Source organism: Agelaius phoeniceus, chromosome Z (assembly GCF_051311805.1).
Source record: "Agelaius phoeniceus isolate bAgePho1 chromosome Z, bAgePho1.hap1, whole genome shotgun sequence".
NCBI classification, from domain to species: domain Eukaryota; kingdom Metazoa; phylum Chordata; class Aves; order Passeriformes; family Icteridae; genus Agelaius; species Agelaius phoeniceus.
This window is the reverse complement of record NC_135303.1, coordinates 91,921,427-91,983,198: the sequence shown is the minus strand read 5'-3', so window position 1 is coordinate 91,983,198 and position 61,772 is coordinate 91,921,427. Positions and strand designations below refer to the sequence as shown.

The 61,772-nt window shown below is 42.2% G+C and overlaps 2 protein-coding genes across 14 annotated transcripts in view; one reads left to right on the top strand and one right to left on the bottom strand.

The window, feature by feature from the left end:
- The window catches only part of KATNAL2 (katanin catalytic subunit A1 like 2), a 30,530-nt gene extending 4,929 nt beyond the window's left edge, over nt 1-25,601 (bottom strand). The window contains exons 1-14 of one of the 6 annotated variants that reach the window (XM_077172342.1): nt 25,438-25,517; nt 19,261-19,297; nt 19,016-19,086; nt 18,454-18,620; nt 16,343-16,385; nt 15,811-15,934; nt 14,735-14,830; nt 14,119-14,217; nt 13,347-13,424; nt 10,175-10,273; nt 9,572-9,635; nt 8,223-8,341; nt 6,098-6,189; nt 4,450-4,560 (exon numbers count right to left, since the gene is read on the bottom strand). In XM_077172342.1, coding sequence (XP_077028457.1) covers nt 4,450-4,560; nt 6,098-6,189; nt 8,223-8,341; nt 9,572-9,635; nt 10,175-10,273; nt 13,347-13,424; nt 14,119-14,217; nt 14,735-14,830; nt 15,811-15,934; nt 16,343-16,385; nt 18,454-18,620; nt 19,016-19,080 — 1,157 coding nt within the window. In that variant the 5' untranslated portion in view covers nt 19,081-19,086; nt 19,261-19,297; nt 25,438-25,517. The other 5 variants (XM_077172341.1, XM_054652194.2, XM_054652193.2 and 2 more) reach the window with 5 other exon arrangements.
- A 6,660-nt stretch (nt 25,602-32,261) lies between these two features.
- PIAS2 (protein inhibitor of activated STAT 2) lies at nt 32,262-60,302 on the top strand. 8 transcript variants are annotated; one of them, XR_008535865.2, is made up of 15 exons: nt 32,262-32,380; nt 41,283-41,757; nt 43,983-44,067; nt 44,720-44,770; nt 44,865-44,955; nt 48,324-48,458; nt 50,396-50,501; nt 51,054-51,127; nt 51,936-52,096; nt 52,694-52,827; nt 53,275-53,446; nt 55,681-55,820; nt 56,314-56,372; nt 57,652-57,689; nt 58,352-58,451. XR_008535865.2 is itself a non-coding variant. In XM_054652132.2 (14 exons), exons 1-14 carry the CDS (start codon nt 32,357-32,359, stop codon nt 58,430-58,432), a joined length of 1,767 nt encoding a protein of 588 aa, XP_054508107.1. In that variant the 5' UTR covers nt 32,262-32,356; the 3' UTR covers nt 58,433-60,302. The 8 variants fall into 8 exon arrangements, 4 of the variants coding, with proteins under 4 accessions (XP_054508107.1, XP_054508106.1, XP_054508105.1 ...); XR_008535864.2 differs by having other exon boundaries at nt 58,326-58,425; XR_013179743.1 differs by lacking the exon at nt 56,314-56,372 and adding an exon at nt 57,158-57,319 and having other exon boundaries at nt 58,326-58,423.
- The last annotated feature ends 1,470 nt before the right edge of the window (nt 60,303-61,772 follow it).

Below are 61,772 nucleotides of genomic sequence, written 5' to 3'. Positions count from 1 at the left end.
TCTAAAAGGAAACTCCCTTTTAGTTCCCAGGGAGTTCAATGCCAGCTCAAGATGGATTTGTAGCCCAACACCAGAGCTGATTTCTGTCACCTTTGTTGACTTGTCCTTATTTTTTTTAATACCAAGTGTTTCTATGGCAATAGTACATGATAAAAAACCCCAAAAGTGGGCTCCCAAATCCCCACACAGGTGCCTGCCCAACGTTAGCATGCCTGGCTGTCAGCTCTGCAGGAACAGAAGTGTCCCTCTCCCCACAATGTCATGGTGTGGGAGACCTTGTTCCACAAGCACTGATCCAAACAATGAACACAAAAATCAGAAAACCAGGAGCCCAGAGGACAATAGGAATTCACTCAGATCCACCCTTGTGCTTGTAATCAAGGCCTCAGAAGTAAATACCAGAATTTGTTAATCAACAGCTGTTGCTATATTGACAATATTATTATTGGTATATTGATATTATTATCTTTATGCTGCTTCAGGTGCTGTCCAGTGTTCAGTGCAATGCCTCTTGCAGAAGGTCCCACCCAGCATAGACGAAGAACCATGTTAGTCTCCTTTCATCTTCCAAATGTATTTTTCAGCTCAACTTCTTAAAATTGCCTTGCTTGGCTGGACAGAATTACTCTGGCTGATAACCCTTTGCTGTTATTTAGCCATATTAATACCCACATTAACATCACCTGTGTAAAGAGGGCAGAAGTTCTCAGGGTTTTAGAGGTGCCCACACAGGTACTCTAAAAAGCCTTTGCAGCTGAAGGACAACCACAGCCAGCCTCTGCAAATAGTTTGCAAATCCTCCAAATTATATTTTCCATCACTCCTTCAGCTTCAGGCCCCCCAAGAACACGGATTCATGAGTGCCCTTAACCATGTTCTATAAATAAGTCTCCAACAGAAGTCTCTGCTCTGCCCAGCCCAGAGGAACTCTGCCACAGCTGCTCTGTGGCTGTGCCATCCCCTAAGTGTTCAAAACCAGGGTGCTTGAACACCCTGTTCCAGTGGAAGGTGTCCCTGTTCCAGTGGCAGGAGAGTGGAACTAGATGTGCTCTAAAGTGCCTGCCAACGCAAAGCACTCTGTGATTCTGTTTATCCCGAAGGTTACGCTGACCTGTTGGCTGAAGAGGGAAATAAAGCAACAATGTTTTTGTTATCTCGAGTGTTTAGGTTCTTGCTGAATTGTTTTGTCAGTGACCAGATGCAAGGTTAAGTGACATTAACCAGAGCAGAATACAAAGCACTGAGCCAACCTAAATATTCTCTGAAACAACATCTAATGGAAGTACTGAGAGATGCTCATGAAAAGATAAACAAAGCTCTACAGATCCACAAGATGGATGACTTTTTGCAATTAACATTAGGAGGCATCACAGATTCACAAAATGGTTTGGGTTGGAAGGTAAGAATCTATCCGTGCGCACCACAACTTCACCCATCCTGAGGGTAAGGGTGAGAAGAAAACAGCACTGCAATAAAAACTGAATTAAATGTGCTGATACACTCGGAAACATTCACTCCACGATTAAGGATCTCTTTATTCCTTCACTAACAAGGCCTTTATTTTATTTAATTACATTCAACCATTTCAACAAGTAATTTGTTAATAGAAACACCTTGCAGATGAGCAGCAGAAAGCAGGGCTGGGCAGCAAGCACAGGCTGAAGAGGAAGATCAATAGCTGCAGTGCAGCTTAGGACAGTGTAAAGAGCTTTGTTTAGGCTTCTTTTCATTCTTCTAAAAGCAGCTTGGTACTAATTTTTTTTTTCCCTGATCAATAAATATCTATGTTAAACAAATCTCTTGAAATCCAGCTTAACAACAAATGTTTGCAAGAGCACAGGGCAGTGCTGTGAAGCCACAGCTTAGGTAGCAGTAGGTCTTTTGAAATTTTGTTGTGAAATATTCCTGTGGAGATGAAGTCTAGGTCTGACAGTAGGAGCTAAATGTCACCTAATGCTCATAAAAATAATCTGTAAATATATAGTTGGGATCCTGAAAGAGGTTTAAAACCTGCTGGGCTCTCTGGAGGCAGATAATCCCAAATTCCTCAAGGCTGGAGAACCCCAGTGACGTGAAAGCTCAGGCTTTCACCAGTCTTTCCATCCTCCTCAAACACCTTTCTAAGCATTTGCCCAGCCCCTTCTTAAAGCATTTTCTCTGTGGTAGGAACATTTCCACCAGACAAGAAAGTTCAAAAGGAATTTCTAAAGTCTTAGGTATAAAACTTTCAAAAGTGAACACCCCAGCTACCACTCTTGTTCCAACATGGACTTGACTGCTTTCTTTCAGGGCAGGTCCCTCAAAACAGAAACCTTGTCATTTTGTCTCAACCTTAAAAAAAGGCTGTCATTTTGGATGTTTCAAGGAAGCAATTTTGCCAAAATAAGAACTTCAGTATTACAAAATGATCAAAAAACAAATACATAAAATACTTAAAACTGAATTCTGTGTATTCTACAAAACTTCCCAGAAAGCTTATTGATTGTATAAGGCAGATATAGGGTAACAAAACACATGCTAAAATCTCTCTGCATGGATAATTATCTCACAGGATAATTTAAGAGACCACAGGTGCAATGCACTGCTCAGAGCTTCTTCTGAAAGGGCAATAATGCTGCAATAATGTAAACATTTATAGTGTATTACTAACAGACAGACAAATGTATTAATACTGTATTAATTCTCTTTCAAACTTAACTGTCCACACAGAGAGCAGTTATTTTTTTTAGCATTTTCTTACACAACTGGAACACAATTAAATCTCATACAGCTCAGTTCCTTTTATATAGATATTGTAACAAAATGGGTAGGATTTTGCACTGATTTAAATTCATGAGTTTGTCCAAGACATAAATCCCTGAAACCAATACACAGACTTTGCTATTATGGCTATTAAAAAAAAAAAACCATTGTGGCTCTGTACTCATACTGTTGGGCCAGAGTAGGGACCAGCCTCACTTAGTACAGCTAACTTCTATGCAAATTTTAGGTGTTCACACAGCCATTCTTTTATTTAAAGAGCCTGAAAACCCTGAACAAGACAAGCTAGGCTTACCTGACACATGGGACTGATTGAAAATATTACCTTGAGCCTCAATTCTCAGGCAAAAACTCCAAAAAAAAAACTTGTTGTTTAATTCTATCTGCCTGTTCCCTGGACCTTTTCAGCCAGGCCCGATAAAAAGGGGATCAGCTGACAAAAGGAATAAAATATTACCACAGACTTTGTGAGAGAACATTTGGTGATATGCACAACAAAAATGGGCATTTGTATGGTCAAAATAATATATGCTCTAGGACTTTTAGCCTTTTTTTAAGTACTTAAAAGGAAGCAGCTGTGGTTACACACCCAGTGACATTCAAGACACTCCCTACAGTCTGCTGATCACAACCCTGAGCTCTCCAGTCACAAAGAGAGGCTTTTCCAACATTTGTCCCCATGGCAACTTTGTAAGATTCAGCCAAAAATCACCGAGTTGAAAAACAATCGGTAAATGAAGCCTGTGGCTTTGTGGGGGCAGAGCCCTCTCTGGCTCCCAGCTGGTTTTAGGTGCCCTGCTCTGTGTCTGTCACGCTGCAGAGCTGGGCAGGTGTCATCTCACTAAACAAAGCCACCCCTAAGCAAAATTTCTCGTTTTGCCACTTGAAATGCTGCTGAACTGCTGCTCATACGAGGTCGTTCCACAAACATTGGGCTCCAACAAATGACTCCCAGACCATGGCTTGAAGTTCCCTGGAAACAGGGCTGCTGTCTTCTCCTGTTCTGACCCAAGCCTGTGCTATTCTCCATGTGAGAGGGGAACAAACCCACTTAGCTCCATGTGCCCTTAGGGACAAGGGTACCCACAAAGATCTCAGTGCTGTGAGGATCAGCAGCTCCTCTCCTGAGCACCCACAGTTGTTACACTACAAATGTTACCTCCCTTCCTTATCCTCTCCAACTTGTCTTGTTCCCAATACACATCCTGCCCAGCTTGATGAAATTCCACAGTTCCAATCTTAAACTGTTTTTTCTTCTATGCTAAATTGTGTTGAAGAAACTGGAGAATTTTGTCCCTCAACTTTTCAAAGTCAGATTTGATACTAATAAAATCCAACATTCCTATTTATGGAGTATCCTTCTAAGCACCAGATGTTTTAAGCACCTTACAGTTCCAGGCTGAAAACCCTTCTTAGCTTAAACATAGTAAATAACTTGCCTATAAAGTCAAATACTCCATTTTAAATATTAGCAGCTGGTACGACCAGCATATGTTGACTTTATTATGGATTATTCTCATGTGACACAAATAGCAAGAATTGAAGAGTTTAAAAGTAAAAGCTCCAAATTAATCTTTAAATGCTTTAACCAAATATCAAGGCTTTTTCTGCAGAAGTCTAAATAAAATCTTTATCTGTGCTTAGAAGCTCATGAAAATGTATTCAAAATGTAGTCTCTGGATCTCTTACCATGGCAGATTGGAAGCTGCTAAAACAAATACAAGATCATCAGATCGGGCCAAGCCATCCATCTGCACCAGTAATTCCGTTTTCATCCGCCGACTTCCTTCATGTTCACCACTACCAAGATTCAGAGAAATGGTATTTGCTCAGTGCATTAATCATCTTTATTTATACAGTGTCATTCACAGCAACTGAGCCCTTGTCACAGTTTTGCCCCAGTTCAAAGCATGATTAAGCTCCATTAGCTAACATCTAAGCATTAAAATCAAGCTTTCTAATGATTACTAAAATGGACTCTTTTCAGTGCATTAAAGTGAGGAGAATTCACTATTACTGAATCCAAAGAAAATATTTATTTCGCTTTTTCTTCATGTTAATCTCTATGCAAGACCAACATTTACTGCAAAATAGCTAGGGCTCCAATTAGATTGATTGATAGATTGATTGATCTATAGCAGGGAATTCTTATAATGTGATAGTTGCCATTAGATAACTGGTACACCTACCTCTTCAGGGTAGCATTTTTCCATGACTGAATGTGAAGTGGTCACAAGAAAATAAAACTACTACTGAATTCAACATTTTGCAAAATGTTCTATCAAAAGAAAACAGAAAAATACACCATGCTGATATGAATTTAGAAAGGGGCAGAGACCATACAGAAAGGATCCTTCGTCAAAAAAGGAGAACTTAAGCAAAGTGCTAGGAGCTCTGGCCCCAATACAGGTAATCTGTTTTGCAGAAAACCAGCTGGAACTCTCAGTTCCAGATGTGAAGCTCTTGGGAAACTCCTGGATCAAGCCCAGGGAAAACATCAGGACCTTAGATGGTAAGGGCTGATGTTCAGGTTTAATGATTTATTTCTGCAAAAGCATTCAAAAATCAATGCCAAGTCAGTATTTAATAAGTACATGTAAAAATAAGTACAGCATCTAGGATAAAAATCCTTATTAGAATATATAACCCAGTGATGTTAATGAGAGCTTTTAAATGTACATATGAAGGACAAATTTGGCTCATAATTTGCATCTATTAAGTGAAAATGACTACAAGTAACATATATACAATAGGACATACTCTATTTACAAATAGTAAGCACACAATATCGACGTAGAATATAATATATATAAAGTGATCATGTAATTCACTGTACATAAAATCCCCTGTAATGGGTTCCTAATGGTTGTAACAATATTCTTGTATTTCTCTGGCTTCTTTCCCATCCCTAACCTTTTTTAATGTGTTTTTAACTAAAAATTGTCTTAAATCTTGGATTCAAGTAACAACATACTCCCAGTCCTGCAGTGGGGAGTCCTGACAATGCCACCAAAATCTGACACTAATGGAAATGCAAATCCACTGTATACACTCCCTATTATTCTGCTATGCCTGTGTTCTGAGTGCCATAAAATAAGCTGCTTCTTACTTACCTCTAACAATTCACCTGTTATTTCCCTCATCACTGCCCTTTATTTCCATTTCAAGTCCCTTTAAAGTACAGCACAACTGGTTATAAAGCCCTGCATCTCCCTCCCTCTTGCTGCCACTGTGACTCCTTGCTAATTCTCACAGAAGCTCTTTTGCTTCTCTGCTGCTGTGACTGACACAAGCACTGCACCTCTCTCTTTAATCCCAAATTGGTCCCACCAGTTACCCAGGAACAGTGCCTCTTTGACTCATAACTGACTCCAGCTCATCCAGGAAAATTGTGGAAGGAGCGTGGTACCGGGCGAGCTCAAACAACACCTGCCAGAGAGAAGAGTAAATGTGAAACTGACACAAGAAGGCACTAAAGTAAACTGGCATGGAAGATCAATTAACAGCACCCACATCCCAGGGGATATCTGCTGGAAAAAAGCTCTGGGTAGGCTGAGAGTCCCTGAATCCTCTCAAAATCTGAGAGGTTTGTAAAGGAGATATAAAGAACACAGCCTTGTAATCCTGTCTTTATGTGTAAATCTTTCTGTCTAAATCCTATCAGAGTACCCTGAGAATAATGGGATAGAAGAAAATGATCCATCAGAGGATTCTGGGAACTCCTAAATTGTTACTGAGATTAAACATGTGCCTTTTGTTGTTGCTCCATTTGTACTTTTTTTTTTTTTAAATAAGGATTTGAGGAAAAAAAATGCAGGTCAGCTGAAACATAATGAAAGGAAATGCACTGATTCTTTTGATAAGAATCAAGCACTCATTTTTTTTCATGATCAAAACAAACATAAATTGCTTGAACAATCACAATTTAAAAAATAGACTGAAAGCTGAAACAAAAAATGTGGATCTGCTCTTTGGAGAATGAAGCTTCATCTAATTTTCCGTAAACATGGAGAGGCCTGCATTAGGAGCAAGAAAACACTGTCAGTTCTTCTTGAGTAAAGTGTTTTTTGAGTTTTTAGATGAGTATCATTAACAGTATATTAGTCCAGCACTTTTAAATCTGAACACTTTAAAAAATCAAATTTTAAAATATAGATATTATTTTTATCACTTTGAGCATGAAACACAGGGTTTAAGTCATTTGCCCAGAGTAACAAGTAGACCATGATCAGCATACAATTTTACTAGAAATATAATATATAAAATACAGAAATACTGTGTAGAATTGAGCAAAACAGGATGAGAGGATATGCCTCCAAATGACCACAGACCCCATATATACTCCCCCTTCACCAGGCACATGTGATTTTAGAATATAATTCACACAATACTTTTCTTAGATCTCTCCTGATCGACAACCTTACTTCATTTTTTGATTCTGCTGTAACTTTAATAAGGGTAAAAAGCCACAAATTCAGTCTCAATGCATGTGCTGCAGCATGTTCACAAAAGCCTTCTGTATCATGGTGGCAGAAACCAGATTGTCCCCCATACTCCTGCCAGAAAAGAAAATTCTAGGAAGCTACTAAAACAGATGTCAAGAGAATCAGTAAGAGAGAAAGGGAATGTCAGGAGAAAAATATGCAATTTTAAAGGACAAAGGAGGCAGGACGAGTAAATGTGCTGCAGCCACTGCCTACATTTCAAGAGAGACAAACAATGCCATTTCCAGAGAATAGTTTGCTGTGGTTATTTGTTTCCAAGAGCTCTGCATTTACCTGAAGCGCAGCTCAAAAGATGAGGGTAAGGCAGGTTAAGGGCTTGTGGATTTCCACGGAATTAGTGGATGCTATGGAGAGATTCAGATGGGCAAAGATGCTACACATGAACCTCTGAACCTTTTGTACCACAGCTGAGCCATACAGACTCCTTGCTAGTTTATACACAAAAATGCATTTACCCACTTGCCAGCAAACTACCTTCCTTGAAACAACATTCCATCTGCACTTCACTGGAAGATGTTTGTGACAATGGAGTTCTTTGCCCATTTCATGCCACAAAGAACAATTAGGAATTTGGGAATCTAAATTATATTTTCCAGCGTGCCCAGGAGCCAACCCCTGCAAAATGGATGTGAAGTGCTCTGAAGAGGTCACTAAGCACACGCTAGTTTGGAACTCTGATGGTCTGACTCCTCATCAGGCAGTCAAAGATCTTTTCTGCCTGCAGAACATCTGCTCCATCTTACATTACATCAAGTCCCACAGCAAGAATCCATTATGAGATGTCTACAGAAGTTATTTCTGCTTTCAGAACTAGGTATAACCAAAGTCGTGTTTTGTCTAAATCAGGAAAGATTATGAGTATCAAAGGAACACTTGTTTCCAGTTCTGTGCTGAACCCGCATTCAAGGAGGAACATGATGTTTGGTAAAGTATAATGCATCAGAGAGGAATTCTTACCCGGACAAGTTTTTCTGAATCACCCCTCCATTTGCTGACAATGGTGGATGCTGATATGTTGAAAAAGGTTGTATTGCATTCTGTGGCAACAGCCTTAGCAAGCAAAGTTTTTCCAGTACCTAGAAACAACAGTGTTTGAGAAAATGACTCTCCGAAGGAATAAAATGTTTGAAAAAATTCCCCTCATCCTACTACCAGTCAGGTAAAACCAGTAAAAAACTCATAGGATGGTTTGAGTTGAAAGGGACCTTTAAATGCCATTGAGTTCCAAACCCTGCAATAACCAGAGACACCTTCCACTGTCCCAGGCTGCTCCAAGCCCCATCCAGCCTGGCCTTGGGCACTGCCAGGGATCCAGGGGCAGCCACAGCTGCTCTGGGCACCCTGGGCCAGGGCCTGCCCACCCTCCCAGCCAGCAATTCCTAATTGCCAAGAGCCCAAAATCTGTGCCTGCCCTCTGGCAGTGGGAGCCATTGCCTGGCTGCTGTCCCTGCAGGCCTTGTCCCCAGTCCCTGGGCAGCTCTGCTGGAGCCCCTGGAGGCCCTGGCAGGGGCTCTGAGGTGTCCCTGGAGCCTTCTCTTGTGCAGCTCAACAGCCCCAGCTGTGCCAGGCTGGCTCCAGAGCAGAGGGGCTCCAGCCCTCAGAATGTTTTGTGGCCCTTTCAGGATTGTTTGGAGAAACTCAGGTAATAGAGAACTGTAAATGCAGATTCTCCAAATCCTGAAGTAGCGCATGCTGAAATGGTCAGATGCCTTCTGTGGCAGGAACACCTAAACATTCACAGAACAAATGTATTTCATTGCAGAGAGAGGCTTTGCAACCTGACTCAGGTGGTTCTTGTGCCCTCTGCCTCCTTCCAGCCACATCCTGGTGTCAAAGGGGAGCAAGGGGAGCAGGGAAGCTGCACTAACAAGGAAAACACCCAGCTAGAAGAAGGTAAAGCTTCCACCTCATTCCCAAAACAACCCCTAAAAGCAGAAGAAAGGAAGGACATTTTTCACTACGGAGTTAAGCCCATGGCAGATTTATTGACATAGCATAGGATCATGCCAATCTTGATTAAAATGGTCCAAGCTGAGCAAAACAGAGATCTGAGTTTTCATTCTCCTAAATTGTTAGTGTAAGTACTGCCTCTGGAAGATTCCACTATAAAAATAGCCAAGGCTTACAAGAAAGGGCAGGTTTGAGTGTCAGAGCTGTACATAACCATCCAACATTCTCTCCTTTTAATTTATGTACAGAACATGCTCTTTTTTAACAATCTGATCTAATTAACATTGATGATTTATCTACAGGACAAAACAAGAAGCAGTGATAAACACAAAGATGTGGTAAAAAGCTCTCCATACCTGGTGGTCCATAGAGCAATAATCCTTTCCAAGGGGACAGAATGCCAGTAAACAGCTCTGGATACTGTAGGAAAGTAATTTAGGGATTAAAAATGTATCATCTAAAACAAACTTCAAGGGATTGTAGTCCTCACCTTCACTGCTCCTAGCACATTCAAGAAACATAAGAAATTTGAAGAGGCATAAAACCACACCAAAACAAAGGGACATGTATGACCTGAGTACTGAGAAAAATGCTGTATTTATTATTTGAAATCTGCTTTCAGTGTTAGTCTTTTTTTCAAGTGCAATTGATGTGACATTCTCTTCTGTAAGTAATTTTTCATGGAATTAATCAAACCCAGCTCTTCTTACAATGCCAAAGGTGCCAAAGAATTGGACCTAACTCACACAATATTAATTTTGAAAGGTAATTTTCCTGTAGAAGAATGCAGGTGCCATTTCAGATGGAACAGGAATAGTCCTGGCATGAAACAGGAACACCAACAGCTCTAACACAAATGGCCTACCAAGGCACAGAAATACTGAGGACACTAAAACACCACTGTAACTGCAAGGAAACAAGCCCAACAGTGGTTCTGTCAAAACTATTTAGCACCTTACCTTTATGGGGTAAACAACTGCTTCCTTGACCAGCCTTTTAGCTGCATCCAGCCCTATAATATCATCCCACTTCACGTTTGGCTTATGGAGATAAATGTCCTGCAACACACATCACATCTTGTTAGCAAAACTCCTTCTGCAGTCGGATAATGACTCTGGCAAAGTAAAAGGATCGACTCAGGGATAAAAGAGTGGTGCTGTTAAGTGATACAGGCTGTGTTATTGAACCCGAGGTACCAGGGACCTCCCAGGAGGGAAGCACACACAGCAATCACTTCCCCTCCAGGCCTCAGTTTCCCTAATGTATTCCTAGCAAATGTAGATGCTGAGCAGATCTTCCTCAGATCTCTTTTCTGTTAGTTTGATTTAGGAACCAATCAACATATCAGGAGCAATTGGGCTAAGAAGGTTCACCAGCCCTTATATTTTGTCTCTACTGCTGCAAGTATTGGATGTTTAAAAAAAGAAGTAAAAGTAATCATAGTGACATATTGGTTCAAGTTTACACAACAATGGACTTCGGTAATTCAAATTACATCTCAATCTTTGAGCTGAAACACCTTTTGACACTCATTTTTCATTGAATTTTTCTTCCCTGTTTTAAACATGTTTATTTTATAGTCACAAGTTCCACAGCTCACTCATGTGCAATGTGAAAATATATTTTGTTTTTTAAACTTGATGCTTAGTAACTTTATGGCTGCACGTATTACTTACGTTACTACCTATTATAATGTTAATACCTATTATTTATGTTATTTCTTGTGTTGTAACAGTGAAAAATTTCTATTTACTCCACTCTATGCAAGATTTTATATGCTGCAAGGAAAGCTGTGAGAAACTCTGCAACAGGAAGGAATTTTCCCCCTAAGAATCTATCAAAAGATAGATGGTAATTAGTCTATGCCCTGAAACACTCACTAAATTGATTTCATTTAATTAATCAAACTTTCCAAATCTTCTATGAATCTTTCCAATTGCCTTTATAATATTTTGTGGCTTTGTGTTCCAGGGGCTAATTGCAGAAAATATCGCATCCTCGGTACAAATACTCAGGATAAATTTTGCTCTCCAACAAAAATAGTCCACACAGACTGAAGAAAAATTATGTGGTTGCATCCAAGGGGAAAAGTTAATACAATTAGAAAAAAATTATTTATATAGAATAGATTACACTTTCCCTGTCTATTAACAGTGAATTAAGATAAATCAGATTTCTGACATTAAGTAGAGACTTACATAACTGTTTCCAAATTAAGTTAGATTGTGTTATGAAATAGATATAACATGCTATTTATTTGTATTGATTTATGCAGTCTTGATTACCATAGCAACTAGCAACATACCATAATGGAGCACAATTCACAAAACACGCTATAACAAATGGAAAGCAATTTTTATTGCTTTTTTTGTTAATGTAGCAGCAAGAACAACATTATTTTAAAGGTCTACCATAAATAAAAGACCAGACAGGAATTGAAACAAATGAAAATTTTCTTACTTTAAGGTTGTAAATTTCCTAAGACATTTCTTCAGTTCTACTAAACGTCAAATACAAAACTCGTGGACCAAGAATTCGGGCCATACACAGATATAAAAATCAGCCAGCAAAAGTCTGCCATGATTTTTAGAGAGATGATTTTAAGCAGGTTTACCCAAGATACTAACACTCATGATATTTATATCCAGAAAATCACAACACTACCAAACACTGTGGTGCTGAGAATCTTTTTGATGAGTGCCTCATCTGAAAGTGGTGGGTGCTAAGCGTTTGTGTGTGCTGTAGCCACAGATCCCCAGCAGACCAGGGCCTGTTTGTTAGGCTACACCTCAGCCCAGGAGTGAAATGGAATGTTGCTGACAAGGCTGTGGTTCCATCCAGGGGTCAAGCTGCCCATCCTGGAGGAATCCCCAAGTCTGGGTTATGGTGCATTACTGATGCTGCCCTGGCAGTGCTGGGATGAAGGCACTGCTTGCAGAGCTGACAGTAACAGCATCTCTCCACTGCACCACTGAGAATGCACAGGGAGTACAGACTGTGCAGGCTGCACAAAGCAAGGCTCAGGCAAGTACGAACCCAATGGCCCTGGGCTGTCCCAGCCAGGCTGTGACACAGTCCCAGGGCAGGGCCTGTCCCTGTGCCGGCCCTGCTGAGGCACCTCCAGTGCTGGGGACGGCTCTGGGCCCTCAGGACAAGAGAGACCCTGAGGGGCTGGAGCGTGTCCAGGGCAGGGAATGGAGCTGGGAAGGGGCTGGAGCCCCAGGAGAGGCTGAGGGAGCTGGGCAGGGGCTGAGCCTGGAGCAAAGGAGGCTCAGGGGGGCCCTTGTGGCTCTGCACAGCTCCTGACAGGAGGGGACAGCCGGGGGGGCTGGGCTGTGCTCCCAGGGAACAGGGACAGGAGGAGAGGGAACGGCCTCAGGCTGGGCCAGGGGAGGCTCAGGGTGTACCTCAGGAGCAATTCCTTCATGGAAAGGTTTATCAAGCCTTGGCACAGCTGCTTAGGGTGGTGGTGGAATCCTCATCCCTGGAGTTTAAAAGCCATGTTGATATGGCACTTGGGGACATGGTTAGTGGTGGCCTTGGCAGTGCTTGGCAGTGCTGCTGTCCTGATGACCTTAGATGCTTTTCCAACCTAAATGATTCTCTGATTCTAAACCATGCAGGAATACCAGGGTTTAATAGTAATTTTGGTAGATGTTACCTAGTAGATACATTCAGAATTCAGATATTACTGTGATACTGGCACACTGCCCACAGTGACTACAGTCCTGTGCCTGGAATGGAAACTGCACCCAAAGGGTGGAATCAAGGTTTCTCCCACCATCTGATCACAGCTAGATAAAACATTAGATAATAGTTGGTTTTAGCTAATATATTTAAATCTCTCTTTCCAGTGAAGTATTGCACTTTTTTGTGTAGCAAAAAGGAAACCCATGACAGTCTGCACAGCATGATTAAATTACCTGTTCTCCATTAGAAAGGAAAGGACTTAATAATTTCCTCCCACTGTGCATCAGAAAGAAACATCATTACATGTAAAGAAATTACTTGTTGGGGAGCTATGTGGAGGGAAAAATAACGTGCACTATTAGTGACAGTAAAAAGAAACAAACAGCATTCCCATATAAAGATAACCAACATCTCTACAATGACATGGAGATCTGCTCTTACTTTGCTTACAACCACTGCAAGTTCTCTCATCTCACCAGTCATGCCAGTAAAGGCACTAAGAGGTTTCAATAATCGTTCCTAAAACAGAAAAACATAGGTTCTTGTCAGACTGCAAGTATTTTTAGACAAACTATTACATATTCTTTAAAAAACTGATACATTGTAGTAATATCAACTTTTAAAGTTGCAGAAATATGAGCAGCTTTCTTATTGCACTTATAGTCCTAAATACAACCTACATAGACTAAGAGGAGTGAAAAATGTAACTGTAGGTCACTGTTTTGTCACATTCTCTTTTTGGATAGTTTCTTCCAGTGTAGCAAGTTGCCAGGCAGACAAGCACCATGAAAGCTGGATGCACTATCTGAGAAGTTCTGGCTTGTGTGTGGAGTGTTTACAGAAAATTTATCTCAACCATCAAAATTCTGTTGTTGTCTCAGCTGAGGCAAATGCTAGAGAAATACTGAGCTGAAAGGAACCAGGATTTCACCCCCAGAAGTTCTGCAGGTGTCTGCATTTTTTTTTTTTTCATCTTAAGGCCTCATTTTTATTTGTTGCCTGCTTTCATATTCAGAATAAACAACTGTCATCAAATTAGACCACTATCAAGTATGGCTGTCCCTTCAAGGAGGAAATACACCTCTCAGAAATCTGAGGCCTTTTTCAGCACTTGGGAACAAAACCAACATTGTTGCAGTGTTTTGTTTTGTTCCTGGTTGTGCAAAACTCAAGTTCATATTGATTGGATGGAAATATGAAGAGAAACACTTACTGATGGATCTGGATCACAATTAAGGCTGTTCAAGGGAATTCCATCTGGTGACACTCTGACAGCATCCTGAATTATCTTGCGGTAGTCAATTATTTGACCCTAAAGAAGGAAAAAATGTTGCTTAGGCTTTACCATGGTGGTAGCACTACACTTAAAAACACACTGGACCAAATTTTGCTTGCAATTACAATAGTGTGTTTCCTTACGGTCCTAATTATGGCAAAAATTGACCTCAAAAACTGTGGTAGCAATGGGGACAGAACACACAACTCATGCAATTCAATAATTTAACTGCAGAGCCTTTCATTACCTCATTCAGGAATTCAAAATTTATCTTCAGTCTTAGTTATTTACCACTGGGCTTTAAAAAAAAAATAAATATTCCTCTCTGAGTATGTTTGAAATAGTATTTAATGCAAAAAGTGCCTCCTATGCAAAGAATTATAAAATTTTGTATACAAAATTATAAAAGTGATTCTTCAGCTGACTATACAGAAACATTTTTATATAAAAATGGAGAAAAAACCCTACCATTTGATATTTTTGAAAACCTCTGTGCTTTTTTTTCCCCACATACATATTTCTCTGAGAAACCACATACCAGGTTTCCACCAACCTTTTTTGGGTGAGAGCTGTCTCCTCCAGTTTTGCTGATTCCTGAGATGCTTAAGCCAAAATCAGATTGATCCAGAGTATCTGCACCATCACTATCCTAAAGAAAAATGACTTTTAAAACAGATGTGTTGCCAAGTAAATGGATTGAAGGCATTACATGATAAGTATCATTCCCTCTCTTCACACAGGCCCAGATGAAGTTCCAAGAGAAATACTGATCATTTAAACACCACTGTAGATTTAATTGGACTTCACCTAACTGGTGACAGCAGTGAAAGCCACGGCTCTGGAGCTCAGCAGTGAAGTTATTCCACATACTGAGCAGAAAACTGCATTTTACATAAGCAGGTCTTACGCATAGAGGAAATGACAGGCCAAGGAAAAGGCACAGCATGTCAACTCAGAAATTAGGAGCTATTTGAGGAGCTATTTTAGTAACTTCACAGCAGTTACTGCTGTATACAATCCAAAAGGCAAAGTTTTGGGGTATTTTTAGGGGTAGCAATCGGTCAGAGAAGAGTTCCTCTTGATGCAGAAATATAGCCAGGCCCTTAAAAAAAAGGCTGCAATAGACACAGTGCTTGCCCACCAGCCTGCTGTTCCTGTCCACCCTCTGTGAAGGGATGGTAATAAAGTAGATTTCACAGCAATCTCACCAAAATGAGACTCTCAAACCTAAACATTACAGATCCAAATTAGTCCCCCAGTCTCAAACAACTTATGCTCTGTGAAGATGGTTACAACTGATACCACTTCATTCTTTATTTGTTTGTTTTCATTTCTGGTACTAAAGGATGAATATATTAGTATAAATGGAAAAAAACCCCTCTGATTGCTTTCAGTAGAGGTACCTCCTTTTCCTCTAATTTTTGCCTGTGACTGCCCCTAAACTCATGGCCAGAAATTCTCTCAAGATCTTGCACCTATAATCCTTAAGTGACAAAATCACTAAAACCCATTAGTGCACAATTATTAATTGTGCAACTCCCATCCTCTTGCTGCCTACAGACTCCCCAGACAAAATCCCATTAATTTCAACTGTACTGCTGCCAAGATAAAAATAAAACATGTTTAAACCTGTCTGGGGCTCTCCTTGGTGGAGGATTTAGATTCTGCTGTACTCCCAGCTGAAGTTTTTGATACTGATCGTTGTACTGTCTGTTGTTTGACTCTTGGTACATTCTGAGAAGAAGCTGCTGTCCTAGAATAAAGAAAAACAAAATGCAAGACTTCCATGACATTTTTTCTTCAAAATACCAAAAGACTAAAGCCCAAAGCTTCCAAATAAAGAAGTTTTAGGCTAACTTTTCTTCCACTGAAGTTATGATGTTAATTTCAATCACAGCAGAGTTTAATGCTTACTTTTTTCAAACACCCCACCCCACTTTACCCACACTGCAGAAGCTCTGTAAATTGTTTGCCTCTCCATTTGGGAAACAAGTCTCTAATTTCCTCCAGCACATACAGAAAAAATGCACCACACAGTCAGGAGCATGGCTCTAGGCTTTGGTGCTCCTCAGGTATCACAGCATTATCTTAACCACTGTGCATATTTGCTTTTACTACGAATATTTTCTGCCCAGAAAAACACCCCACACATATATCTCACCTTCTTGCTCTTCCTCCACTTCTCAGCTGTTGTTTATTTTCTGCTGAGGCAAAATTAATATTAAAATGGAAAATAATTAAGGATCTAAAAAGGGCAATTTGAAGCTCTTTTTCCCTTTAAAAGTATTTTTAAGCAAACAATAATGACCTTGGAAATAATAAGGCATAAAGAGGAACAGCAGGAATATAAGCACTGCAAGCTTGTAAAATCTTACTGAAAACAAACTGGTATTGGTGAGAGTGCTTTTGCTTCAAGTTTTTTACATTTTAGCTCATTCGGTCTTTGGTTTCTCTGCTTACATTTTAAAACCAGTATCATGTTCACAGTAAAATGGACACCACCAGAAATTAGATTAAGTAAAATAATTTAATATAGCACACAGAATGCTTATTTAATGCTAATAATTTTTTTGTTGCTGAATTGGGAAATATGAAATTGCCTTAGTCCTCTGAAGGGGAATCAAGTTCAACATAACAAGACAGAATAAATGTCACATTGCAATAGTGGTTATCAAACTATGTTATCTTTTGCATTATTATCATTTTAAACAACTTCTGTCAAAGGAGAGCTTTTTTTCCACAAAATGTCCAACTTGCAAAGCCCAGATGTGAACTCATAAAGCCAAGGATTTGTACGATGCTACCAGCATGCCCCTGGTTACTCCGAAACACCTCTCATTTCAGTGTTCTCTGCGCAATGCTCTTCCACTCATGATTCTCTCACACTAAAATAATCCCTCCCAAATGTTATTTCCCTGAAGGAAAGGAGCTTGGGAACATGGTAGGTTTAGGGGCAGCAGAGCTCATGGAGCAACCTGTAATCTTATGGGTATATCTACATTTCCAACTCATTGGAAATTACCAACCTGTTACTGTAGGACTTGCCAAGAGTGCTGCAAAGAATTCAATTGGAAGGAGCACCACACCAAGGGTTTTATTTAGATATCCAAGTCTGGCAACAGGCACAATTTAGGGCATGGTGAAAACTGCATGCAGTGCAAGAGAAGAGGCTGCTTGTGCTTTAGGGAAAAAGGATGATGCCTCCCTGCCAGCGTGGTCACAAATCTGAGCTTAGATATAGCAGACTACTCCATGCCTGAGAAGCTTTACTGACCAAAAAATGCATAAAGAGAGCTCATAAGTGTCCAAGAGTCACTTTTTGGGAATTCTTTTTTTACTTAGATCATGGATTTAGTCTTGCCTGCTGCTCTATGATATGAAAAAATGCTTTATAATATTTTTTCACTCTTGCCTCATAACAAATCCTTTTTGTTTTGTCCTGCAGGGCTGTTCTTCCCCTTTTTATTAACACCAATCCATAGGTTCTACATGTACTTGCCTTTTTCAAGCAAATTTCAATTACTAAACCCTTTAAACTGGAAAACACCTCTAAGACCATCCAGTCCAATCACTCCCCAACCCCTGCAGTGGCCACCACCGACCCAGGTCCCCGAGTACCACATTGGTGAACATCCTTGAACATGTTTTGTTCCTTCAAAACATGTGTTTTGAACCCTTCAAGGATGTTGCTCCACCACTTCCTTGAGCAGCCTGTTCCAGGGTTTGACAACCCTTTTCATGAGGAAATTTTTCCTAATGTCTAATCCAAACTTGGATCCTTCGAGCTCTTCATCATTTATTCTCATACAGTTGTTATTATGGCTTCTCCAAGTTATATTTTGTGCTCAAGTACAAAACCATTCAGGGTCATAACAGAATGTTCATATTCTGATTTGCCTCATTCTGTATGTATCATTCATCCACTATTCTCTGACCATGAGAAGGAAGTGAATAAATATATCTCTGCCATTATGCGTTGTGCTCAGCTGACATTTTCTAATACCAAAGCAGCTTTCAAAAGACAGAAAAATGCCATCCTCTGGGTCCTTTATATAAAGAACAAAGGAAAAACAGAAGGGCTCAAAGAACCTCTTTTAGTTCTGGTATCTTGTGTGCTAGAACTTCAGATGTGTAACTGTACATTAAATTGAACATTACATTAAACTGAACATTAAATGCTGACATACATGACAAGGACTGTGAGCATAGCAGAGAAATAAACATTTTAGACTTTGGAAACAAAAGCTTTCTTTTAGGAACAGAGCCACATACCAGTGTCCAGGACCTTTTTGGTAATTTTAGGATACTTTTGAAATTTTACAAAATAGTAGCTTTCATATTCCATCAAAATTGTCTCAAGATCAATGTTGTCACAAACTTCAAAGCCACGTAAACCTAATTTTGTCTCTTGTTCCAAAGCATTTGCAGCATCAACATATCTGGCAATTTGAAAACAAAACAAACAAGGATCAAAAAACTGAGTCATCATCTCACTCTGATTTCTGAAAGAAGAAGCAAACAATGGCACTAGTAAGCATATGGTATCTTAAACCTGTCCATAGTCCTATTTTTATAGAAGTATAAACTCTAACTTTAATAAGCTTTGTTGGTTGATCTAAAGTATTTTAAATTATATAGAGAATTTTTGTTTCAGAAACTGAAACAATTTAGCAAAGCAACCTGCAAGGACACCTCATAGTAGTTTACCACTTCCTCACATCAACCCCAAGGCCCACACTGTCCATTCAGCCAACAGAGGACAGAAAGATGCAGTACAGCAGGTCAGATAAACACAATCCCACAAGGGTAGAGCACTATAATTTAAAAAACATACCCTTCCTCCATTAAATAATGCAAAATTAGAATGAGGAGATTTTTCCGACGAGCTTCTGTTCGCATCTCCTCCTGTGAATTAAGACAGAACTCTAGATCAAATGTAATATTCTCTTTATTGCTGTTAACAACATCTAAATGTAGCCTCTGGAAACAAACAAATTAACACAACAGCATGTAAGAACTGTAAAACAACTCACTGTTAATAAACACAAGGAAAGTGGTTTTCAATCTAATTTTTCTTACACATTATCAGGGCTACTGGATGGGTAGAAACCTTTTCCTAGAGAAGAGAAAATTATTTTAGGGTTGAACAAATAACTTACTTCCCTTACTATGGTTATGGCTCCCAACATGTTCAGACTGCTGTGAATGTCAGGGCAGACCTCACTGCTTCAGGGACTGTGCAAGGAAACCTTGTGCTCCATCCTGGCTGTGTCCTTCCCTTGCCACCAGAAACCTGTTCTCTGAGTGCCTGGAGAAGGGGGGCTGGTGAACAGGTCTGAGATCTGCATGAGACTGCTACAAAGACCAGCTGTAACACTTGCTGACACCTCATATTTCATAGGCCTTGATGTATAAATGGAATAAATGGAACACAGACACTGGAAGAATTAGTAGATTGAGATAACATGAAACTTGCATGACTTTCACAGAGGACTGACCAAAATCAGGACTCAACATGAAGAAATTCAATATAGAGTCAGTCCCATGGATGTCTTGGCACAGACTGGAGAACCCAAACTCATTCACAAATGGTTCAGCAATAAAAATAAGCAGCATAAAACATCCTGTTCTTCACTCAGTGAAGCTTCAGTGGAGAGAGTATCAGATGCAATATCAGGTAGAGGAAAAGGCACAGTGGAAACAGAATTATGCAAGATGATGGAATAAAGCCTTACTCTGATGAAACACGCCATGTATGCTCAGTGTCTGCAGAGAACTTCTGAGTTTCTTGGGTCATAACAGAAGGTGCTACAATGAAAGCTCTAGAAATCAGCACATTGCCTTTGGTCTGCTTCACTGGGACTTGAAACTGTGACCACAGGGAAAGGAAGTATGGCCAAACACACATTTAGGTAAATTAATGACTTCCCTTCTCTTTTAGGTTGGGAGGCATTGGGAGTTGGACTCGGTGATCCTCATCCAGGAGGATCCTCATCCTTGAGGTATTGTGTCTTTCCTTTGATTCTGTGATTACTTGTGAGGACCCAGTATGAACAGGAAGGAGTGGCACTTAATGGATGGGGAAGGAGCAATGATTTCTGTTGATTGCACAGCACACACACAGCCCTGCTCACACTGCACAGTAAAGCTACACAGGCTCCTGCTTCCAGCCCCAATTTTCCTCCTTTCTATCCCAACTGAGCAGCATCCCCATCCACCCCCAAGGAAAAGCCCAGCCCAAGTGTCACCTACTGCCTGCAGGTGACAAACACAGATTTCTCTCATCTTCATACTGCAGACAGAGCCCCACCACCTGTATCAAGGACTTGGGCTGCTCTCTACCCGTGCCTGGCACACAAAGATGCCAAGGAACTACTATTGACCAAGGCTGATGTTTTTAAACCCCACAAGATGTGCAAAATAAATATATAAAGACCATTACTCTATTCTTTCTGGTCTCTTGGAAGAGAGAGCAACCATAGCAGACTTCTGATAGTAGAGAATCACTTATTTCAAAAATCAAAGGTGTTTTTTGGGTGGTGCAAAACCAATTTACCTCTTTATACACCATTCCTTTGCAAAGTTAGACCTCCCTCTGCTCTGCACACAGCGCTGGGTATCACATGGCATTCCACTGCTAATATCAACACTTGAGATAACATCGTCAGCTACTGTTTTATTTTAAAATAAAATCTGCCAGCCTGTAAAATGTACTGGATAGAACTGGGAAAAAGTATCTCAGTCCAGCAGGTATTTCCTGGGACGTTTGCTTCAGTCGTGGGGCCATCTAGTGTCACGACGAAGGAAGAGCTGGGGTTTGCTCTTAACGTTTCCTGCAGAGTCAAAGTTAACTGGCATTTCACAAACTGCAAATGAGATTTGTAGAGTGTTCATTCTGGTTTTCTAGAATGAAGGCTAAAACTGGCTAGGGAAAAGGGAAAAAATCATAACCCCTTTCTATCTTTGATACCCTCTTGAGAACATGTTTCCAAAAGAAGTTACAATACTACTTCAGTGGTGGTACAAAGATAATTTTTCTGAACCATTTTGGGGAGAAAGGAGTGCTGTGTAAATTTTTTGTAGATTGGTAACTCCTGAATGAAGCAGACTGGTTCCTGGGAGGTGCTGCAACAAGAAATGAACCAATTCTGAGAATTGCCATGAGCAAAGAGAGAACACACACACACTGAGATGAAAGAGTCTTTTCCTTCCTAATCTTTTGATATGCTGGTGCTTGGAAAACAGATTTTGAATTGTTGCCTTTTTACCATTTCTCCTGGATGACCTGAAATTCTGAAACACATCTGGAGATGCAAGAAGGAAACTGGAGTCATCACTTGCTGAGAATCCCACCTGTACATCCCTCAAAATGCAACTGCTCCTTAAGGTTTATGCTGAGAAAGATTAACTGTTGTGTTTGCTAATGTATCAAAGGGCAAGGTTACAGCTACTTCTGAATATTTAAAATACAGTATGCAAACAGAGTGGCCACCAGAGAAGACAAACACATCAAATGTTTCATGGAATAAACATGGATATTCTGACAAGAGAGAAATTACCTCTCCCTGATGGACTGACAGGGTTCATGATCCATGGTTGGAACTTCCCTTGAAAAGAATTTGTGTTCTGGCATGTCATCTGCTGCTGGTTATCCCCTTTTGTTACTTCTGATATCCCAAAAGCACTTTAAGTTCTAGTATAAATAGTGATACAGTGATTGGCAGCATGTCAAATAATTTAAGTACAGGCCTGCTTTGGGGGTAGGATAACATTGTGTCTATGTGTGAGCCACCTACTTCAGCCTTCACATAGCAATGTTCGTCTGGTTGTGCTGACCAAACAGAAGGAAAATGAACCTTTACATCCCAAAAGAGCCCCATCTAAAAATGAGAAGAGAGTTTAGACTGAGAGGTTAATTCTGTCTTTAGCCTTTGTTAAGAAGAATGCAAACAGCAAGCAATGGCTGATTTTGAGAATCAGATGTGTCCAAAGAAAATTAACTAAGCTGTTAATCAGTTAATCAACTGACAATGACTTGTATTAGGTTGGACCTGAAAAACAGAACTGAGGTTTCTCTGGTAGCTCAGTTCTGTGAGAGTTCCATAAACCAAAGAAAAACCAAGGACCTTTCAACATGCATCTGCTGCCAAGTCACCAATCTGGTGAACCAGGGGCATATGGATTATTGCCTGAGCAGCCCCACCAATCCCTTTCCTGCATTTCACCATTATTTAAGCCATTGTTTTAGCACGTTATTATTTCACCATTATTTTAGCACACACCCTTTCCAAAAGGCAGATGAGCCTCTGTGTCAGTGCCACCAGGAGCTTTATCTGTCCCCTTAAAAGAGCTCTGTGCCTGCCCTGGCCTGCTGTCCTGAGCTCCTGTTTGTCCTCTAGGACTGACCCACTGCACTTATGCCCAAAAAAACCTCCCTGCCACAGTCCAGGCAGATACCAACACTGCCCAAGGCTTCTGGTGCGCTTAGGGAGGAAATGGCAGATCTTACACAGCATGAAAAAACAGGAGTGCTTGGAAGTGCAAAGTTACTTAAAATTCAGTTTAGCTTTATAGTGATCTAGCCTTCCTGTTTAATTAGTATTTAGAATCGCATGTTGTTTATAGCCACTGGTATTTCAATAGATGTTTAAATGTTTAAAGTTTAATAAGCTTCCATTCTTAAAAGAACAGAAAAACATATGTAATTAAATTTTCAATTACTATAGGGGGTTTTGGTGTCCATGAAATTAATAAAACCTTAAGGCACTTAAATGTGATCTTGTTTTAAAAATGAAATAGTTGAGCACTTAACTAATTAGCTTCAACACTTATACTGTTATTTTTTTTTCTAGCTTAACAAAATAGTGGCACATATTCCTTTTTTTGGGTCATTTTGAATTAGATTCTAATAGAGTTGTGCATCTTAGGTGCAATTGTTTGTTTAGTCATTTCCACACCTTTCACTAAAATGCATTTACATTCAAGTAAATGAATGAACCAAGTCTCTTGTGCAATTTCCTGAAATTAATGGGCCTACTAAAAGATTAATTTAACTCAGTAACATTTCATTATCATTTCACCCTATCTATTCTGCATGAATTTTGCACGTTTGTTGGGATGAAAAATAAAGAGCTACGAGAGTAAGTCATTATTACCTGGGGAACTTGGGAGTAAGAAATGTTCTGCTTTAGCATTTGCACTCTAAGGGCAAACAACTGGGGCAGTCAGGATGTGCTCAGAAAGATCTCTGAGATTAGGAACTCGGACAAGAGGCAGCCAGGTGGCTGTGCAATCACACAGGGAAACCACTAATTGTAATACACCCTTCCCTCTTTGTCTTTGGGATCCCAGGATGCTGGCAAGTATGGAGTTCCTCAAAATGAAGCTGGCACCGTGTGCCAGGACAGAGAGGCCTGATGGGCTCACCTAGTTTTCCTCCTCCCTCCCTCCACCACTCTGTATTCCCACGGCTTTGCTTTCCCATAGCCCTTTGAATATTTGCACCCTTGACAGGCGTTTCAGAAGGCTGAATGTTCAGTTCTTGTCTGGCTTGCTGACCATAATTTCTGAGAAACACAAGCAGAAAATGGAACTGGTGAGTTTTAAACAATGTATAACTTGGCTGCCATTGAATAGAATTTCCCAGGACAAAGAAAGGGCGCTTTGCCCTCCTCTCTCCTCCAAATAATACGAGGGTGCTGCAAACAATAGAGTTGCCAAAGTTTTTCAAGGATTACAATGAGCTTTCATAATTAAAGACATACACCGAGCTCACCACATAACTTATGACTGGGAACAAGAAGGAAAAAAATCCACTTGGCAGCTTCAGGTGGTTCTTTAAGTCACTAATCAAAAAAAGAGGTTCCAAACTTCTGCTCTTCTGAGAAACACAAACAACTCCCTCATCTCTGTACCCAAAACATCGACTGTTACCTTCAAAAGGCTATGGAGAAGCCAGTTTACCAAGAGCACATCATACCAAATCCTGTGGCACAGCTGACAGAGCTCTTGAGCTCCAGTTCTCAGTCCCACAAATGTTTCTGCATTTAGTATCGAGCACCATCTTTGTGACAAAGGCCATGCAAATCCCCACTGGTGAAGTTAAAAATCAGGTCCCCTTTTCTCTTCTCCTCCTGCGTGTTGATGCTGTTTCAATACCACACCTTCAGGCTCCATTTGCAGTGGTTAAGATCTGAATTCACTTTAGGGCTCAGAAGGGGACCACACTAGAGGATCCCATACCTAAGTAAACATATCTATCCTATTAACACTTGCTGAGGAGAGGATATTGAGGGGCAGGCACCAATCTCTTCCCTCTGGTGACCAGTGACATGATCCAAGGGAATTTCATGGAACGGGGGGAAGGGGAGTTTTAGGCTGGATATCAAGAAAAGGTTTTTTTTCCCCAGAGGGTGCTCAGGCACTCAACAGGTTCCCCAAGGAGTAGTCCAAAGCTGCCAGAGCTCCAGGAGTGTTTTGACAATGCTCTCAAGAACATGGTGTGAGTTTTGGGGCTGTGCTGTGCAAGGGCAAGAGCAAGAACATGATGATCCTTGTGGGTACCTTCCAGCCCAGAACATTCTATGATTCTACAAGAAGTTGATATAACATCTAAAGCTCAGTCTCAGGGCTCCTCCCAAAACACCTCTTTTGTGAAAAATCCTGTTGTTTTCATTCTTAAGTAAGAAGAGGCATTGGTGTATGCATGCATGCACAGCATCCAACAGCTGTATGGGAAAGGCTTTTAGCAGCCTCTCTCCCTCTGGTGTAATTTAACCAGCAGATGGAAGCAGAGGAACAGGTTATGAAATTCAGCAAAATCTTGCTGTTTCTCGGCTTTCTAGAGCAAGGACCATAGAATAATTGAATTACAGGATGGTTTAGATTGGAAGTGACCTGAAGACCATCCAATTCCAAACCCTGCCATGGCCAGGGCACATTTCATTATCCCAGCTTGCTTCAAGCCCCATCCAACCCGACCTGGGGATAGGGCAATACAGCCGTGACTTTTTGAAACAAGAACGAATGGAGGAAGGGATATGGACTGTCTCCTTTGGCCGTGTCTACTGCTCCAGAACCATGCAGAGAGGGGCTGTGAGGGATTCACACCCGCCCGGGCCCAGGGGGTCCAACCCCGTCCCCGCCGCCATGACAACACCAGCCCCCTGCGCATGCGCAGATTCCCCCGCTCGCCGTTGACAAGGCAACCGCGACGCGCAACCGCGAGGCGCAGCCACGCGCCCCGCCGGTTCTCACCGCTTCCCTCGCCTGGTGGGTGGTTCTCAGCGCCTGGCAGGCGAGCTCCATGGCGACAAGGGGTGCCGCCGGGAATGTTACCGGGAACGCCGCCGGGAATAGCGCACCGAGAGCCCGGACCCGCACCCCGCCGACCCCCGAGGGGGACAGGCGCACCCTGCCTTTCCAGCGCAGCCAATCGAAACGTCGGAAGGTGAAAGATTGACTGAAGACCTGCCCAATCACGAGTAGAGGAGCGTGGGTGGAAGGCGGCGCTGGCCAATGAGCGCCGGGCTCCCCTGTGTGGCACGGGCGGTTAGCCGGGGGATTCGGCTGAGCGGACGGAGCGGTCTGGCCCCTGAACAATCCAGAACTTCCCAGAACAAGCCAAGCCAACATAAACCAAGCCAAATAAACCCAAAATATGCCAATCCAAGCCAAACCAACCCCAAACAAGCCAAATCAACCTAAAATATGCCAAACCAAGCTAAACCAACCCCAATCAAGCCAAACCAACCCAAACCATGCCAGTCCAACCAAAGCCCACCCCAAACAAGCCAAATCAAACCAAAACATCCCGAACGAGTGCAGCCCAGCTCACTCCATTGTTGGACATGCCCAGCTCACCCACGCAGCTGAGGTGTGCCTGAGAAGCAGCAGAGTACAGTTTGTCTTTCACATTAAGGGGTGTTAAAATGGAGACCACCGCTGTGAGGGAGCACAGGGCTGTGAGAAGCGCTCTCTTCAGAGCACAACTCGGCTGTCTGGTTGCTGCAGCCTCCTGGGGTTCAGGGTGCGAATTATTATTCAAGAGGTGAATTGTGCATGTTGCATGTGGTCCAGCTTCAGTCCAGCTGGAGGAGGACCTATGATAAAGGCGAGATGAAACCTAAAGCTCAGTCTCAGGACCTCTGCCAAAACTCCTCTTGCATGAGGAATCCTATGGTTTTCTCACACAGTGGGAAGATGAATTGATGGACATATGCACAGTTTTGTGGGAAGGGCTTTTGTTATCCCTCTTCCCAAATCCAACAGCTGCTCAGTTCTTGGACTAGGTTCTCACATCATGCAACACAACCTGGTCTAATGGAAGGTGCCCCTGACCATGGCAGGGGGATGGAAGTGGATGAGTTTTAAGGTCTCTTCCAACCCAAAACATTCTGGGATTCTATACCACACTTGTTTGTCATTGCAGGCCTCTAGCTGGGTAATAATTGGCATTGACTCCACGATTCTCAGAAGGCTGATCAATCACTTTATTATACTGTATTTATCAAGAAACCCATTGCCCTTATAGACAGTCATGATACAGGTGGGCCCAACTGGTCCTTCAGTCAAAACACCATCACCATTGGCCATCAAGAAATCACCCTTTGGTAAACAAATCTCCATAACACATTCCACATATTCACAACAGCATGTGCAGCAAGTGAAGATAAGAATTGTCTATAATTCTTTTCTCTGATCTTCTCACAGCCTTTCCCAGCACAAGGCCTGGGAAAGTTGTGCATTGCTTTCTGTGGCCAGAGAGCTGCTGCCACATTTGCTTAGCATCAAATCCTCAAAAATATGTTTTTTCCAGACATCCAGATCTTCTTCCAAAAATACTCCTCAGTATAACTGTCAATACTCCATTATGGCTTTGTCCTTTTGGACAAAGCCATAATGGGGTATTTTGGACTGTTCGCATTCTGGAATGTTTCTCCAGCCTTTTTCTAAAACATTCCCAATCTGGTACATGCCAACACAGGCTGCATTGTGTGTTCACAGCTCAGTAGCTGTGCTGTAAATGTATATACATTCATCCTGTCAAGGATGCAATTTAATACACTTTTTAAATTACTTTTGTCCCATAAATCATGGTGTTTTTTCAAAGTGGGTCAGATTAATGTTTTACTAACTAACTTAGGTCCCCTCCTATTAGAGTGTGTGCTTAATTTTGTGGCCTTAATGTGGTAGTAGAGTGGTAATGCATTTGTTTTTCCATTACCATGGACTTCTTTTTTTATGGCTCTGAAAGAGAAATTCCTGTAATTTAAGTTAGAATTCAAACCATCCCAGGTTTGTAACTGTTGGGAGAATAGCCTGGGTTCAGGGCTGTGCTTGACTGGAGAGTTTTCCACGAGTACTGCTAAAGGGGTAATGCTACCTTAATACGTGATTTCCTATAGTTTTGATGGATAAAGAGAACTCTTCAAATCCTTTGAACAAAAGTTGAGGGTAATTTTCACAAAAACTGTCCATAGAGGCAAATGCTCACCCACAGTCAGGGAGGCTGTGTTCAAGACTGTGAAATCCAGGCCTATGTCAATAGACATAATTTAATAAAAATAATAATGATCAAGTAAGCAACTTCAAAACAAAATTAAAATATTTTGCTGTTAGTCCTATTACCAAAATATAGGTGTGTCATTGTGGTATGTGAGGATGGGTAGGCAACATTAATATTTCATGATCAAAACTGATTAGTATATATATATATATGCATACTAATACTATATATATTTTATATCTATATATATACAAATACATTAGGTTTCTAATTTGGATTTTCCTAAACTTTAATATATCTATTGTCAATGAAGTTATATATAACTATATTCATCATGTCCCTTTGTTTCCTCTGTCCCAACCTGGAAATGAAACTTGGGATAGTTTTAGTAAGGAGGTAGGTAGTATAAAAAAGTTTCTTTAATGAAGGCTTTCAGGGGCAGTTATGGAAAGATGTTCACAAAAGCCCACTCCCCCCCAGGGGTGAGTGCATTTTTATAGGTTTTAGGAAAATAGCACAATTGATAAAAAGCACCAATTAGGAGGACAAGTGGTGATACAATTCCCCCCCAGGCCAAGCCCCTTCTCTGCAGTCCCCCCTTCAGCAATAGCTGTACTTTGCCCATGAAAATGTGTCTTGAAGGGCTGTTCTCAGCCTTGGCTCCCAGGAAAAACCAAGATAGCAGGGAGCCTTGTGCCTCCCGGTGCTTAGGGCTCTGGAATTTGTTTTTTGTCTTTCTGCTTAGGGAAGGGCCATAGAAATGTACTGGAAAATATAGCTACTAGTACAATAAGTGACAAGAGTTACAAATAGGTGTGTGAAGAATGCAGAGAACATATTAAAGAAAAAAAGGCAAAACCCAAACAGCATCACCTTGACAGAAGATTTATGTCCCATCCAAACTCTGTTTTGTCAAACAGCTGCATAGAAAATGCAGATACAATGCAGGCACATAAATTATTTCTTTCCAACAAGCAGACTCAGAGAACCACAGGATAGTTGGGGTTGGAAGGGACTTTGAAGACCATCCAGTTCCAATGCCCTGCCTTGCACAGGGACACCTTCCACTAGCCCAGGTTACTCCAAGCCCTGTCCAACCTGAGTATCCAACTTAGAGTATTTTGTCTTATAGCCAGAGCACACATATATTTTGTTAGCAGCATGATTAAGGCTGTGTTTCAGGCTCTCTGCTTTGACAGCTCTAGACCTCACACAAGAGGGTTGTAGGCACTGACCAGCACTTAAATATTTTTGCCATTCACTTATAAGGTTACCTTAAAAAGTACATGACTGTGGCCTACAAGAGATGATGGAGAAGCTTTAGGCTGACCTCATAAAATTCTTTCCTTTAAACACAGTACACACAAAACAAATCTACTTTCCACCCAGTCACCCCAGCCCTGCCTGCAATTCAGACTCTGTAGTTTATTAGCAGCTGGTTAAGCAGCACAGGAGGGGTTTGATGAGGTATAATGCTGATAAAAGCAATTGTTGCAGTCCTGTGAGCAGCTGTAGAGTGGTTTTGTTTGTTGTTTTGGGCCTTTTTTTTTTTTTAACTGCAGTGTTTGTGGAAGGCTGGGAGGGTTTGTTTGGATCTTCAGATGTCTTTCTGTAGTTAACACAGCTGTGGGAACAGGCAGTGCTTATACAGACATACTGTGCATAGCACTAGAATACTAGAAAAGGTTGAAACCAGATGGGGCTTTTTCCCCTAACAAGCCTCAATTTAGGGGGCAGGTTGCTTAGCACCTATAGGCTCGTTCCTTACCCTAATTAGAGCCTTCTGGGGAAGACAAAAACCCCAGTGACTAATTCAGTGATTTTTCTGGGAGATAAGAGTGTGCACTAGCTGCCTGGAAGAAGGTCTCCTCCTCCAATGGCTGATGCTGGGCCGAGTTTTAACACTAACACTGAAAACTCAGAAAATGCCCAAGAGAACAGCCTGGGAACTGGTTCCGGAGCTGCAGCAGCAGGTTTAGTGAGAAGGAAGAGGAAGAGAAGAAGAAAGGGGTATCGGAGATGGAGGTCCAAGAAGAAGCAGAAGTTTCAGATCCCGGAAGAATTTCTGACATTTGAGGTAGGTTTCTTAAAAGTTTGGTGGAGAGAGCAATATTGGAAATGTTGAAGTTTAGCAAAGATGACTTGGTAGCTATGGAGTGTAAGCCTGAAGTTGATGTGTTTGTGAGAAGTTGATAAAACTTCTGATAAAACAGCAGGATTTTGAAGAACTAGAAAAAATTTGAGGAGGACCAAAAGTCCTTTTTTTTTTTAAGGATAGGGCCCCAGAGATGTGTAGTAGAAAGGCTGTGAGGGAAAGATAGAGGAAAACAAGATAGGATTCAGGAACACTTCAGTAAAATATTATAGAAAGCTACTATGTGAACTCTTGTTATCATATGCATGTGAGATAAATAAAAATAGCATTTGCTCTTATCCCTGCAGATTCTGGGGATAAGATGAATGGAATTGTTGAAAGATGTGGTTATGAAGCGAGAGGTGAGTGTACACTAGAAAAGAACTGCCTGGCTCTGATGTGAGCTTGAACACTGATGTCCTTCCCAGTGTGTTTGAAGGAAGGAACACTTGAGGGTTTGTTAAAAGAACAAAAGAAGGCTTTGGTCTGGTCATGCTTTAATGATCTAAGGGAGTCTAACCTACAGCTTACCCCTTTAGTCTAGTATTGAATTGGAGGGGAAAATAAGCATTTGATGGACTTAGGATTTGAACTCATGCAGTGGTGTGGCAGATGGCATGTTTTATTAGCCTGTCGATTCTTGGTTTTGACTAACAGAAGGGGTTTGAAATTAATGAAGTCCTTATGTTTAAATCTTCAGGGAAAGGGGTGTCATAGGACCAAGCACAAAAGCTGTTAGTGCAGAGGACTAGATATCTGTGCCTGTAGTGGAAAACTTCGGCCCATTTATGGGTTTATCTTGGAGTAAATAGTAAATAAAAAGGAAAGCCTGTCTCAGCAAGCTGTTGCAAAATTACAACAAATTATGTTAGTTCTTGAGTTCCTTGGTGTCCAGGTCTTACAGCAGCATTAAGTGCTCATAGCTAGTGTGTATGGCAGGGATCAGTATCCTGTAGAAAAGGTCGGCTGTTTGTTCCCAAAATTACCTGCCAGCACCCCTCCTCACAGAGCCTGCTGCTGACATGGCCTGTCCCTTGGCCCGTAAGTTGTAGTTGCTGCCCTGGATGTGTCAGTTGTACAAAACTAGCTGCCTTTTGGTTAATACAAGCAAATATGTTTTGCATTTCAGGCCTCTTCTCTTTTCCAGAGTCTCTATCTTCTTGTTTGGGTTGTGCTGGCTGCTTGCCTGTTTGTTGGCTGAGTCTTTCCTATTTTTTATTACAATAAATTGGTTGTTTGGTTTTACAGCCAAGTTGCTGATGAAACTGAATATTGTGAGTAGGTAATTATTGTGACTAGGTAATGATCTCTGGCTGCTTTTGAAAACAATATTCTCGGCTGCACCTCGATGTTTATTTTTCTGTAAATGTCTCAACATTTACATTCCTTACAGCAGGAAACCCATTATCCAGTTTTTGAAGCTTACTGCTGGTGACATTTTCCCTTCATTTTTTATTACTAAAACGTGCTGCATCATCATTATAACACAAATTATGAGTGCTCTTGATTGGGTGGATAAACTGGGCTGTAAAATCACAAGCTTTCTATTTAATCCACTTCAATTGCAAACTGGAATATGTTCTATTTATTTTATTCTATGACTTGCTGGTTTGGTTGGTTTTTCTTTTTGTTTGTTTGGTTTTTAATAGAACAACTTAGTTAAAGAGTGGAGTGTTAATTCTGGAGGGCAAGAAACATGGCAGGTGTGTCCAGCTCCTCAGTACAGGAAAGACAAGGAGCTAATGCAGAACCTCCAGTGGAGGGCACAAGGATTATGAGGGGTCTGGAGCATCCCTTGTGATGAGAGATGGCAAGACCTGGGCGTGATTAGCCTAGAGGAGACTGAGAGGGGATCTCATTAATGCAGATAAACATCTCAAAGGCAGGTGTCCAGAGAATGGTGTTGGACTCTTTCAGTGGTGTCCAGCGACTGAATGAGGAGCAATGGCCACAACTGAAATACAGGAAGTTTCACTTCAGCATGAGGAAGAACTTCTGTATGTTGAAGGTGGATAGCTCTGGTAGAGGAGTTCCAGTGAGGTCGGGGAGCGTCCCTCTGTGAGACATATCACGCCCACCTGGAGTTCTTATGCTATTTGCTCTGTGTGACCCTGCCTTCTCAGGGGGTTGGGCTAGGTAATCTCGAGAGATCATCTTTATTCTGTGACTCCTCCGGGATCATTTCCACGGCCACTTGAATTCTTCACACCCTGGAGCTGCTGCAGGAGTACCGTGTAATTGGAGCCGGTACCTACCGGACTGTGTGTATGCAGCTGGACTAGTGTTCCCTCTCAGTTCCCAGTCTGTACCACTGCAGTTTCCCCTCAGGGTTCCCGGTGTGTTTGCACCCCTCTAGTCCAGTTTCCCCTCAGGGTTCCCGGTGTGTCTGTACCCCTCTAGCCCAGTTTCCCCTCAGGTCCCCCCGCCCCTGCCTGCCGCCCTTCCCGCCGGACCGCCCTCCCCGTCACGTGCCGGGAGCGCGCTCCGGGTGCACGATGATGGTGGCGGCGGCGCCCGGCGGCGGCGGGTAGAAAATGGCGGATTTCGAGGAGCTCCGGGTGAGGAGGAAGGAGGGAGAGAGGTGGCTGCAGGGGCAAGATGTCGGTGCTGAGGGGCCCGCGCCATCCCCGGAGTGAGAGGGAGGGAGGGATGGAAGGAGCGGGCCCGCCCCGACTTCCCGGGGGTCGGCGGGGTCTGCCTGGGGAGACCCTCCCTGTCAGTGCCCAGTTCCCCGTCAGTGCCCGGTTCCCCATCCCCGCCGCGCGGGTTGTGCTGCTGCTGCCGCCGGGGAGGTTCTTCTTGCTCCTCCCGACATTTTAAAAGCCATCTCGGCGCTGCCGAGCGGCCCCAGGGCTCGAACGGCTCCTGCTGGGCCCCGCGCTCCGTGCGGCTGAAGGGAGGGCGGTGAATAACCACCGGGCTGTTAAAAATGCTGATAGTTGTGGAATCTCTGGAAATCCGTGGACCGCTTTCCATCCGGGAAAGCTCTGCTTGCCCAGCGTGAAACCCACAGCCGCTTTTCAGACTTGTTTTATCTTCGGTTCATTATCTTTCATATTGTCGTGGTGGAGTCTCTGTAGCAGATTTGTCGGTGTGGGTGTGTGCGTGCGTGTCCTTTCATTCTGTTGAGGTGTGTACACAAAGAGCTGACTGCATAGTTGGTGCTTTTCCTCCTGTTTCCTGAACAATCCGCTGTTACCTTTGTGCGGAAGGAGGAGGTTGTCTTTCAGCGGCGTCCACAACTGCAGAAGTGGAATTCTTCGTGGGAATTCTGCGTGCAGGCCGCTCCCCCCACCTGGACTTTGTTACAGGAGGAATAAAAGCCATTTAAATAGGAACCCCTGTGAGCTGGGCTTTAGTGGAGAGGAAGAGCTGGTGTTGGTGAGACCAGTGTGAAATGTGCTGCAGCCGCCAGAGAATTTCCCTGCTGAGGCTTCTTCCAGCACTAACATTGGTAGTGCAACTGAGGAGCTCTCTCATGAAAATATAGTGGAAAGAACTGAGTTTCTTTGTCTGAGGACAGCAGTGCTCTGTCTCAGTTTTAGGTTTAGGAATTGCTTGCTTATTTTTTTATACGTCAGCCTTGTGGTTTTGGGTTTTTTCCCCCCCCCCTTTAAATGTGTTTGTGTTTACAGATTTTCTTGCTGGGTGTCCTTACCCATTCTCACCCTCATTCCAAGGTGTCTCAAAGGGTTTGGCTGAAGCCCCAGTGTAAACTTTGCGCCAGTAGTGACTCTTCTTTTATCTCTTCCTCTCCAGTCTTGAGGTGGAGTTATGATCTGTCTCTCCCAAAGCACTGGAATCACTTATCTAGATATCCATAAGTATTGATAGTCTCCCTCAGGGCATTAGGTTCCTGAATACCTTTAAAATTGACAGGAAACTTGAGGTGCATAGATAGATGTAATGCAGGAAGTATGGAGGGAAAAGGGAACTGTGTTTCAGACTGACTGCAGAGCTGCCCTTTCATCACTTAAGAGATGCCACTAGTTTAAAAAAATAAATTCTGAAGACATATCTTTTGATATTCCCATTCATCTTATTTGTAAACTGGAGTGCTTGTGAGATGAATCTGTTAGCCTGGAGCTTCTCTAAATGTTCAATATTGGTGTGATAATAATTCATGGCCTGTTGTGGGAAAGCTCTGGGTAATTTTTGGAAGAGAATGTTATTGTCTGCCTCATGTCTGCCAGGCCATGGCGGATTTTTTCCTTTTTTCTTTTTGCATTTGAGGATGCATTTGAATGTGTCTGCTTGAATATTTGGTTTTGAGGCTTAAATTTTTTTCAGACAACCAAATATTCCTGCTTTTGACCAAAGATGAGAGAGATTCCCCTACTCCCAGTAGATTTTGTGAATTGACCTCTAGGTGTGATCTGAAATGGCTGCTTTATAGATTAACTTACTGAATGTTTTTATGGCAGTATTGTTTGCTGCTCTCTTGTTGATTGCAGTTTCCTGTAGTATATAATCTCTACCTGCTTTATAAAAGGCCACTTGGGCCATTTTGAGAATGGAATTTATTTTAGTAATTGGTTAAGGACTGTCTAAAGGCAGGAGATCAGAGTTCTCTCTTAAACCCTGTTTCTTGAGGGAAACAAGCAGGCACAGTTGGGTTGGTATGGGGTTTTTTTGTGGTTTTTTGTCTGTTTGTTTGGGGGTTTTTTGGGGGTTTTTTTTGGTTGTTTTTTTTTTTTTTTTATGGGCAAAGGAGCATTCTAATATTTGTTAGGACTATTCCTGGTATCCTCTGTATCTTCACAGAAAAAGTTCTGTGGACTTGGGACCCAAGGGTTATAAGTGAGAGGCTGTAGTGAAAGAAACCAGACTTCAAGAAACCTGCTTGAAGTTACATTGGGCCTTTTGAAAATCTTCGGTTTTGTTAAAGGCTTTGCTACTTTTCAAGATACTGCTGAAAATGTCTGGGCTGAGGCTTACCCTTCCAGACCATATGATTAAGCTTTTATTAGCAAGGAGTGTTTATTGATTTCTGTAGATTACTGGATTCTGGAGTCTTAGGGAGTGGCTGAGAAGATGAGGAGAGCACAACAGTGTCTAGTTGTAGTTAGTTTTGAGATACCATTTCCAGAGCTGCTGTTCACAGATGTGTTTTTAAACCTGGCTCATACCTTTCTCCATAATCCCCTCTCCAGAGCAGCCCAGTAAATGATGAAGGAATTACTCAGGCACAGGCGGATGTGGAACAGAATCATCAGCCTGGTGTGGAGGCCAGAGATGACGAGTAAGACACATTTTTGAATAGAATTGGCCCAGAAGTGGGCAACTACAGCTCCTTCTGAGAGCCATCTGTGAGGCAACAATTCCAGCTCCCAGCAGATTCTGAACTCACCAGGATTTAGCTTGAAGCTTGTTGAATTTCAGCATAATACTGCAGATAAGAGGATCAGTTACATATTATTTAGTATTCTTGGGTCCCCTGTGTTTATGCTGCCGTCCTGACTCTAAAATTGAAACAAAAAATGTGGAGTGCATGCAGTCTTTGAAACAGATCTCTAGTTTAGGTGGCAGTATCAGTCTCACAGTTTGTGTTTAGTCACGTTTTGAAGTAATTTGTTAGTGTCATCTCTGTGGGACAAAAAAGAAGGCTCTTTATAGGCAAATGGCTCTGCCTGTGCCAAAACTACTCCGTGACACTTGTGATCAGTTTCATAGCCATTGTGGAAAAGAACTCATTTGGTTGAGAAGAGATAGAAGCGTGCTAATATATCCTTTCTGGCAGGAGAGATTGCACAAAATTTACTGGAAAATCATGTTTATAAATGCTGGAAGCAGGTCCCACTTTTACTTTTTGTACTTGCACACTCAGTACTAAAGACACGCGATGCAAATGGGAGGAGAAATGTTGTTTGGATACCATATTAAAATACAGAAGCTGAAGTCTCATACATTGGATCTCTTGTTCATGCCAGACTTGGTGTCTTTCCACTTCAGTTGCTTTATTTTTCCAGTCTGGAAGAACGCTGTAAGTGACCGCCTCACATTTACCAGGTGAAGCAGTTCTTAGTGTTAAATTGCTAACAAGAAAATGCTGAGAGCTGTTTTCATGTGTCCCCCTCAAGGTCACTGACAAACACTGTTTTATTTTATCTGTGTTAAATATAATTTTATTGTCTATGCCGACCAGTTTATGTTTTTGATGTAGAAATCAAATTCCACATCATGATTTCAATTAAACTTAAGATGGTGAACAGAATGGATGTGAGAAGTTGCTGTTGGTGCTTTCGTGATTCTTAGGCTGCAGTTGAGTGTATTAAATAACATAAATGCTGATAAAATAGTCCTAATAGCCTATGATAATTGGGTCAGAATTTCGTATCTGCACAAAATTCTTGTGTGCTCCATAGATTCACAGTCACTATTCTAGATCATTAAGGTTTGTTGAGACACCTTAAAAGTTTGTTTATGTAAAATCATTAACAATTAACTGATTGTGCTGGATACAGTGCTGGGGAAAGGAAGGAGATAATGAGTTTTTGGGTACTGTAAAAAAGAAGCTGCAATGAAATGGCCAAGCTTTGTTTTGAATGTCTTAAATATTTGTGTTTGTTTAACTTAGGATTTTTGCTGTTATTGAGTGCATGCAACTTTGGAGCTAATTCCTAATTAAGGAGACAGGCTAGAGTCTGTGCAGAGGAAAATCTCCCTAATACTGTGGATCTGGTGGTTATGATTTGCATTGACTCTGGTTTCCTTTAGAGCTGCTTTTGCTGTCCTGTACTACTGACACGGATTTCAATAATGGCATCTTTGTTTTTTTCCCTGTGACTTGCATTTCTTTAGCTATAGTTATATCAGTTTGGGAAAACATTTCCACTCAGCAAAGAGGTCTTCAGCTGCCCCAGGACACGGGTTGTTTTTCCTCACCATCATTACCCATTTCTAGCCTGCTGTATGTCAGCATGGACGCAAATCTACTGCAAAAGATGTCACAGATGTACTGCTCCACTGAATGTCCGTGAAAGGGCTTAAAGTCAGGAGAGAGGATTTGTGGTACCTGTCCTTGGTGTGTCTGTTCTGTACAGAGCATTCAGACACTTTGGGGATTATCTGGAAGGCAATGGGGCTGAAGCAAAGCTCTTAGGGGCAAGCTGACCAGCACTTCCGAGTAGGATGGATTGCTTCTGGAGCGCAGGTGTCCAGCTGGCAGCTCCAGCAGAACTTGCCTTAAAGCCGCAGTTGTTGCTGCTCATTGTAGGGCATGTATCAAGAATTAAACAAATTAAACAGGCATTTTCAGTTACCTTGCACTGATCTCTCTCTCTATACATATATATATAAAAAAAGAGATGTAGAGTGACTGTTAATATTGCGGGGGAGTGTGGAGAATCACACAGGTCTTGTTTGGAGAGATATTTGATCCCTTACTTAGCTTTGAAACACGCCTGCCCCTTAATTTCAATGGCATGTCAGCATTTCCTGGGCTCCTTAACATCATCCTCCCAGGGAAATTAATGCCATTCCAGATACACCTACGGCTTAATGCTTTATAACAGTGTTTCTGCTGATGAATCATGGTTGCTAAAGTTTAAATGTAAGAAACAAAAAAAAAAACCTATGAAGCTTCTTATAACCTTCAAGTACGAATTTCAGGGAGAAAAATATTTCTGGAATATAAAAGTGCTTGAATTATCCTGTCTGATTTCCTTAGAGTTCTGTCAAACTACTTTGTGTTCATGGAGTAATGTTAAAACTAAAATGGCTTCGGTTTTGTGTTAAAAAAGCTTTTTTTATTGGGCTGTGCAGCTGTAAAGAACTTCTCTTAAGAGAAAATGTCATCTACATGACACAACTTGAATGTCTGATTGTAATTGAGTGATGTGAAAAGCATATTAATAACGAGTCTGCAGTCTTCTGCAATATGCTGGAAAACCAAAAGAAAGTAACTTGATAAGGGTTTGTTGGAAGCAGTGTCTGCCTTGCACCATGATTCTATAAATGTTCTCAGACATACATCCCTATAAAAGTTTGTTGATGATAATGAATGTCCACTCTATATTTGTAAATGGAGTAGGAAGATAAGTACAGATCATAGGTTTGGGTTGGATGGGACCTTAAAGCTTCACTCCTATGGGTAGGGACACCTTCCACTGTCCCAGGCTGCTCCAAGCTCCATCCAGCCTGGCCTTGGACACTGCCAGGGATCCAGGGGCGGCCACAGCTGCTCTGGGCACCCTGGGCCAGGGCCTGCCCACCCTCCCAGCCAGCAATTCCTAATTGCCAAGAGCCCAAAATCTGTGCCTGCCCTCTGGCAGTGGGAGCCATTGCCTGGCTGCTGTCCCTGCAGGCCTTGTCCCCAGTCCCTGTGCAGCTCTGCTGGAGCCCCTGGCAGGTGTGTTTTCATATACGTGTTTGTTGTTGCCTTAGAGGGAAAGTGTTGTAAAAGCTATTGCTTAGATACTCCTGTAAACTTCAGTTTTTGCAAGTCTTCTTTCTAAAGCCTGTCTAAGATTTTTACACTGGTGGACAAAGCAGTATATATTTTTCATACTTGAAAGCATTTTTAATGTGGGCGTTAATTTAAAATTTTGATGACTATGGTATTGAAGCCAGGCTGTGTCTTCTAGTAAAATGAAATCCATCTTGTAACAAAGTGCTAGTTTGTGAAATTTTTTTGTATGAAATGTTAGCTGTGTTGAGGCGTGACTGACTGCACATTTCACCTTGATTAACTTGCAGGAATGCACAGAAGGCAGCAGGCAGGGTAGTAGACAGTATTTTGCAATACATAATCTCTGTGTAAAGGATTATTTTACTCATTTGCATTGTGATTATGGAATCCAGCGTCATGCTTACTGCCTGCATCTGAAATAAAGGAGCTGGCGTTGCTATCAAGCTTATGCAGTTATCTACAAAAGCATTCAACATGAAGTTTTCTGTAAATTCATTAATATTAGTATTATCTTTTAACACAGTTTCTCTTTTATGTCATAACTATAAAGCTGTTACAGTATTTCAAACCATTTTTTATGAATGTTGGAACACTTTCTTTTCATCACTCTGACTGAGTGCAAGGAAAAGTAGAACGGGAATGCCGGGTGGAAACTAACATTCTCCATCTTGTATTGTTTTGTTGTTGAGGGAAGTTGCTGGGATGAAATGAAGGTAACATCTGCTGCTGGTCTCTTCAAAAGTTTGGGTGAGCCAAAAAGTGACTCCATGACTTTTTGCTGGGTGCTGTGTCCATGGTGCATTTATAGACGGGGTGTTGGGGGAATACCTGTGTGAAGGCCACTGTGTTATCTCTGCTCAGAACTCTATATTTCTATCAGCTTCTTGATAGAAGAGTCACTGGATCCAAATGGGCTGTCTGGAAATGTTGAAAATCAGGGGCTGAAATGCAATAACCTTGTCTCATCAATGATGAGGAACGGGTGTGCCAGATGAGGTTTCTGCCATAGTGTTTTAAATGGTCATTTTGATTTGCATAAATAATGTGGCCCTTGAGAAGGCAGGTCCTGGCTATTTCTCCTGCTGTATTTTAATGGCACAAGAAATAGCCATTGACTTGGACTTGGGACTGCACATGCCCAGACTTGGGTCAGTGTGTGCCCAGGTGGACAAGGTACCCATGGTGTCCCAGCCGGGCTGTGACACAGCCCCAGGGCAGGGCCTGTCCCCTGTGCCAGCCCTGCTGGGGACAGCTCTGGGCCCTCAGGACAAGAGAGACCCTGAGGGGCTGGAGCGTGTGCAGGGCAGGGAATGGAGCTGGGAAGGGGCTGGAGCCCCAGGAGAGGCTGAGGGAGCTGGAGGAACTTGGGCTCTGCTTCATATAACAAGGGATGGGACAAGATGAAAGGGCCTCAAGTTTTTCTAGGGGAGGTCTAGATTTGATACTGGGAAAAATTTCTTGACCAAGGCTGTTGTCCCGCCCTGCACAAGTTGCCCAGGGCAGTGGAGGAGTCCCCATCTTGGAAAGATTTAAAAGCAATGTGGAAGTGGCATTTAGGGACGTGTGTTAGGGGTGGCCCTGGCAGTGCTGGAGCAATGGTTGTTCTTCATTATCTTGGAGGTCTTTTCCGACCTAAATGATTTTCTGATTTTAAGTTCAGTTTTCATCTGACACAATTCACTGGTCTTACTGCCAAAAGAATTTTCACAATATTAAAAAGAGAATAGGGAACGGGCCAGGGACACAGGGAGGATTTTGACTTTATTGGTGGCTGACTCAGTGTTTGGGCAAAAATTGTGTTAAAACTTCAGCTGCAATCAGATCTGTCAGAACATGAGTATTAACTCTGTGTAGAGTTGGAAGGACTTGGAAGGTAAAGGCAAAACACTGTTTTGAGTTGTGTCTCTTTTGAAATCAACGCCCAAAGTTTTAGTAAGAGTCCAGATGCACTTCTGAACTGTTTTTAAAAATACATGTGATCCCAGATGTCTGCTGTTTCCTACCTTCTGTTAGCACCTTCATCTGCAGTGCTTGAGTCTGGAGTTGTCATGGTGCAGCAGCACAGATTGGGGGCAGGTGTTCTTTCACCTTTAAAAACTTCATCTCCTTGCTAGGATGAAAGGGTCCCTAAGAAATAGGAAGGAAGTTGGTTAGAAGTGTTCTGGACAACTTTATACCTCTGAAATGGAGGTATAAACTGCTCACAAAAATGAGAGATAATGCATCTGTGCAAAGTTAATTGTTAGTAGCAGTGGAGCACAAGATTGTTACCTTTTGTATAGTGGGCTTTTTTTTTAATTTCTATTTTCACAAACCGTAGGATTCTGAGGATTGAACTGTGAAGTTAAAAAAATTAGTCTTCCAAAACTAACCCTGGTAACCAAGTAAATAGTATTATTTGTTTTGAAGATACCTTTGTGACGCTTGATGCCAGAATGTGATCTGAAAAGGAGAGGGAGTCCTTTGTGACATTTGAAGAATCAGTTATGTTTTTTGTGTGTTATGCTGTATGCCACAGTATGCAATACATAATGTAGCTTTTAAGAACTGTCCTCCTTGCTGTGCATATCTTTCAGCAATGAAATCTGATACGCCTATCTCTCTTTAGGCTTGCTTTAACAGTGTCCAAAATAAAGGGAGTTTCAAAATAAACAGTTCAGAAATTAAGAAATAAAATAATGAAGTGCTTAAAATGTGTTTGAAAACAGGTGATAATACTGATTCACTTGATTTTTTGTTTGGTATTTTGCTCCACAAAGTGAGACGGATTCTTTGTGGTACAGCTTGTGCTGTGAATTTAAGATTTTGTTGTTACTATTGTTTGAGTGTGGAAACAAATCTTTCATGGGCAAGCTCAACCTGCATCCTGGACGCTTTGTTTCTTCATTTTAAACTAACTGTACTTTTGTGTTCTGTGAAGGTGTGGGCAGTACCCATAACTAAGTAACAAGTTGTCAGATTGAGTGATGAAGGATGCCGCACCATGGCCTTGGAAAGGCCTCCTTGGGGTGCTGTGGGATTACCTGTGCTTTCCTCTCTTTCCTTTTTAGAATATGGTATCAAGTTTTCGTGTTTCTGAACTGCAAGTGCTGCTGGGATTTGCTGGACGTAATAAAAGTGGTCGCAAACATGACCTCCTGATGAGGGCACTGCACTTACTGAAGAGCGGCTGCAGCCCAGCAGTTCAGATCAAAATCCGGGAACTCTATAGGCGCCGGTATCCAAGGACGATTGAGGGGCTGTCCGATTTGTCGGCTATAAAACCTGCGGCGTTCAGCTTGGACAGCAGCTCGTCTCCAGTCGAGCCTGACTTGGCTGTCGCAGGCATTCACCCACTCCCTTCCACTTCAGTCACGCCTCAGTCTCCATCCTCGCCTGTCAGTTCCGTGCTCCTCCAAGACACTAAGCCCCACTTTGAGATGCAGCAGCCATCCCCTCCGATTCCACCTGTTCATCCTGATGTTCAGCTGAAAAGCTTGCCTTTCTACGATGTGCTCGACGTGCTCATTAAACCCACGAGCCTGGGTAAGTGTTTAATACCTCTGCGGCTTGCCTAATTCATTAAATAAGCTTTGCTTCTGACAATACTGAGCCCAGATTTCAGTGGGTTTTTGCAGCTGGGACAAATGGAAACTCCTTTCCTTCTATATATTTTACCTTTTCCTTTTCTTTACCATTTTTCCAAAAGTGCAAAACCACACTTCAGAAAATAGTTTTCTGTTATAAAAGTAACATGATTAAAGTCTTCTTTCTTTTGAATATTAAAGAGAAGATCGGGGTTATTCAGTTGGAAGGTACCTACTATGATCATCCAACTGCCTGACCAAAAGTTACAGAATAATAGTTAAGGGCATTGTCCAAATTCCTCTAAAACACTGGCAGCTGACAGCATTGACTGCTTTTCCTTGAGCCTTGTTCTGGTGTTTGGCCACCCTCTTGGTAATAAAATGTTTCCTAATACCTAGTCTGTACCCCCATTTTCTGGCTGAAAGATTTGGACCTGAAGTTTCTGCTTAGTGCAAATGAGGAACAATTTTGTCAGGAGTAATAGAAAAAGGATTTCAGGGTCAATAATTTACAAGCTGCAACAGGGTAAAGAGAATGAGTTCATTGGTTTGCTACTTTACCCTTATCTCACAGTAATTCTGCAGGCTCTGAGATCTGGCACTGAAATAGACACTTGGTGCTGCAATGTTCAGTGTTGTGCTCAAAGTAGTAAAGTTTCTCAGCCTGAAAGTAATATGGAGTGGACAATGTCTTCCAAATAACCTGAAATCAGCTTTATCTTCCCCAAGTGCCTCAGTCTTGAACATTTTGAATTATTTGGAGCTACATCTTCTGTCTTGAAATTCAGTCTGGCTTACTTTACATGTCAAAAAATGTTCCCTAACTATTTAGTAACATGTTTATAAAATAAGTTTGCATCCTCTTAAGCAATTTCATTTTTTAACTGATCACAAAGTCTTTTAGGCTGTGATTTGTAACTCAGTGAGAGATGAACTGATCATCTGCCATCCTGCAGTACCTAAAGCAGAAAACTTTATCAACAAACAGTAATTACAGTGCCTATTGTCACTTCTCTTTGTGCACAGTGACACTAATTTTTCTTGTGCATTTGAGAGTTAAGTCTTTAAATAACAGCTAAGTCAGAGAACTAGGAGTAGAGTCCACCTCACTGCTTCATGCATGAGAAGGGATGAGTGTGGTATTCCTTTGCACTAATTTGAGAGCCCAAGTGTAAGTGTGGGGTTTAGTTTTAACCCACACCAAATTAAATAACAAAATACTTCTGCTGTCTTTTTTACATGTGCTCAAATACTGTTCTTGAATACCCAATGTGCTCTGTGATGTGTGTGTGCATACATGCACACTGTATCTGTTTGGAATTGCTCAAGGAAATTGGTGTGTGTTTGCTCCACCTGGGTTCCTTTCAATGTTTGCCTTCTTTTTGTGTGGCTTTTTTCTGGGTAGAGAAACAATCTCCCCTGAATGTCGCAGTGCACAAGACAGTCCAGCTCTTCCAAATTTGATTGGTTTAGTTGTGCTGTTTTTTCATTTGTCCTCCCTGCTGCTTATTTTAAATTGGACATGCCTTTATTTCAGGTCAAAATTTTTAACTTCTGTTCAATTTTAAAGGAAGTAGGAAAGTGACATATGCCTACTGTGGACTTTAAATATGAAAATACTGCCAATTCCTATCACTGACAGACAAGTTGTATTCATAGATACAATGTGAACATCATATTTCTTTTTTTTTTTGTCAGATGCCACTAAATGGTAACTCCAGATATGAAGTCTAGCTGGCTTCTCTGGCTTGAGGGGTTGTGGTCCCTCCCTTCTTCCCCCAAGACTTTGTTACCTGTAGCTGTTTGTGAATTTTCCAGCTGTCCATTAATAACTTCTGCTGCACATGTTTTTCCTGTGTTTCCTTACAGTAGTTGTTGGCATCTCTATGGTATTCCTTTTGTCAGGTATCCAATGAAATATTTTGTTGTATATTTGTTCTTCCTCCTTTGGGAGAAAGGATTGTAACACAGTTTGCCAAGCTGCTTTAGTACTGAAGTGTAATGTGATATTAAACCATCTGAATGTAGTTTAATGAAAGATTTGTTCCATTGCATTTTTTTTAACAGTTACATGCAGTTCAACCACCATTCGGGTGACTTAATGCCTTGTTCCAGATCCTGTTTTAATCAACAGCTTTAATCACCATGGTTCAACCTCTTTTGTGTCTTTTTTTCTTCTTCTAGTACAGAGCAGTATTCAGAGGTTCCAGGAGAAGTTTTTTATCTTTGCTTTAACACCACAGCAGGTCAGAGAAATCTGTATTTCCAGGTAAGAAGTAAGAGTGTGGTATAGTGTAGGTAAATCTCTACAAAATTTCAGGACAAAGTGTGAGGCTTTGGTTCACCATATGCATCACTTATTCTGCAGATGCAGAGTGATAATCCTCACTGAAGTTACTCTTGAGTTTATATCTGCTCTGTTTCCTTCAGGAACAACTGTGCACAGAATTTGTGTGCATTTTGTGAAAATTGTACCCTGTTAAAGAATTAACAACTACTTAGTTCCGAGTAATTGTCACTGTTGAGAGAGGTGGGAAGCTTCCCTACATTTCTCGTGGCTGTAGGAATGGAAGCCTGCTTTTCTGTTTTTTTCCCAGGGTTGATGTTGTAAAATTATGAAAAATCATGGGTGCTTTTTCATCCCTGGCAGCATCCTACTTGATTGTTGCTATGATCTTTTGATGGAGGATGCTGATCCTGAAGTTCTGTGTAAATTGGGAGTAGTTAAACAGAAATATCAGTTGTAAGGTGCTCATAGCTCAATAAAACAGAAACAAGAGCAAAATTTAATGATGCTGGGGCAGTTGTGTCAGTTGTTTCTCTGTATGGCTGCAATATGAGTGAGTACTAAGTGGGTACAATATGTGCAATATGAGTGGGTACTAAGTGGGTACTTCTCTTTTTCTTTCTCTTTGTCACAGGGACTTTCTGCCTGGAGGCAGGAGAGATTATACAGTCCAAGTTCAGCTCAGGTACGTTTTGTGCTGTGTTCTCTGAAAACCTAATTGGCTGATGGATATTTCTGGGGACACTTGAAAATAATGCTTTCTCTTTCTATGGATACAGGCTATGCCTAGCAGAGACAAGCTGCCCTCAAGAGGATAATTATCCTAATAGTTTGTGCATTAAAGTAAATGGGAAGCTGTTCCCATTGCCAGTAAGTATGTATGTATGTATTTGTGGCTTCTTGGTAACTTGTGGAGTGTGTATGTGTTTTTCTGTAGTGTTAGCTTGCCAAAACAGTCAAGCTATTTGTTATCACTCAGATTTCTCTAATGTTAGGAATGGAGTTTGTACATTTGCTGTGTCTGATGGCCATTACTACTGTTAATCATATTACAGCTGCTGCACGGACTAAATGTGACTAAGCCCCCTACAGCAAACCTCATCTTTTGCCGTTAATGTAACTAAATAATTCAAAAACAATCTGGTGTCTGCATGGAGAATCCTTCTCACAGGTGCTTATACTCAGTTTATTTGAGGGTGGTAGCCCTTGCTGTGTGGGCTGCCTGTATTTGTGAGAGGCTTGAGTTCCTTCTTGTTCTGAGGCAATGGCATCAGCCTCTTGTGTGCCACTTGTGCACTGCTCTGCCTCTGTCTGCTTACAGCACAGTTTATTATGGGGATGAAGAAGAGACACGTTTCAGGGTTCCTAGTACATTGCTGATACTGTATCAGAGCACTGTTGGCAGTCACACTTCAGGAGTGTCTGATGTTGCAGAAATTACTACATAGTCACCATAGGGTCATCTGGAGCCTTGGGTATGGACAGAAAGGGAAAAGCTCTCTCATTCTCAAAACATTTCTGGAATGGGTTTCTCTCTTTCTTCTTTCAATAGAACAGAGAGAAACTCTTGCACAACCCATTCAGAATATTTCTTGAGGCTATAAAGTGTGGTAAAAGTCATGGAACAGAGGGTTTTTTCAGTAGGTTTGGAAAGTGGGTTTTTTCAGTGGGTTTGGAAAAATATCATGTGGAGAGAGAAGGTGTGAAACCTCTTTTTCAGATTGTTTTTCACCACCTTGGTGTGTTAGACGTATTGTCCTGTACCCTCCCTCCTCCCATATGCAACTGTGACTGCTTTTTTAAATTTTGCCTCTATTCAGCTTAAGTGAGACTCCTTAGATTCTCTTCCTCCTATTTCAGTCTTCAGGTTATAAAAGGTTTCTTTCTCATGTTTTCTGCTCAGTGTTTTTTGCAAATGCTGGTCATGTTCTGTGTCATAACTTTGAGGGTTACAACAAAAAAGAATTCAGTCTGATGTTATCTTTTGGGCATCAGTGTCAGCTGATTCTCTGTCTTGTTAATATAGGTTACACCCTGCTGTGCTCTCCATTTTGTTTGTAAGGTGTCACAGTTGTAGCAGAAACTACTACTAATCTTGGATTATTACTTAGCTTGAGACTTAAATCCTCTAGGTTCTTCCTGCACATAAGATGATTTTTTAATCTGTTCAGCTGAACCTTAGCTGGGAAAATGAATAAATCACTATTGCCTTGGCAACTTCCCCTCCTCATTCACTATGAGCTGAATGACAAATAGAGTCTCAGTCTGAGTGCTTCTGCAGGCTTTTTTTTCTCTCTGCATCACTGGGCACTTCCTTTCTGTTGCAGGAAGTGTAAGGTAACTTCTTTGCCTCAAAGACCACTGTTTTCCACGGCAGTAGTGTTAGTTAACCTCTGATGCCAGCTCTTTTTGCCCACCTGCACAGTGCATAAGTGAACTTCTGTCTTTGCCTGGTAGGGCAGTTCACACCTCTGCAGAAAAAAAAAAAAAAATTCTTTAAATTATTCTTAGTCTGTAAATTATTCTTGGTCATCTCCTTGCTTGCAATCCTTACCAGAAGCTTCACAGCAGTGCTGCCTGTGTGCCAGTACTGCATGGGATTGTGTTTATGTGAGCATCATGTTTCCTTGTATCCTGCATCTGTGTCACTGGGAAAAGCCAGATAAATGAGCAGTTATGCTTTCTCCTGATTAATTTCCTTGCTGTAGCAGATGATACCTGCCTTGAGTAGTGTGGTTCTTTGAAGAACCATGGAAGACTTCAAGACCCCAATAATGTTGCCACTAGAGTGGGCAGCCTGCCTAAACAGTGCCAGGCCATGTTGGTTAGGAGGCAAGCAGAAAGCTCCCAAAAGGACAGGAGGAGAAGGTTCCAAATTGTTGTAGGAGTATGAGAGTGAATCTGTTCTCAAGAATAAGCTCTGTGGAAGAAAACACTAAAAGCTTTGCTGAAACAAATCATGTGCACTGCAGAGTCTGTCTCTGGAAAAAAAAAAAAAAAAAGGGAAATGTAAGAGAACTTGCATTCACTCTCTTCTGAAGTAATTCTGTGTTTTAAATGTGAAATTGTCATCAGTTCCCATATGTCTGTTGCTTCTGTGTTCTGGAATAAAGCCCTTGTGGCATACTGGGCTAGTGAGTAGAAGAGACTGTTTATATATATATGTATGTATGTATGTACATATAAATAGATATAAAAATATTTTTTATTATTATTATTGTTTTTATTTCCAGACTTACCATCTTTCAAAGTAACTCCTTCACCAAGCACTAGGTTGTGAATGTGTGTGTATTTCTCTGGTTAAAGAAATACTTATTTTTTTTCTCAGCATATCCTTTCTGGGTGAGTTTTTTGATAAAACAGCACTGTCTGGAAATGCATCAGTACTGCCTGTGCAAGAGGCCGAGCTGCACTTGCAGGCATCCTTCATGTGCAGGATGAGTTTGAGATGAGAGGCTGCAGGCTGGCTGTGAGCTCAGAGCAGGAGTTCTCAGGGTGGCTCTGTCAGACTGGCTTGTTGTCACCGTGACAGATGCAGGGTGAGAGGAATAAGCTGCAGGCTTATTGTGTGGCGAGGGCGTTGGAACTGGATGATCTTTAAGGTCACTTCCACCCCAAACCTCTCTGATTCCATGATCTCTTAAATACAGCTGGTAATCCATGTGCAGCCTTCCTCAGGGACCTAGGGACCTTGGCAGAGGACAGGTGACACCTGTTGCTAATGGGGCCAGTAGCTAATGAGGCAAAGTAGTCACTGAGGTGATGTGGAGCTCTTGGAACAAGAAGTAATTGTTTCTTAACCAGTGAAGTGTTTTCAGTGTGTGAAACACTTGAGATTAGTCTTCATTACTTGCTCTGTTTGTCACTAAGGCTGTGTCCTTGTGATGTTTCACTCTGTTCCAGTAGGGCGTGGGGAGAAAGAGGACAGAACATCCACATGACATTTTACTCTTCCAGTGAACTTACCTGGACCCAAACTGTGTTCTCTTTCACCTTTCCAGTGCTTCTGTAAAACCCTTTTAAAACAACAAATGCCTTACAACTGTCTTTGTCTCTGGTGATCTACTGTGAAAGTCTGATATTTCTCAGAATAAATGCTGGCTTTGCTCTCCAGCCTAGACAGCCTCTAAGCTTGCCTGCTTCTCATAGGTCTGTTTAAAGCTAACAAGTATGTATCAGCAGTTTCAGAGTACACTGGGGCGACTGGGTAACACATCCATTGTCCTTTTTTTCCACAGGGATATGCTCCACCACCAAAAAATGGAATTGAGCAGAAGCGACCTGGGCGTCCCTTGAATATCACTTCTCTAGTTAGGCTGTCATCAGCAGTGCCAAACCAGATTTCCATCTCTTGGGCTTCTGAAATTGGAAAGGTAACCTGCATGTTCTGTAGGATGTGGGAAGTCATCTAAATAGCCTATTTGAGCATTCCTGCTCCCCTGCTGCCTGATGTGGCTGCAAAGTGTTTTTTGTTAGATGGCTGAGCTTATTATCAGTGCCAGGAAACAAAGTTTGCTCTAGAACTGTAGTAGTTTTCAGTAACACATGTGGGATTTACATACAGATGGAAAGATAGTCTTACAGGCTTCACATTCAAAAGTCTGCTTTTAGAGTTTGCCTGAAATGCATGTCAAAAATGACAAACTCTTTTTGTGGTGTGAATAGTAAATCCCCCTGTCGATTTATTAAGGAAAGAGAAGGAGAGTGCAAGGACTTTTTGACTCCATCCTAGGTTTAAATAACTGTTGCAGCACCCTTTCAGCTGTTGTCAAGTCAAGAACTATTTATTCCTTATCTGTGACTGCTTGTGTTAATTCTGGATGCAGTTATCAAAGTAGTTTTCTCTACGAGGTTTTATTCAAAATCAGATTCTCTGGACTAAAAATACCACATATTTCAAAGAGACTCCAGCATAAGCTTTTATATTAAAATTTTAAAAAGAAATAGGATTGAAAGGTAATGTTCAAAAAATAAACGAAGGGCAGTGCTGACATCAAAGGATGATTTTCTAGAACAGGGATGGAGACAAAGATCTGAGCCATTGCTTCCCAGTCAAAGCACAGAATCTTAAAATGGCTCCAGTCCTCTGTGTGGTCTTGGCCTCTCATGCTGGGGCCTGCTAGCTTTACTCCCTGTATTGCCAAAATACACTCTGATGGAAGCAGATGACTCGGAATGCTTGGACATCCTCCCCTTGGCCTGAGAGGTGAAGTGAGTTGTATAGTTTAGTGCTGATGCCAGAATTTGCTGCTTTTCATCCTCAGTGAGACCCTGGGGAACAGCATGGGGTGTCACAAAAGGGCTTGTTGGCATGGACTGGGCTGATACTGGAGGGCTGCTGAGCCAAGGGGGCATAAACCCCTCAGTGCTGGGCAGACTTGAGCCTGTAGAATCCTCTCTGTAAGGCAACAGTTGGTCATTCTTTAAGGAAAAAACCAAAATTCTAGGTTTCTTAGTGGTTTCATGTGCAATTAGAATGCTTTATCTGCTGCTCTAGGTAAGAGCTGGTTTTCCTGTAGGTGGTAAAGGAGGAGCAGGGCTGTAGGAGTTGTTTGAAGTTCCTGTGTAGCACCCAGGCAGTGCAGGAGCCATAGGAAGATGGCTGACAGGCAGTGGAAATACGAGGTCACGGATGAAACCATTATTATCCTGCAGCACTGGGGCTTGCAGACTTTTCATTAGTGACCTAGAAGTGGGAGCGAACAGTGAACAAAAGAAGCTGACAAGTGGTGTGAGTTAGGGAGGAGTAGAAAATGCTAGGGAACAGGGCCAGGCTCAGTGGAACAGACATGGTGTAACAAGGCTGGGCTTAGGAGTACAGAACAAGCTAAAGAAAAGGTACAAAGAAACTGGGGCAGCTCTGTGCCATCTGAAGCTGTTGTTTATACCATAAAGACCATTTATCTTTTGTCACATAATTCTTTGAGCTCCCCACTGACACTGCAAAAAAAAGGGGAAGATAAAGGAGACAAAATGTGAGAAATTCTTAAAAGATTACATGTATGAAATGTGTCACATAGGATCTTTCCAGGAGGAGAACTCAGATTGTCTCTTGGTTGTGAAATTACCTTTTAGTTCAGTCATAATTGGAGTAGGATAATTAGACCTGACTGGCCAGAGAATTTTGGCAGAATGTTGGACCTCCACAGAATTGAAGTTGTCTGTCAATGCTCTTAATAATTACTGATTAAGCAAAAAAGTCACATTTTTGTTTTACTATATGCTACAACTAGTGTAAATAGTCATCTGTTGTCATAGTGGGAGTATTATATGAAATCAACATTTAATCTTTAATCCTTCTTTTTTGTAGAATTACTCCATGTCTGTGTATCTGGTTCGCCAGCTCACCTCAGCTATGCTTTTGCAGAGGTTAAAAATGAAAGGTATCAGAAATCCTGATCATTCCAGAGCACTAAGTAAGTAATCAACTTGCCTGTCTGTACTTTTGGAGGGTGGTTACTGGCTCTTTAAAACTAAAATTGGTAATACAGAATAAATTTCCTGTATTTTGAGAATAAAGCCATGCCCAGGGTTTGACAACTTGGCTGTTGGTGAGGCATCACACTCTTTTTCAGTGGGGGTTTTTAGGGAGCATACCAAGAGATCCCATCTGAAATGTGGTTATGGGAATGCCACAAGCACTCCTTACTGTGCTGGGCTGTGAGGTGCAGCTAGATGTCCTGAGTTCTCTTCACCTGTACCTCACTCACTCATAATGGTTTATTTATCTCTTGACATGTTGGGTTGAGTTTGCTCTGTGTGGTTTTACTGCATTTGCAGTCAAACATCAACATCAGATGTTCAGACATTTGCTACTTGCTTATAAGTAGTGAAACTGTTGTTGTTTATGAACTAGTTTCCTAGATTAATATTTTTAGATAGCTGAAAAAAAGTGCATGTACTGCTGAATCAAGGTTAGCATTTGATATAATGACCTCTATGTATAACTTCTGTATTTATTTTAATAGTTAAAGAAAAACTAACTGCAGATCCTGATAGTGAGATTGCCACAACCAGTCTGCGGGTCTCTCTGATGTGTCCTGTAAGTATGGCTGGAAATTTCCAGATAACATTCATATTTTCATCTGTAGTGCAGAATTGGGCTGCTTTTCAAAGGCCTTGCTTTAGAAACCTCACTTGTTTTATATTTTATTAGCAAGCTAAGATAAAATAGTGGGGAGAAGCAGCAGTAACCCAGCTGTGGTTTAGTACTGGATGCCTCAGCTGTGACGCACTGAGTCAAGCTGCTGCTTGTGTACAGTGAGGCCAGTAGAGGGATTAATCTCCTATATTGACATGCTGAGGCTAATCAGGCAGGCTGACAGAATAATTAAAGGATGGAGTGATAATTAAAACCTCTTATCTCCTCATCTTGGTGGCTTTGCCTATACTGCAGATACCGAAGCAAGCAAAAAAACAGGCGATCACCTTATAACAAGGTAATGCTGCCTTGGAGGCTCTCTTCCCAGGAAGAAATTGGTCAGAGTGTAGCAAGACCTGGAGCTCAGGAAAACACCTGAAATACTGGGTTAAAAGAAAGTTATAGAAGAATCAACTTCAGTTGATTGTTTAATTAAAATGAAGTCTTCCAAATAATGTTGTCTCAGGTCCATTAGAAGTGTTTCTGACTGTTCTCAGTGTGTTGAGGCCTTGGAGCAGGGCTTAATTTTTCCTTTAGGAGCACTGTGTGGGTGCTGTGATGGGGTGGATTTACTTACAGCACCGTTAGCCCCAGGCACTTCTGTAGTGAGCAGCAAGAGTTTCACCAAGTGCCTCTGCATTCATTGTTAACCATTCAGGCCTGTTTCTCTGTCTTCTGTTCTGACACCCTTTAAATGCATCTCCTGCAGCTGGGAAAAATGAGACTGACAATCCCGTGCCGGGCTGTGACCTGCACACACCTGCAATGTTTTGATGCTGCTCTTTATCTTCAAATGAATGAGAAGAAGCCTACCTGGATCTGCCCTGTCTGTGACAAAAAGGCAGCTTACGAGAGCCTAATACTAGATGGGTAAGAGACTGGCTTTGCAGATCACACAATTACTTAAAATCTTTCATTATGTACTCAGTAGCTACTTTTGTGACTTGAAGTTAGCCATTTAATACTACTTTTGGTCAAAATACTTCAGACTGGAGGAACCATTAGATTCCATTAGTTTCTCTTCCCATAATGACCTATGTAAGTTTATGTCCTAAGTGCACTATCAAACTCCTGAGTATCAGTGTATTTCTTCTGGATAAATGTAAATGCAACATAAAAGGACAGGTCTTCCTTTTAGATGTCTCTATCCCTGAAAGGTGTTAACTTCAAAATGTAACTTCTAACTCATAACAATTGCCTGACTTGGTTCAAGAGGTGATGTATTCTGCTTCAGAATGGAAATCTGTGCATTGCAGTAGTGTTGGAGTGAATTATGAATGGGTTGGGATAATCTTACTTTCTGATATCTGCAAAGGCTGTAATTACAGCCTTTCAGATAAAGAGGAACTAGGGGGAAAGGAAACACAGTGGGTAGAAGGTGATCATAATTATCTTCTTATCTGTGTCTCCTTTTCACTTAGAATAAAAATGTCACTTAGAATCAGAATTGAAACTTTATTTTTTCAGCCTCTTTATGGAAATCCTTAACGAATGTTCTGATGTGGATGAGATCAAATTCCAGGAAGATGGCTCCTGGTGCCCCATGAGGCCAAAGAAGGAAGCTGTGAAAGTGTCAAGTCCACAGTGCACCAAAATAGAAAGTATGTACATCTGGGTACCGGTCACAAACCAGCACAAAATCTTGGAGACTTAGTTGTAGCTTGGATAATGCGTGTGGATGTTGGTGTTTGTTTTGTGGAGGGCTTACTACTTCTAATCTTCCTGTAATTTAAGCTAGAAAAGAAAGAGTTGTATCTCTAAGAGTGCATTTTTGGTCTTTGTCTTTGCTCTTTATAATAGCAGTTAAGAAAATGAAAGGTTGCTTTTGTTTTACATCCTTCAAATGATAAGTGAAAACAAAAGTTTGTTCTTTAATAGTCTCAATGTGACACAGAAGAGTCATAAAGCAGGTACTGGGGCAAATATTAATTGTAATGGCCAGGAAGGTGATCTAGTATACAGGATCTGGGTTCCCAGTTCTCTTGCAAATAGAAACTGCTGACATCACCATCTTTTGGAGAACAATGGTGTTTTATTTTCTTCTTCAGGCTCCAGTGTTGTTAGCAAACCATGTTCCGTGACAGTGGCCAGTGAGGTAAACAAGAAGAAGGTTGATGTTATCGACTTGACAGTGGAAAGCTCTTCTGATGAAGAAGAAGATCCTCCAGCCAAAAGGAAGTGCATATTTATGTCTGAAATACACGGGAGCCCAACCAAAGGGTTTGTCAATTTTAAAGTTAGTTGTTACTCTGTAATGTCTCAGCTAAACTGATCTGTAGAGAAATGTACTTGGAATCCAGCTCTGTGCTTTTAGAGGAGAATGTCTAGGACTCTCCTGTAGAAGGTTGTATTGATGCAGTAACTTTGTACAGGCAAAACGCTATTAAATAGATTTTCACTTCACAAAAGAACTTCTTTTTTGCGCTGACTGTTGCTGTGTTTGCAGAGACATTTCTCCTTAGAAAAGGGATCTGACTAAGCTAGTGGGCAGTGTTCTCCTGAGAAAGTAGCTTATGCCAAGTGGAGGAACTTCATGCATTCTTGCTGCGTTAGTGTCATCTTAAAGGCTTTTCTCTTGCTGTCTGCTGTATCCTCTATCTAATCTGCTCTGGTGCCCAGGGAACGAGACTGTGTTGTGTGTTTCATCCATCCTGTCAGTCTTGGAAGGGAGCCACTTTGCTGTTTTGAATCAAGATGAGCTTTTCCTCCATCTCTCTGTTAAATTCTGGAATGTCTTGGATGCTGTTGTTGGCTGTGGTCATCAGTCAGTCCTGCACTTTGATTAGCACAACCAGTGACTTCCCAAGTCCTCTGGCAACCTCCATCTTTGTAGTCAGGCCTGACTTTGGCACCAGGCTTGACCAGCTTCTCTGCTGCTGTGCCCTTCTGTCTGTCCAGCCTTCTGTCTGTCCTGGTTTGTGCACCTCAGCTTGGGTGCTGCTTGTGGCTCCCATGTTTCTGCTCTTGGCCCATGGGGCACCCCAGACCTGCAGGGAGTGAGGGCCACTGGTCAGGCTCACCAGCACTCACTGCTCCAAGCTCAGCTTTCAGTACTGGCTCATCAGTTACTGCTGTGCTGCCTGCATGAGGTGTGTGTCTCTGTCTCTCTGTGTAGTGGCTTATGACCTGTACTAAAATAATAATATTAATAATAAACCAAATCCCCTTCTGTTTTGAAGGTTCCCCTTCTGTTTCAGAAGTAATGAGCAGGTGTGGTGAGTCTCTAGTCCACAGGAATGTCTGTGTGGTCCTTGGTGAGCAAGTAGTTGGTCATCTTCAACCACTTTCAGCAGTGATGCTGCAATGCTGTTGCTTTTTTGTGAGGATTGTGGAGGAGTCCTTCTGCAAGAGACTCTTCCTCACTTTTACAAGAAAGTGTAGCTACAAATACATCTCTTAATGAAGTTTCAGAAGGCACCAAGACTTCCTTCCGTGCTCCTATGTTTGAGATGGCTACCTGCAACTGTAATTGTAGGAGGACTGACTTCTTTTCTCTCTATTACCCATGTATTTTCCTTGTTTTTTGGTTATGGATATGGCATATTTTTATTCTTCAAATCCAGATTAAAGTGAGGCTTTTGGAATATAGCTTATCTCCTTTAAACAGTGTTGTCTGAGTGCTAGTTTTGGGAAAACTGGGGTGTCTTCTTAAAGGAAGCAACAATACAGGCTGAAGGGTGAGAGGCGCCTGAGAAGGGAGGGTCTGAAATCCAAGGTTCTGACATCAGAAGTAGGTTAACAGGTAGGAGAGTGTGGGAAGGAAGATGAATGAGTAACACTAAAGGCTGGAGGGAGCGATGCAGAGCATCTGGGAGCAGAATTCTGTGTGTTTCCACCTGACTTGGTTCATGAACTGTTCTGTGCACGTGGTTGGTGCCTGGGCACCTGTGGCAGTGTTTGTAACGATGCTGCCAAGAGATCAGGCAGCATGAGGGGAAGCGGAAGGGTTGTAACATGCTCCTTGAGGGCTGAACTGGAGGCTGTGAGTAAATACAGATGTATATTTAACTCCTACCTGTGCAATCTGTGTCATCGTGTGGGGCAGGATAATGGTCAGTTGTGCCCTTGGTGTAACAGGTGGGCACTGAGCAGCAGTTCTGTGGAGAAACCAAATGGAACACTCTCCTCCTGGCTCTGGTCACCTTTACATCCCTCTGTGGGTGCTCACAGACACCCCTTTGTCTTTGATGTTGCCAATGACTCCAGCACTGTACTTTGTTTTAATGCCAACTTGCTCTTATGTCACAGCTGCTGTTGAGAGCCGAGATACGGTCATGTTATTATGAAGACTGTTATGAAAAAGGAAATTAGAGTGGAGTACTGTGTAGTGAGTAGCCACACTGTAGTTGTGTTGTCACACGGTGACTTGTGAATGAGAGTGCACAGCAGTGCCTGGTTTCCCTTGTGCATCTAACAGCCAGGTTGTTTGTAATTTCCCATGCTGTTTGAAACAGGGTTCTCATGTATCAGCCATCTACTGCCAGAGTGCCCAGCGTGACGACGGTCGATGCTGCTGCTATTCCTCCTTCATTAACAGACTACCCAGTACCATTCCATCACCCACCAATATCCAGTATTTCATCAGACTTGCCAGGTAGGTGCTGAGTGTTTTTCATGTATGTTTCTGACAACAGTATTAATTTATGGGGTGGGTAGAAATTGGAAGAATTTATTAACTCTTTGATTTTGTTTTTAATGGAACAAGTCTATATGCAGTATGGCACTGATGGGATGTCTGGACAAGCCTAGTACAGGCTGTCTGCCCATTTTCAGATTGCATTTTGCAGCAGTGATGTGACAAGCACTGCTTTTGGGGTACAAACTGGCACTTGAGCACGGCAGCCAGAAACTGCTCTTGCTGTGCTCAGCCAGACTTTGTGTAAACATCTGGTAGTTACATGTTTGTAGATGTGAGGGAGAGTAGTTGCTTGTTTTAGTTACTAGAGGTGTGAGGGTGCTAACTCATCCCAGCCCTCAGTGTAGTTACTCTGCTAGCTGATTGTAGTGGTGCTCTGTCTAGACTGTATGAAAAAGGTTAAGGTGAGCTACAATCTGTGAGCTGACCTCTATTGACTTTCTTTACCTAGACATACCCTAAATGCCTATGATGTATTCTTCAACACTGCTGCTAAATATCAGACAAAAGGTGGGGATACTGATTGTTTTCTATCCTGGCTCCTTGAAAAGAACAATGTGTAAAGGGACTCTGGGGGTTCTCTTGGCCGGCTGTAACAAACCCAGAGCCCAGGAAGTGGTGACTTGTGGTGACAGGTGTCACTTTGGCCTCCTGTACTTCCCTTTCCCTGCTCCATTGCCTGTCTCCATTCCTCCCCTGCAACATCTCTGGGTTTTTTCCTCTTCTTTCAGCACCAGTTTGGTAATGAGATGGATATCATTCCCCTTGTTTCTCTGTCCATTTTGGCTCCCTTACTGCTCCCTCCCTCCACTTCTCCCTTGTTAAGAAATCAGTTGTCTTCCCAAATTGGATAGGAGAATAAGCTGAGAGAACAGAAGTCTAGAACTGTTGTTCAGCTCCTACCAACTGAAGTTCTAGAACTTGCACAGACAAAAGAAGCTGTCAGTTCTGTAAATGCAGCTGACTTTTTAAATCTCCTTCAAAATTTTTCTCTAATGGAGAAGAGGAGGAGAGATGTCACAGGCCAGAAGAGATTTGGAGGTGATGGGAGAGGGAGGGAGTATATCATTTCTTTCTGTTGACATAGCAAACACAAGGCCAATATTTAGAAAAAAAAAAAAAAAAAACAACCAAAAAATTTGGTAATTTCTTATTGGTTTTATAATTCTAAACATCTTGCCCTAAATGCTTACACGCAAATGGTGTTTAAGATGGACACTAGTTGTCACTGGTCTTGGAGGATATACATTGAACTACTTGTAGTTTCCTCTTCTTCATTCCTTTTATTTGTCTAGACACAAAACGGGGATGATATTAGAAATGTTTCCTTATTGGCTGCCCGTGGGTGGAGGAAGAGACCTGCTGCTTGTTTTTGGACTTGTGCATGTTGTGACTTTACTTCATTCCAGCATCTTTAATGTGATGACACTCTTCATGTCCCAGTTTGGCCAAGTCAGGTACAATATGCAGTGAAACTTGCATTAATGAACCAACAGCTCCAAATGGCAACCTCCATCTAAGCAACCACATTGAACCACACTGCAGTATTCAGTGAATAATACATCATTATGTCATCCTCATTATTAAAAAGAGCCACCTGTACTAGATAATTCGTTTTGCTGCTGCCTGAAGTAGTCGTTGAGAGTGGTGTCACAGTGGTATATTCCATTTAGAAAGTCTGTATGAATTGCAAAATCTGTTCTACAACCACCAAAAAAAAAATCTTTAAATTTGTTGTGTGTGAATAAAGGAGAGACTTGTCTACTTATCATCCTTCTCTTCTTCCTAGGTCTGGATTTTCTTTCGCTAATCCCAGTTGATTCACAGGTATGTTTCTGATCTCTTGTGGGGCTAATTTCCAAGCCTGATTTTTGTGATGTTGTGCTCCAATAACTGTCAGGGTGCCATCGTCCAAACTGTGTTTGTGGCTCACTTGCTTAGACCTAACCAAAGTCTAGGAAAACCTAGCAAGAGCTAGTAATAAATATGCACTAAACAAAACTGAGTTTAGCCTTTCCATGATGAATCCAGGCCTGGAAACTCATTCTTTATTGATAGTTTCCTTTTTAAAATAAGTATGTGCTCAGCACTCACTTGAATGTACCCAGAGTGTATTTGAGGCCCTGGCATAGGCTGCACAGAGCAGCTGTGGCTACCCCATCCCTGGAATTGTCCAGGCTGGGCAGAGCTTGGAGCAACCTGGGCTAGCAGAAGGTGTCCCTACCCATGGCAGGGGATGGGATGAGATGAGTTTTGGGGTTCTTCCAGCCCAAACCATTCTGGAGAACAAAAAGGGGGAGGGAGGTGAGGGAGGAGGCTGGTGGCTGCCATCCCCGCTTGGTCACTGCTCCGCAGAACTCCGGTTCTCGCTGTGGTCCCGTTGCGTGGGGAAGATGTATCTTGAGAGCGTACATTTCCCTCGCGCAGTTAGTCTCTTCACTCTTCATTGTTTGTTTCAAGCAGTACTGTCCTCCTATGTTTTTGGATAGTCTCACCTCAACCTTAACAAGCAGCACGCCTGGCAGCATCATCACCTCCACCAGCCACCACGAGAGCAGCACGCACGTTAGCTCCTCGGGCCGGGCCGAGGCCGGCGTCATCACCAGCAGCGGCGGCAGCGCGCCCGACATCATCTCCCTGGACTGACCCTCGGGGCAGCACAGACCCCGCAGGCATTGCACACAGCTGCTGCTGCTCTTCTTCTCCCCCCCCCCACCCCCCCATCTGGAATTCCAGCACCTCGGAGCTCACGCTGATATTTATTGTGAAAGGATTTCCCTCCTGGGAGAGTGGGGTGAATTTCGCTGATGCTCAGAAGATAGGATGGTTCTTGGTTGGGCTTTTTGTTTTTCTTTCTCCTGCTTGTTGAATAGATGGTATAGAAAAGGCCCTTTTGAGAATACATGTTCAAGCTCTTAGTTTGTTCTGGGGATACTGACTTTCTGTTGTGTGGATTCCATAAGTGCTTTTTAATTTTGTTGTAAAAATACAGCAATAATGTAAAAACAAATGATGTTTTTTTTAATAAAGAAAAGCACTTACTTGCTCTAGAACAGCAGTTAGGAAAAAGGTGCAGAAGTGTAGGAATTAGTGAATTTGTAATATTTTCACTGGGGCCTGTAATAAACTTCATTAAGAGAATGAAGCTTTGAATAGCCATGACATGTGTTTTATGTCTTGTTCCCCACCTCCCCCTTATCTGGGGACATACAGGAAGCCTCTATAAATGGAGTTGTTGGGGTTTTTTTTCCTAGTTTCATGTTCCAAATGCTACAAGAGCCTAAGCTGTGACCTCTTCCTCTTTATGTTCTTTCAGCTTGGAAGGGGACAGACTATCTATGCAAACCCTGCATCACACAGTCTCTGTGCTGCCATGTTATAATTGGGACACCTTGACACCACCAAAAACTCCTGGTATACCGTGGAATGTACAGCTGCTTTCTGTGGCAGCTGTAAGCAGATGAAATAGGAAGGACTTCCTCCAGTGCAGGAGTGTTTTCTAGGATTTCCTAATTATGGTTTCTCTCTCCTCAGCAGCTGTTGTATTCCATGTGGACTGTAAGGGAGGCTTGGCTTTTTAGGAAATAGAAGCCATAGCTGCACAGTGTACCCACCTAATTTTGAATTGTGTGTTTAGGGCTTAATGATGCTTTGCCCCGCATTTCCTTGCCTCCTGATTGTTGCTTTTCTACTTCAAAGGGAACAATTTCCCTGTTTTACTCCTCTGATGACCGTGCTGCTTTGTTAGTGTGTACGCGGTGTCTGCCCACACACACCTGGGGATAACCTCAGCAGTACTGTATGTGGAAGAGGTTACAGACTAGGAAAACCAAGTCATTTCCATGGAGCTGGAATAATGGTATTGTCTATGTATGCTGAAATAACAGCTTTCTCAAGTGTTGCGTTTCTGTTCGGTAACTGTATTTGAGATCATTCCTTCCCTAATGACCAGATCTTACTTTTTTGCTAAGTTTTTGTTCCTTTTTTCTTACCTCCTTAGTTGGATGTCTGGTGCTTTTTGCCTTCCAGTACTGTTACAGTATTTGAACCAAGTACATGGATGAGGTATATTGAAACAGGATGTTTTGTAATTTTTGTCTGCTCTGTACCCCTACCTTTAATGCTGCATTACTGTTCCTTATTGCCTTTTTTGTATGATTTTTCACGCAGTCTTGAGTTCACATGTTGGTCTTAATAGTGCCCCAATCTTTCTTTTCTTTTTTCTTATCAGTTTAATATTTTGTACCTGTTAAGGATCAGTTTTTATCATGATTTATTTCCAATAAAACCATGCTTGTTACAAAATTTTTCTTGATGGCCTGCAGCAGATCAGTGCTTTCTGCATCACCATTGCACGTCGACTTGACCTGTAACTAGAGTGTAGAAAGAGGTTCCAAGAATAATTCTGAATAAAAGTTTGAAACTGGTCTCTGCTGAAAATGCTGTTTGTGCTCTTAATGTCAAACTCGAGTGTGGCTGAACCTGGCTGAGGGGGTGAGAACATCTTGCATGTACATCAGGAAAGTGAAGTGAGGACAAGTGTCCTTAGGATGTGCTCTAAACCACTCAGGGTGTAATAAAGTACAGCTGCAATTTTGTAAATTACTGTGCCCCATGTAGCAGGCAGTAATTGGGGCTGAGGCAGGGTTGTGTTCTTCAAACCTTCCAGAGCCATGACAGCAACAGTGCAAGCTGAAGACACTTCAGCCTGAATTGTCACAAGCCCTGGTGTGTGTGCTTTTCCTGCAGTGCCAGTGAAGTACAAGGCTTGTGTAACCCCTGAATCCTTTACCTCTGCTGAGGATGAGGGAGTACCAAGATGTCAGAGCAGTGCAGTGTCCCCTCCCATCCTCCTGCTTCCACAAGAGAGCAAGGAATTTGTTGGGATGGGTGGGGAGGGGGTCAGGGCTGCAGCTGAGGTGGGGCCTGCGCCACTCCCGTGCTGCTCAGCCAAACTGGCCAGTGTAGCTAGGTGTGGCTTTGGTTTATTTCCCTTTCAGCAAATCCTAAAGCACATCAGAATGTCTATCCAAGAACTTCCAACAAGAAAAGGTTGGAGAAAAGGTTAATAGGGTCTTGCCTGTTCCTTTCCCCTGTGGGAGTTGATGGTTGCTGCTTTGGGTGGACTGTGTCAAATACACTTTGGAGCCAGCTGCAGAAGGGCAGCGAAGCTGCTGAGGGGGTTAACACACGAATCCCCCCCGCTGCAGAGGTACCAGAGGTACTTGCTCCACACACTGGCCTTCCCCTCACCCATTCATTTGCTAGGATTTTCTCTGCAGTTCTGGAAGTGAGCTAGCTGCTAAAATCTACTGACAGGAAGACTCTGCCTTCTTAAAGGCTCAGCCTGAACTGGCTTCTGATTTTCATATTTGCCATCACACAAAGCTGTCAGAGAGCCATGGAGGCAGCACTTTGCTGCCCAACACCACCTCACCTGCTCCAGGAGATTGTACACCCATCCAGCAGTGGGAACAGGCATTTCCTGAATTGGAAAGTAGTGTGACACAGCCCCAGGACAGTGTCCATCCCTGTGCTGGCCCTGCTGAGGCACCTCCAGTGCTGGGGACAGCTCTGGGCCCTCAGGACAAGAGAGACCCTGAGGGGCTGGAGCGTGTCCAGGGCAGGGAACGGAGCTGGGAAGGGGCTGGAGCCCCAGGAGAGGCTGAGGGAGCTGGGCAGGGGCTGAGCCTGGAGCAAAGGAGGCTCAGGGGGCCCTTGTGGCTCTGCACAGCTCCTGACAGGAGGGGACAGCCGGGGGGGTCGGGCTGTGCTCCAGGGAACAGGGACAGGAGGAGGATGCAGTCCTAGGCTGTGCCAGGGGAGGTTTAGGTTGGACATCAAGAAATTCTTCACAGAGGGTGATTGGGCATGGGAATGGGCTGCCCAGGGAGGAGGTGTCACCATCCC

Coding starts and splice junctions, on each gene's coding strand:
- PIAS2 (XM_054652130.2), top strand. CDS start 32,357: ATGGCGGATTTCGAGGAGCTCCGG. Junction 44,771..44,864: donor ACAGTCCAAGTTCAGCTCAG/GTACGTTTTGTG, acceptor CTATGGATACAG/GCTATGCCTAGCAGAGACAA. Junction 55,821..57,651: donor TATTTCATCAGACTTGCCAG/GTAGGTGCTGAG, acceptor TCTTCTTCCTAG/GTCTGGATTTTCTTTCGCTA.